Source organism: Vombatus ursinus, unplaced genomic scaffold (genome assembly GCF_900497805.2).
Source record: "Vombatus ursinus unplaced genomic scaffold, bare-nosed wombat genome assembly UNPS02000577.1, whole genome shotgun sequence".
Lineage (NCBI taxonomy): Eukaryota > Metazoa > Chordata > Mammalia > Diprotodontia > Vombatidae > Vombatus > Vombatus ursinus.
In genome coordinates this window covers 5,770,611-5,842,699 of record NW_020940355.1, presented here as the reverse complement: position 1 = coordinate 5,842,699, position 72,089 = coordinate 5,770,611, and the positions used below count along the sequence as shown (strand labels likewise).

The 72,089-nt window shown below is 37.9% G+C and overlaps 2 long non-coding RNA genes across 3 annotated transcripts; one reads left to right on the top strand and one right to left on the bottom strand.

The window, feature by feature from the left end:
- Positions 1-24,495: 24,495 nt before the first annotated feature.
- Positions 24,496-52,641, bottom strand: LOC114048000. The gene is made up of 3 exons (XR_003569695.1): positions 52,581-52,641; positions 30,570-30,641; positions 24,496-24,680 (listed from the first exon to the last, which is right to left on the bottom strand). It is a non-coding gene; the product is annotated as an uncharacterized LOC114048000 (long non-coding RNA).
- A 1,199-nt stretch (positions 52,642-53,840) lies between these two features.
- LOC114051307 lies at positions 53,841-69,538 on the top strand. 2 transcript variants are annotated; one of them, XR_003570137.1, is made up of 3 exons: positions 53,841-54,078; positions 55,420-55,478; positions 69,327-69,538. It is a non-coding gene; the product is annotated as an uncharacterized LOC114051307 (long non-coding RNA). The 2 variants fall into 2 exon arrangements; XR_003570139.1 differs by lacking the exon at positions 69,327-69,538 and adding an exon at positions 56,534-57,467.
- The last annotated feature ends 2,551 nt before the right edge of the window (positions 69,539-72,089 follow it).

Here is a 72,089-nt window from a genome sequence, read left to right as displayed (position 1 = left end):
ACCTCAAGTTCAAACCCTGCCTCACACATTTATTAGCTGTGTGACCCTGGGCAAGTCACTTAATCTCAGCCTTAGTTTCTCTATCTGTAAAAATAGTAGCATCTATTTCCCAGGGTTGTTGTGAAGGTCAAACGAAATAATATTTATACCTTACTTCTCAAACCCTAAAGTGCTAGATAAATGCTAGCTATTATTATTATTATTATTATTATAGTGTACAGATACTTAATGAAGGAACATTTTCCACCATCTGGAAGAGTCAGGCCACTGGTTTTTTTTTTTTTATTTGTCTGTTTGTTCTATTATTTTGCATTTTAGTAGAATGATATTCTTGGGTCTTAAGTAATTAAACTGTCCCACAAGGAACTAGGCAAGGGGTTTGAACTAACATTTCTGTTATAGGATAACTGTGATCTGTCTACTGGGTTTTTTGTTTTACTATATTTTCTGGATCGTGGATTTATTTATGGAAGAATTCTTAGAGATCATCCAACCCAAACTCATTTTGCAAATGAGAAAACTGAAGTGCTGGGGAATGAGGTGACTTTCAGGTGATAGGTGACAGATATGAGATTCAAATTCAGTCTCCAAATTCAGTTCTCTTTTTGTTATCACTACATACATTATTGTTCTATCTGGGAAACACATTATTTGATTTGTTTTATATATTAATATCTGTAATAACAGCTTGTATTAGATCTAATTAACCTATTGTCATATACAGCAGTGATGTCACACTCAAATAGAAATGAATCCCTGTTGGTCACATATTTCCTTAGAGAACCACAAATTAACATTTTCTATGTCATATTGTATTTTTCTTTATTTTGTTAAACATTTCCCAATTACACTTTAATCTGGTTCCTGTTAGGGTTTGATACCTTTGAACAGTGCAAAGCTACCACAAGCCACCTTGGAACTCTCCTTGACTTTGTATTTTAATTTTTTTATTATTACAAAACTGTATTTTATCAGGTGAATATGCGTATAATGCTGTCCTGGATGTTAATCAAGATAGATAGATAGATAGACAGATAGATTTTTTCCCAGAAGTTTATAATATATAGCTCTATGATAGGTTTCCTTTCTTCTGAAATAAATTGATTTGAATTAAAGAATTGAAAAACAATTTAATAAGTTCTATTATGTGCAAGACACTGCAGTAGGTCCTGAGTATAAAAAGATTTTTTTAAAGGCATAGTTCCTGTGATCAAGGAGCTTTTTGTCTCAAGGTAATGTGGTATTATGAATAAAATACTGAACTTGGAGTCCTGAAGACCTGTATTCAAATTCTGACTCAGAAACTTGCTAAATCTGTAACTCAGGGAAAGTTACTTAATCTCTCTGACAGTCAATTTCCTTCACTACCAAATAGCGATCATAATAGCACCTAGCTTGAAGTGTTGTGAGAATCAGAGGAGTTTTTGAATGTAAAGTGCTTTGCAAACCTTAAAGTCATATAAAGTGATATATTATTGTCTAATGGAATGAGGAGGAGATGCAACATATGTACAGATAAATGTAACATAGTAGAGTAGAGTAGAGAGCAAAGGAGAAATCCAAAGTGCTCTAGGAAAATTTAGGAAGGGGAAAACCACCCATCTCATAGAAATGTTATGAAAATTCAGTGGTGAATATGTAAAAAAATCTTAAGGATGAAACAAAAGATAGAGTATCATGGTAGGGTTTGTATTGCAAAGAAATAGTGCATAATATTACCACCTTGATCAGAAAATCACAGATTTAAGGCTAGAAATGGAATTCAATCAGAGTCTAATACATTTTATTGATAAAGAAACTGAGGCACAAAGCAGTGACTTGCTTAGACTCTAGAAAGGGATGTGTCCAAGATTTGATGTCCTATTTACCATTGGTTGGCCAGCAAGCAAGCATTGATAGAGCACTTTTCTTTTTCTTTTTTTTTTTGTTTTGTGGTGAGGCAATTGGAGTTAAATGACTTGCCCAGAGTCACACAGCTAGTGAGTGTTATATGTCTGAGGCCGCATTTGAACTCAGGTCCTCCTGACTCCAGGGCCTGTGCTCTATCCACAATAGAGCACTTTTAAGACTTACAAAGTAACATGCATATGTTACCTCATTTGATCCTCCCAATAACCCTAGGAAGTAGTTGTTATTGTTATCCTCATTTTACAGATAAGGAAACTGAGGCTGAGAGAGGTTAAGTGACTTTCCCAAGGTCACACAGCTAATAAGTGTTGGAGACAGGATTTAAACTTAGGCTTTTTTAACTCCAAATCTAGGCCTCTTAGCCACTGTGCCGCCCAACTGCCTCATCTATTGACAGTTAAAAACCCAAATCTGCCCTTTTTTCAGAAGAAAGAGAATTTCCCCATGAACATATGACTATTTCATTTGTTATCAGTTATCAGTTTATTATTAGTGCTGTTCCCAAATGTCCAGAAAATATTTAAATGTAAAATAAGCAATTCTGGACATTAGCAGCTATCACGACCCAATTCCACCCCTGCCTTGGCTTTTCCAATATGTAATGTAAATATGGATGGGTGCTTAATGACAACAGATTCAGCAACTACCCAATAAATAGATCAATGAACAACTCAGAGATTGAACTGCATTTTACAAGAATCACTTTCTACCTTTTCAGATTTACTCTGAGTCTCTTATCCTTTCTCTCCCACTCCAGTCTGGATTCATCCTCTCCTTTGGCCTTCATTAATTTTTGATGCTCCTGAGATCCCTGCCTCTGATTGGACGCTGGAGAGCTCCCCCCTGAATCTCCATTTAAGGAGGGCACCAAGGTCAGCCATCTCTTCATTTTCCCACTCAGTCGCATCCTCTGAATTTCTATATCATGCTCCTAACTCTAGGTACCTGGGTACCTTCCCTCCTCCTCCCCCTCCCCCTTTTCAGCTTCCTCTTTTGTGTCATCTTCCCCCATTAGACTGTAAGCTTCTTGAGGACAAGGACTCTTTTTTATAGCTGTGCATATTTCCAATGCTTAGCACAGTGTCTGACACATAGAAAATTGCTTAATAAATATTCGTTAACTTGACTTCATTTGACTTGATTTTCATCCCTTGCCATTCTAGAGTTTGTTTTTTTTTAAACAGAGTTAATCCCCTCCCTAGAACAAAATGAACCCTTGACCACAAACAGACCCAGTTACATTTGCTTGACAGAGAAGTCACTTCAACGAGGTGTAAGGAGAGGCTGATGCCAACATGAACCATTTCCTCGATCTGGTTATTTTCTGGCTCATGATTGACCACTTGTTATTCAGTTGTTTCAATCATCTCTTACTCTTCATGACCCCATTTGGGGTTTTCTTGGCAAAGGTACTGGGGTGGTTTGCCATTTCCTTCTCCAGCTCATTTTACATATGAGGAAACTAAGGCAAACTGGGTTAAGTGACTTAACCCAGAGTCACACTGCTAGTAAGTGTCTGAGGCCAGATTTGACCTCAAGTTTTCCTGACTCCAGGCCCAGCACTCTATCCTCTATGCTACCTAGCCACCCCCTGATTGGCCACTACATCATCTCATCTAAACCTCACTGCAAATGAAAATACCAAGGCAAAGAGGAATAATAGGACTCGGCCAGAGTCACACAGTTAGCAAGCATCTAAGGAGGCAGGGAGCCCAGCCTAGCTCTTTCTGATTCCAAATCCTGCACACACTAAGCATCACCACCCCATCCAGCCGATCAGTATTTGCAGTGGCTATTCGGGCTGCAGGTTAGTGCAAGCCCTTGACTCTCCCCTCAAAATGACTGTAAATCCAACCAGAGAGAGAGAATTGAGGCTATAGGTGCAGTGAGAGTTTGGGGCTTTCTTACTTATAGAAGGATTATGTCCAGCATGGCCCCTGGAGTCCCAGCAAGACCTCAACGGGCAGGAGAAGGGAGTGACTGCCTGGTGGAGAGGAGGAGGAGTAGGGAGATGGACACTGCAGAGCTCCTTGTACTCCTTGTTAGTTCTTGTAATCAACACGGCCGGGATGAAAGAATTCTGGCTTCAGAACAGAAACATTGTGTTTTAAATTAAATCAGTTGCCTGCTGTGAGCTACTTATTCCCTTTCTTCACCACAGTGAGGGAAACAATTCAGTTGTTTCACTGCATGGCTAGCAGCGTGAGTGACCTTCAGTCTTACCACTTAAAATCGATTCAAGATCATCACACGGACTTAAATAAATAAAAATCCCTAGCCCACCTTCCCAGCCTCTAACGTTCTCCCCTCTTTCCCACATATATTCCCATCAGCACAACTCTGGCCTGGCCCATCAGCACACGTGTGTGCATGTGTACGTGTGCTGGTGGTGGCTGAGCCCACCTTTGAACGCATCTCCCTCCACCTGGCTTGGAACTGACAGGGAGATTTTTCACCTCCTTGCTCTCCTTTCTGCTCTCTGATTAACTATGGACCAGATGGCCATTCCCCAATCTCCCAGCATGTGTTTGACTGACAGGAGCCTTTGATAAACCTCAGAAGAATGAAGTCATCTCCAGGTCACCTCCTCTGCCTGGCCTTTAACATACCCACACATACCACCATTATCTGCTGAATAGGAGACAAAGGAAATTAGCTTAGATTCCCTATCATCCCCATTATTGCCAGACCGATTTAAACAAGGAAGCCCAGAGATGCCCTTCACTTTCCTCCAAAACGTACCCGTGTCAGCTGTTGCAAAATGCAAACCAGGGGCTTTCCCATGTTAATGGATGGATTCTTTTGTTAGAGATCAGGAGGGGGAAAATGCATTTTATTCACCACCTTTGAAGGAATTCTTAACATACTTCTCAACTATTTCCTCAATTGATTTTCTCCTTTTTCTTCTTTCTCTCTTCCCTCCTTTCTTCCTTCCCTCTCTCCATCCTTCCTTCTCTTCCTTCCTGCCTCCTACTTTTCCTTCCTCCTTCCCTGCCTTCTTTTCTCCCGTCCTCCCTTCCTTCTTTCCTCCTTGTTCTCATGTTCTTTTTTCTTTGTTAGACTGAAGAAAGGTCTGAAGTTCAGAGGCTGATAAAGAAAGAAAGAAAAAAAGAAAGAAAGAAAAAGAAGGAAGGAAGGAGGACAGGAAGTATTTTTTGTCATAATGGTTAGAACTAAAGATCAGTGGAGACAGGTAAAATAAGTATGAAAAATCCTCCTCCCTTCATTTTAAGGAAAAATCAACTATGTAGAGGGAAAAGGAAGTCATAATCTTTTTTTTAAGTTTCCATACAATCTCCTATGATTTATGTGTTTTCCTCTTTCTCAGAAACTTCACACTTTCTAGTGCCAGTTGGACCATTGGCCACAGTATAGCTGTGAGGATACAGCAACTGGACTTGCAATTTCACCAGTGAAGGACTGCCTAGTAAGGAAATTCCCTTTACTAATGCAGGTCAACACTTTCTCTGCAATTTATTCCCAGAACTCTGAAAGGTTTAGTGATTTGCCCAGCATCGCATAGCCAGGATGTGACAGAGACAGTCCTTGAACCCAGGCCTTCCTGGCTCCAAAACCACCTGTCCACTAAAGCATGATTGTTCCCTTGCTTCCTAAAGCTACAAAACCAATGCAAAGAACTGTTCTCCTTTTTAGAAAGAATTATTTATGGAACAAAACAAGCATTTCCGTAACATAGTATAATAAAAAAGATGATTGCATATGAAATTGCAAATCTACTATATATGACTTGTTATTCCTTTTAAATATGTAACAAAGTTATCATATAAATTTATTTTTTTAATTTTTTCTTCCTCTGCCCCCCCCAGAGATGGCTACCATTAGACACAAATAGGTACACATATATATGTGTGTATGTATATATGTATGTGTATATAGACACATTATATATGTAAAATTATTCTATATATACTTCTATTTATCAGTTCTTTCTCTGGACACAGATAACATCTTTCTTCATGTGTCCATTATAGTTAATTTGGGTATTTATGATAGTCAAAGTAACTTATTTGCTCAAAGTAGTTCTTAAAACACTGTTGCTGTTACTATATACAATAATCTCTTGATTCTGCTCATTTCTCTCTTCATTATTTCGTGAAAGGCTTTCCATGTTTTTCTAAGATCATTGAGCTCATCATTTCTTACAGCACAGTATTCCATCACAATCATATACCACAACTGGTTTAGCCATTTCCCAATTGATGGGTATCCCTGCAATTTCCAGCTCAAAGAATTATTCTCTAAAGATGAGCAGATGACACTAGGTTACTCAATGTTGAATCTTGAGAAAAGGCACTGATCTCAGGACCAGAGACTTAGATAGTTATGGTTCTCAATGCGTAGATTCTCTGCAATGATAGAAACCCATTCAGGAGATAAGGAATTAGAGGAGGAGTCAGGAAAGCCTCTAACTCTGAATATCTATGTGTGCCATCTATATCAGTGACAAGTAACAGCTTCTTTCATCCTTGTTGTTCAGTCTTTTTGGTCCTGTCCAACTCTTTGTGACCCCATTTGAGGTTTTCTTGGCAGAGATATTGGAGTGATTTCCTTCTTCAGCTCATTTGACATTCGCTTTCCCCAAATGTAAAATAAGGCTAGTAATACCTGGAGTACCTACCTCATGGGGGTTATTGTGAGGTTCCATTGAGATAATAATCTGCTAAATATTAATGTGCTATTTAAATTTTAGCTGTAGAATCACTGACTTGAAGCTTAGAAGTGATCCATCCAAACACTTCATTTTTACAAATGAAGGAGTTCAAGCCTAGGGAGGTTGATGACTTTCCCAAGGTCACACATCTATTAAGTGGCAGAAATCAACCCCAGATTCTAGGTCTTGAAACCCAGTCTATTTTGTTCTGCTGCCTCTTATTTTTTTCACAGGAATACTTGGGATCCTAAAAACTGCTTGTCAGTTTTCCCTAGCTTGAAACTTCCTCACCTGAATGAGGACACTATAAGACTGGAAGCCAGAGAAGGGAGAAGGATATCTCACATGTTGCATCCCCTCTGGAGGCAGTTTAAGAAAATTTCCCCTCCGCCACTTTTTACCTGTGTGACCTAGAACAAGTCTTTTAACCTCTCTGTGCTTCAGTTTCTGCATCTATAAAATGAGAAAGTGGGATTAGATGACCTCTTAAAGTTCCCACAGCTCCAAATAGTTGAACCTAAGAGACAGACAGAGAGACAGAGACAAAGAGAGTCAGAGACAGAAACAGAGAGAGAGAGACAGAGAGACAAAGACAGAAACACACAGAAACACACACAGAGACAGAGAGACACAGAGAAAGAGACATAGAGAGACAGACACAAAGACACAGAGAGAGAGAAACTGGAAACAAAGTATCCAATAATTGAGGAATAATAATTGCCTGAACACTGTATATGTTATATCAAATAACGTAATACTATACCATCAGAAATGATGAACATGAAGAATTAAAGGAAATATTGGAAGACATAGAAGTTATATGGAGTAAAGAAAACAGAGTTAAAGTATGATACACATAATGTCTAAAACTGTGAATAAGACAACAACAGAAAATTACATATGTTAAATATTCAGAAAAGTTCAGAAGGAGTTGCAGGAATGAAGTGGAAGATTTTTTGACTAGCCTATTAAAGTCAATATACACATTTTGTGTGGGTGTTTAACAATGAGTTAAAGAACAAGTTTAGGGTTATCTGAACATTTTTTTTTTCATTTTTCTTATTTTATTTTGCTTTTGTTTATATACTGGAGTTCTTGTGCTTGTCAATGAAAGTTAAAATTTATAGTGAATCAAAAAGAAAAGAAAAAAAGAAAAATGATTCAGGCCTTTCTCTCCCCTAACTGCTCTCCTTGCCTTGTGTATCTTCCTATGTTAGTTCACACAGCCATGAAGGTATGGCATTGGCTCAAAAATCAGTTTTCACTTCCTACAATTTATAGACTTAAATATAAGAATCTTAGCCTGGAATTTTAGGAACTCTATGACTTGGATCCAACCTGCCTTTTTGATCCGATTTGACAATACTCCCCTTCTTTCACATACTATATTGTTCAACCAAACAACATTAAGAAGTGTTCCCTGATCTTGTTCTTTGCTATATATGACATCCTGGGGGTAACTGACAGGCCTCAAACCCATTGGTGATCTAGGGGGATGTCTACCCCAAGCATGTGAAGACTTCCCCCAGCAGAATGGGCAGATAAGAACAATTTGTTCCAACAACCTTGAAGATGGCTGAAGCAGGTATTGCGGAATGGATGTCAAAGATGCCAATGTCATCCACTTCATCTTGGGCCATTATCTGTCATCTTGATTTTGTATTGCCACTGGACTTTGATGATGATGACTTTGTGCAACTTTTCCTCATTTAAATACAATTCACTCATGAGTCAGACATCACCTGTAATGTCATTGGTCCTCTTTGAAAACAAGGGGAAAAAAAAGCAACAACATATGCCATCCATTATGCCTGAAAATGCTCTGTTGACATTTTTCTCTTCCTTCAAGGCCAAACTCAAGGAGTGTCTTTTCCAACAAGCCTTCTTTGATCTCAAGACTCCCTCCCCTGATAGTGAAAGTGACCTCTCCTTCCTCCCATCCTCTTAGAGTTCTTTGCTTCTATCTCTTACTGTAATACTCTACCTTGTTTCATACATAACTGTGAACATAAAATCATAGATTTAGAGCTGGAAGGTCATCTAGTCCAATGGGATCATTTTGCAAATGAGGAGACTAAGGTTTAGAGAAATTGAGAGGCTTACCCAAAGTCACAGGGGTGTCAGATTAGATAGGATTAGAGCTCAAGACCTTTGGTTCCAAATTCAGTACCCTTCCCATTATGCCACACCTCATGGGGCATACCTGCAGTACAATATGAGCTGCTTGAGGTCAGAAACAACTTTGTTTTTGTCTATGTTTATTGAACTGAATCTTCTGAATTGAGAGAGACCCTACTATACAACTCTCCTAAGCAGAATGTGATTATTTGTTTAGCACTTAAAACCATTATGTATTTCATTTGAGCCATATCAGTGAGATAACATGGGTGCTGGGGAAAGAGCACTTAACTATGGGCTGGTACCACAGGGGTGGAGAACATGTTGCCTTGAGGACACATGTGGCCTTCAAGGTCCTCAAATGTGGCCCTTCTTGGGTTTTTTTTATTAGTAAATTTATTTATTTTTGGTTTTAAGCATTTACTTCCACAAGATTTTGAGTTCCAAATTTTCACCCCATCTCACCCCTCCCCCACCCTAAGATGGCATGCAATCTGAATATCCCTTCCCCTAGTCTGTCTTCCCTTCTATCTCTCCACCCCCCTTTCTCTTATCCCCTTTGTCTTCTATTTTCCTGTAGGGCAGGATAGATTTCTATACCCTATTTCCTGTATTTCTTATTATTCCAGTTGCATCTGGAAACATTTTTTTAAACATGTGTTTTTAAAACTTTGGGATCCCAACTTTTCTCCCTTCCTCCCTCCCCACCCAGCCTCATTGAAAAGGCAAGCAACTCAATATAGGCTATACATGTGCAGTTATGCAAAACACTTCCATAGTAGACATGCTGTGAAAAACTAACCCTATTTCCCTTAATCTTATCCTGCCCCCCATTTATTCTATTCTTTCTTTTGACCCTGTCCCTCCTCAGAAGTATTTGCTTCTGATTGCCCCTTTTCCCAATCTGCCCTCCTCTCTATCATCCCCCTACTCTCTTGTCCCATTCCCCTCCTATTTTCCTGTAGGGTAAGACAGATTTCCATAGCCAATTGAGTGTGTATGTTATTCCCTCCTTAAGTCAGATCCTATAAGAATAAGATTCACTCATTCCCTCTCACCTTCCCCCATTTCCCCTCCACTGTAAGGGCCTTTTCTTTTCTGTTTTTTTTTTTTGTGAGATAATTTACCCCGTTCTACCTCTCCCTTTCTCCTTCTCCTGGTATAATCCTCTCTCACCCCTTAATTTTATTCTCCAGGTATGACCCCTTCATCTTCAACTCACCCTGTGCCCTCTATTTATCTATTTATCTATCTATCCATCTATCTATCTATCTACATATATATATATATATATATATATATATACATATATACATATAATTTTTTTCCCTCCAGCTACCCTAATACTAACAAAGGTCTCATGAGTTATAAATATCATCTTTCCATTCAGGAATGTAAACAGTTCAACCTTAATAAGTCTCTTATGTTTCTCTTTCCTGTTTACTTCTTCATGTTCCACTTGAGTCTTGTATTGGAAAGTCAGATTTTCTATTCAGCTCTGGCCTTTTCATCAAGAATGTTTGAAAGTCCTCTATTTCACTGAATGACCATTTTTTTCCCCTGAAGGATTATACTCAGTTTTGCTGGGTAGGTGATTCTTTGTTGTAATCCTATCTCCTTTGCCCTCCAGAATATTATATTCCATACCCTGCAGTCCCTTAATGTAGAAGCTGCTAAATCTTGTGTTATCCTGATTGTGTTTACACAATACTTGAATTGTTTCTTTCTGGCTGCTTGTAATATTTTCTCCTTGCCCTGGAATTTGGCTACAATATTTCTAGGAGTTTTCCTTTGGGGATCTCTTTCAGGAGGAGATGGGTGGATTCTTTCAATTTCTATTTTGCCCTCTGGTTCTAAAATATCAGGGCAGTTTTCCTTGATAATTTCTTGAAAGATGATGTCTAGGCTCTTTTTTTGATCATGGCTTTCAGATAGCCCAATAATTTTTAAATTCTCTCTCCTGGATCTACTTCCAGGTCAGTTGTTTTTCCAATGAGATATTTCACACTGTTTTCTAATTTTTCATTCTTTTGGGTTTGTTTTACAGTGTCTTGATTTCTCATAAAGTCACTAGCTTCCAATTGCTCTATTCTAATTTTTAAGGAAGTATTTTCTTCAGTAAACTTTTGGACTTCCTTTACCATTTGGCCAATTTTGCTTTTTAGAGCATTCTTCTCCTCATTGGCTTTTTGAACCTCTTTTGCCATTTGGGTTAGGCTATTTTTTAAGGTGTTATTTTCTTCAATATTTTTTTGGATCTCCTTTAGCAAGCTGTTGACTTGTTTTTCTTGATTTTCTTGCATCACTCTCATTTCTCTTCCTAGTTTTTCCTCTACTTCTCTTACTTGCTTCTCAAAATCCCTTTTGAGCTCTTCCAAAGACTGGGATTGATTCATATTTTTCTTGGTGGCTTTAGATGTAGGAGTTTTGGCTTTGTTGTCTTCTTCTGGTTGTGTGTTTTGCTCTTCTTTGTCACTAAAGTAAGATAATACAGTCTGACTCTTTTTTTGCTGCTTACTCATAATCCCAGCCAATTACTTGAGTTTTAAACTCTTTGTTAAGGTAAGAGTCTGCCTCCAATATGGAGAAGGTACTGTCCCAAGCTTTAGGGGTTTGTACAGCTGTTTTCAGAGCTACTTCTAGGGACCTGTAAACTTTCAGTTCTTCCAAGGTGGTGTGATAAGGGGCGAGGTGTTTCCTCTCCACCACCACAACAAGCTCCACCAGGCCAGCACTCCTCCTCACCAAGACCGCCCTTCAGAACTGTGACCCAGATCCAAGCACAGGCAAAGCAAGAGATTTCTGCCTCAGCACTGGCAAAAAGATCCCTGCAATCCCCCTCCGATCAGTCACTCGATTCCCCTTCAGTCTGTGGGCCGGAAGCTCAGGAGGCAGCTGTGGCCCTTGCTCAGGACTTGCGGCTGAAACCTAGCTTCTCTCTCTCACCTCAGTCACAGACTTTTCCCACTAACATTCTAAGTTGTCTTTGGAGTTCATGGGTTGAGAAGTCTGGAAACCATCACAGCTGCCTGCAATTCAGTCCTCTGAGGCCTGCTCTAGGTTCGCCGTGGCCTGCGCGCCCAAGCTGAACTGCGCTCCTCTCCCCACTTTTCTGATTAACAATCCAGGCTGTCTTCGGCTGGAAATTTGTTTCTCTCTGTCTTTTTGTGGGTTCTGCTGCTTTAGAATTTGTTGAGAGCCATATTTTGCAGGTATTTGGAGGGGTTTGGGGGAGAGCTCAAGCAAGTCACTGCTTTCACTCTGCCATCTTGGATCCGCCAAATGTGGCCCTTAATCAGTCAAAAGGCAGCACTGGAGGACCTAGAGAACCACATGTGGCTTCAAGGCCGCAGGTTCCCTACCCCTGGATTAGAGTCATGGATTTGGGCTCCAGCCTCTGCTCTAACACACTAGCTGTGCTACTATGGTGGTTCATTTGCCCAGTGGATAAAGCATAGAATCTGGAATCAGTAAGATCTTAGTTCACACTTACCAGATTTCAGACTCTGGGCAAGGTATTCAACCTCTGTTTCCTCATCTGTAAAATGGATTAATAATATTACCCAACCCCTATGGTTTATTGAAGATTAAATAAGATAATATTTGTAAAGCATTTTTAAATCTTAAAGAGCTATAATAAATGCTACTACTACTACTGCTACTACTACTACTACTACCACAACTACTACCACTACTACTACCATATCTACTATGAAATCCCTTCATATTTCTAAACCTTGGTTTCTCCATCTGTGAAATGGAAATGATAATTGTATTTAAACTCAGAGAGAAAGACTTCAAGCAGTGGATACAAGTTGCAAAGAGACAAATTTAAGTATAATATTAGGAAAAACTTCCTAACAATTGTGATTGTGACTTAATTGTGTTGAGTCATTTTTAGTTGTGTCTTGCTTTTCATGATCCCCCTTGGGGCTTTCTTGGCAAAGATACATGAGTGGTTAGCCATTTCCTTCTCTGGCTCATTTTACAGATGAGAACACAGGGGCAAACTGGGTTAAGTGACTTGCTCAGGATCAGTTAGTAAATGTCTGAGGCCAGATTTGGTCTCAGAAAGATGTGTCTTCCTGACTCTAGGCCTGTGTTCTATCCATTGAGCCACCTAGCTGACCCTCCTAACAAATAGAGCTGTTAATAAATTGAATGGGCTACTCAGAACTACTTGTTCTCAAGCAAAGTCTGGATTGTAACTTTGATTGGACTATTGGTGGTAAATAGGCTTATTGGAAAGGTATAACTTGGATTAGATGAATTCTGACTTTACAACTCTGATATTTGATGATGTCTTGCTTCAAAGAGTGGTTATGAGGACAATGTTTTGTAAACCTTAAAATTCTATATGAGGGTTTTTTTTTGTTTACTTGGTAGTTTTGATATACATGTATAATATTTATTTATATAATTTATATAGTTATACAATCTCAAAGACAGCATAGACTAATTTATATTTATTGCATATTTAACTAGAGTCTTTTGAACCCAATACAAACCCTCTATACAATTATATATATATGTATATATATATATATATGTTAGTAACTTTAAGAAACACATCAGCAGCACTAATTAGACCTTCTCACCGAACTGATTTTTCCTCCAGAATTCCTTTGGTGAACAAAATGTGCCTTTGATTTAAATCCAAAGCCTAATTTAGCTGTTGCAATAAGGGCTTACTTACATTGCAAAGATATTAAATAATAATAAGACATATTTACTATGTCAATGTACAGTGACTATTAGATTAAGAAGCTTAAAGGCAACCAGATACATGGTTAGGTATCTGATGATTTAGCTGGAGGAAAACACAAACAGTCCGCCAAATAACAATAGCATCACAGTTTGCAAAACTGGAAGTGCTGTGATATGCCTAATTTTATGTCTAGATGTGGACATTTCCCTCATCAGGCATTACGAAGTGTACCCCTCTGAATGAAGAAAGAGGGCCCCATGATTCCACAGGAAGGAGCCCTAGAAATTAACATAGTTTAGCAAATCCAGGGCTCTGGATAAGTTGGGATAATTCTGAAAAAATTCAGGCAAATCAAAATGCGAATAATAATCCAAGATGTTTCTCCCACCAGCTCTCCGATGCTATCTTTTCCAAGTAGATTCTCAGCTCAGTGGCGGCAAAGACTGTTTCTCATTTTTGTCAAGATATGCCTAGACCCAGTACAATGGCTTTCACATAGGTGCTTAATAAACACTTGTTTACCTCAATTTGATGTCAAGAAGGGAGTGTCCAGTGACAAATTCTGCCAGCTGGTAGATTTATTTTTAAGTTATCTGCAAGGCAGAATGGAAGGAATTTAAATTTCCTGCACAACTCTTGTGCAATGTCATGTAATATTAGAAGAAACAGAGCCTTGAGAGAGAAAGCCACCCTCTCCAAATGGTTTGGAGCAATCCCATCCTTCTCTTGTCTAATGCCTGCAGAAAGAGTGGTCCTGATTATTCTGAGTCAATTATTGCTGTCTTTAGATCACACAAGTTGCTGTCCCATAGAAAGACTCAAAACTTTCTTGTTCTTGTGGAAATAACATGGTGAAATTCTACTGTTCATAGCAAGCCAGTAAGCCAGCTATCGACTGGGTGAATTGGAGCTTTTATCGGGCAGATTTGTGTACATTATGGAGTGAGCCAAAGGAGAGAGCCACAGCACACCTCGTATATTTATAGTTCCCCAGTCCTAGTTGCTGTTGGATTTGATGTGAGGAAAAACTTTCAGTATGTGTCTGAGTCACTGCAAAGCTCCAAGGCTTATTGGCCTCACCTGCATGATGCATTAATGTGAATTTTATAGTTTACAAAATATGTTCTCTTTTTCCACATTCCATATGACACTTCTGATTCTGTTTGTCTTTTAAATAGTGGTCTGGTCTGGTCAGAGTATGCCTGACTGTGCGCTGGTGTTCCTATTGTGTGTAATTTTTGCATATAGTTTTGTTTTGTTTTTTTTTAAAGGTTTGATCATTAAGAACTCATGTTTCCTCCCTGAGGCTAATTCACTCTACTGGCTAAAGCCAGTTGATTGTAAACATTTCAGCTAGCAGAATCGAATTTGCAATCCTCTTTCTCTCTTTTGCTGACTTTTGCTATTACTGAAGGAGTTTCTTACAAAGAAACCAAAATGAGTGAAACAATTAAGATATGAGATGTGTATGGTACAGGATGTGAACAAGGGACATTGCTACCTCTTCCCTTGGCCCCTAGTCAAGAAGGGCTACCTGTTAGTTTGTGCAACAAAACCCTTCAAAGCTATGTAAAGAAGAACAATTTGACTTTTAATTTATCTGCTTAGCAGAACATTCAGTCCCTCACTCTCCCATTCTTCATCACAGTCAGTGGGAAATGGATACTTTCAGGAAGTATGTCCTCAGTTTGCTCAAAAATAAACTGCTTAAAAACTGGAAATAAAGTGGATTTCTATTGATTATAGAATGGCTGAACAAATTGTCACCTATGAATATAATACTGGACTATAAGAAATGATGACAATGAGGAATTAAGAGAAACTTGGATGAATTGATTCAGAGTGAAGTAAGCATAACCACTAGAATATAATAATGCATATAAACAAGATACTAAAATGTAACTGAACTCTAATTATACTAACCAATCTCATGTCAAATGATGAATGAATAAAAAAGCATTTATTAAGCACTTACTGTGGGTAAAGCACTGTACTAATCAATGGGATACAAATAGAAAGGTAAGAGCCCCTGCTTTCAAGGAGCTCACATTCTAATGAGAAATAGAATACAAATACAAAGTTTCAGCTGCAAATGAGATGGAAAAGTCCCATGGTTCTTAGTGTGCAACAGCAAAGCAGATGCTGATGCCTCTTCTTTAATATCATTCCCACTGATAAAATCATATCAGTTTCTGGGTTGAACCATTTGACAGTGACGAAGACTTTGGTTGCAAGAACTTTCTTTTCTGGGTCTTTAGTAATTGTGGCTATAGCATCTGTAAGAGCAGTAGCCCAGCCATCTCTACCCAATTCATTTTTTTTCAAGATGATGGCTATGGTCACCATGCTAGAAGCATTGCTGTTCCCAAGGGTGTTGATCCTGGGCTGTCTCCACTGGAATAGAAGGGGAGATGGTGGTCAAGGACTTGCCTGGCACATGCTGCCTCTTCTCTTTCTCTCCCTCAGTGTGCCTTGCTACTTCAGCTAGAATGACTTGCTGCCCTGTGGATGGCTCTTGGTTGGCAGGTGATGGGCATGGATAGCCCCATCTCCATGCAATTTGCTTTCCCCGATTATTATGAGGTCTTGATTCTAAAACAGCACTGATCGTCTGGGGAGGAGCAGGGCGCAAAGGCTATTTGTTAGTAGCAGTTGGACAGCAGTTGTTGCTGGTGGTGATAAGGAAGGTGAGCCTCTTCTACCCAATGATTCCTCCTCATAATAGTGGCTACAGGTACTGGTAGAAAAGTAGGTCTGGTGGTTTGGGGGAAACTAATGAAACATAACAGGAATGCTGTAACAAGCCATTAGGGAAGCGCTGTGTGGAATCAATGTCTATGTATCAGTTACTTCTAAAGGCAAGAACTATTCAGGTATTTCACATTATATTAGACTTGGGAAATATTGCTTTTCACTGAATAACAGAGACCCACATAGTAGTTTTGTCACAAAACTAGTTGTGGGGGAGCCAGAGTTGTAACCTGTCCTCCAACCACTAGGCTGGTATGTATTTCTATTATACCATACTACTCCCCATAATCTGGATATAGTCTTCTGGTGTTACTAGTCTATTCCCTTTTTAAAAAGTCTGATTTCCACATAATCAATTTCTATTGTATGAGTGTTGGTTTATCTTATTCTTAAAGAGATAATATAAACAAATTTATCTTTAATATTTTTTTAATTCTAAACTTGACAAACACTAGCAATTGAGCATTGCCATATACTAAGAATAAAGAGGATTTTACATAAAATGGAGAGTCTGTTTTACATTCAGCATGTTTTTTTTAAGAGTAACGTACATTAAACACATTAGTTCCAAAGCTGTCCCATTTGTCAACAAATATTTAATAAGCATTTATTATGTGTGAGACACAAAGATTTAACAGGGGTCCAAGTATCAGGAACTTAAAATTTAATGGGGAGAGGGAGGGAGAGGACAAAGTACATGGAACATCTAGGACTCATCCATTGGGATGCCAGAAAGCTACCAGGACCTGGGTCTAATCCCTTACCAAGTCACAGCTCAAAAACTCCCACTGGTTTGTTTACATTTATTTGTCAGCTAGAAGACATACTTAGTTCAAAGCAAGGACATTTAATGATATAGCACAGTAATTTTAAAAAGGAAAAGAAAAGAAAAAGCAGAATATCGATGCCTTAAACATTGAACTAATCTTCCCATTCTTCATCACACATAGAGAGAAGTAGACACTTGCATAGACATGTGAAGAATGTGTGTCACCAGGGCATACATCAGGTACAGTCCTCTGTTGGTATCACTGGACTGCTCTCTGATGTGCTTGCTCTTCTTGGGTGTAGTACCCACGGCCCCTCATTGCTCTTTCATCCTTGGAGTTCATCATGTCCTGCTGCACTTCAGCGAGCATGGCTGTCTACAGCAGCTGGTCTTCACTATCCAGTTATCCTTTACTGTTGGTAAGTTTCTCCCCTATAGTAGGGTGGCTATGACTCTTTTCAGTTTCTCACTGGGCCTTTGCTACATTCTTTACTTGAGGTGCTATCTTTAGGGCCATCTGCTACACTGTCTATGATCCACTGGTAGTGTTGAGGTTAATATGTCTCTATCTAGCAGGGGATAGCTCTTTCAGCAATCTCCTTCAGGAAATGCTTATTAAGTTTTTCTCCTCATTCAGGCTATTCACTGAAGGTGGCAGATACATGAAGTAAGAACAGGATTACCCTTTGAACTCATCTTTTTTCTACTATCTTCTCTGACTCAGGGTCAGGAATTCATTCTAGTTCCTAATTCTTATCAAGTGGAAACCTGGCTGGAGCACGCAATACCAAGGCTCTACTTTCTCAAATGGAAAAGAAACCTAGCAAATTTATGGTGAGGAAACTATTTAATGTCTTCCCATCATGCTCTTCTTTTCTGAGCAAATTGAAAGTTTTGGGTTGGTCGGAGAAGACTGAAAAGGCTGTTGACCTTTGTTCTACTTCCTCCAAAATTAATCACAGCTTGACTTCTCTCTGGTTTTACTATACAAAGGGGACATTGGCCAAGGTGTAGCAAAGATTTGAGGAAGAAATCATTTTCCCCTCAGGAAAGGGGATCAGGGAAGACTTCATAGAAAAGATAGCATATGGTTCCAGCCTTGAATGAAGGGACTTATATTGGGGAGGTAAGAGTAGAAATAAGTCTCTTCCAGTCTTAAGGAACAATTTTTCTTCCATATAAATTCATTAATTACTATGGGAAAAAACTAGTTTTCATGAAATATCACAACTGATGTCAAGTAAATGCCCTAGTCCCATAACTGAATGTTCATAGCTCTATAACTGCTACATTTAAGCCTCCCTTTGAACTTGAGATACTTAAGCTTGGCTTTCTCTTAAATAGAAATTCCCCTTAGCTCTTCACCTTCCCAATTCTAGTCAACAGATTTTTATTAGGAATTTTGTAACAATGATACTAAAATTCTTCCTTTTGAAATGGTTCGTATTGATCTCCAACAAACTTTCAAGAGACATAAATGTTTGAACAGATATCATTCAAAAACTAGGTGTGTGTATATGTATGTGCATGTGTGTGTTTGTGTGTGTGTGTGTGTGTCTGTGAGAGAGAGAGAGAGAGAGAGAGAGAAACAGAGAGACAAAGGGAGACAGAGACAGAGAGAAGGAAGAAGGGAGAGGTAGAGGGGGACAGAGACAACTGACTTGAGCTACCTTACAAAAATAAAGGAAAAGAATGCTGCTTCAAAGCTCACAACAAAAGTCAAACTGTTGGGAGCTCTTAGTTTCACCCTAGTCTATTCTGCTCAGTCTAAATTATTCCTACATCAGAGGAATAGAAAAAAATAGTTTTGGGGAAAAAACAGGAACTATGGGAAACATTTAAATATGAAAAAATGAGAGTTTGATTTGGTCTTTAATATATAGCTCACTCAGAGGAAGGATTTTCTCCTTGTCTTTTAAATTGAAAAAGCAAAGTACAAATTAATTAAATTGGATTGGGATAACATCAACAGGAAACACAAAAACCACATTCAGTGCCTTGGAAATGTCATCCCTTGGCTTTAGAAACTGTAAACTAGGGATGCCTTCCATTTGGCAAGGATAAAGCTCAAAGTCTCTCTTCGCAAATATACAGAGACATCTCAAAGTTTAAAGAATACAATGATCCTGTTCCCTGGGGTAGAGACTCTTGGGGGTTGGTTCTGTGATTCACTTCTCCAGGGGGGCAATGAAGAACCATAGCTCTATTTCCAAAAGCTTCTGGGCCTCCTCTGCAAATCTGATGATTCCAGAGATCACAGCAGCTAGCCAAGAAATCCCACCCCCAAGCTTTCGGCCTCCAAGCTGGAAGGTTAGATATGAGGTCATGTGCAGAGAAGTTCCCACTTTCCTGCTTGTATAAACACACATCCTCACCATCAAGGTATCTAGCTGTTCAGATTTGGAGTAACTGTGTGACCCATAAACAGGATCCTATTATTACATAGCTACTATACCTGTCCAGAAAGGTTATAGAAAATTAATTTCCTAGGTGTCTTTTTTTAGAAACACAAATGCATGCACTTCTGCTTTCATAAGTGTTATGAAAGTTATTTGCTATACCATCAATTCAACCTGCTATGTGCTGAGCATGATCCTAGATACTAGGAATACAAAGAATAAAACAACAACAAAAACCAAACAGTCACTCCTCTCCATGGGTTTTGCTTAACCAATTTAGAGGAATGTACTTGGTGGTATATGGGAGAAAAGTTAAAGTGTTTACTTATTTGTGGGGAGAAAAAGTCTTCATTCATATATATATACACATATACACACATATATACATATACACACACATGTACATGTACACATACATATATGTTGGATACACATATGCATAATACATGCATATATATACATATATACATGCATATACATATACATATACATATACATATACATATACATATACACACACACACACACATATATATATATATATATATACACACATATTCACACAGCAAAGTGGAGCGGTAGATATAGTGCTGGGCCTGAAGTCAGGAAGATCTGAGTTCAACTTTGGCCTCAGACACTTACTAGCTGTGTGACCCTGGGCAAGTCACTTAACCCTGTTTGCTTCAGTTTCCTCATCTGCAAAATCAGCTGGAGAAGGAAATGGCAAACCACTCCTGTATCTTTGCCAAGAAAACACTAAATGGGGTCACTGAGAGTTGAATATGACTGAAAATGACTAAACAACAACTCTCTCTCTCTCTCTCTTTCTCTCTCTCTCACCCTTTGTATATAAACGTATATGCATCCTAGGTAACCAGACATACTATATGCACATATACAGCATACACATATATGTCTCTATATGCGTGTATGTGCATATCCACATGTGTATACATGGATATAAATATCTCTCTGTGTATATATGTGTGTGTTTCTATCTATCTATACATGTGTGGATATCTATCTACATGAGAAAAGAGGATTGGACCTGTGAATTATTGGTTCAGGGAAATCCTTGGTAAAGAAAATCCTTCTGCCATTGCAGATTGGCATGATCTCTGCAACTTTCAGTTTTAGCAAATTCTTAACCCTGGAGTTCGTGAACTTTAAAAATACATATATTTTGGTAACCACATTTTAATATAATTGATTTCCTTTCCAATATAATTACCTTTCCTTTTCCTATATATGTTACTTTATGCATTTAAAAATATCCTGAGAACAGGGTCATAAACTGTACCACACTGCCAAAAGATTCATGCCTAAAAAAAATGTTAAGGATTCGATTCAATTTAATAGACATATATTAAGCCCCTATTCTGTGCCAGGCACTGTGCTAAGCCCTGGTGTTAACAAAAAAAGGCAAAAGACAATTCTTACCCTTAAGAAGATTACAATTCAATGTTGGGGAGACAACATGCAAATACACACACACACACACACACACACACACATATATACACACATATATATATATACGTATACATATATATATATACACAGCAAGCTATATATAGGATAAATATGAAATAATTAGAAGAGGGAAAGCACTAGAATTAAGAGCAGCTGTGGAAGGCTTCCTGTAGCAGGTGGGATTTTAGTTGGGACTTAAAAGTAAACCAGGGAGGTTAGTAGTTGGAACAGAGGATGGAGAGCATTCTAAGGATGAGGGACAGCCAGAGAAAATGCCTCTTTAAGTGGCTGAAACACTAAGATGTCAAGAGATGCTCAGGGTCAAGCAGTTGGTATGCGTCAGAAACAGGACTGAACCTAGGTCTTTTTGGCTCCAAAGGTAGCTCTATCTCCTGAGAGTTACACTGCCTCTCAGATACATACATGGATGTAGATTGTATGGATGCATGCACATACACTTGTGTGTCTTTATGTGGGGAACAAATGAACAATTCATAGAAGCTTAAAAAGACAGTTCTCTCAAAAGCACATTGTCAAATCAAGGTCTCTTGTTTGCTAAGATATCAAGGACACTGCAGGTTCCTTAGTTTAGACTGACCTCTTCCTAGTTCCTAAATCTCATCATAAAAAAAGAAAGATATAAAAATTGCATGTAAATAGAAACTCTTAAAAGATAAAATCAAGGGAGTTAGCTACTTTAAAGAATCCTGTGGTAAAATCCTTTCATACTTCAGGAATCTATGGTTTTCCTCCACTGAGGCAGATCCCTATACCTTGGTTACCAGACTTTGTGGGCTACAGCTATGAGTTTCTCAGGTCTGGGCTTGACATGTCAGAAGTCCAGCCTGGAGGTGCTACAGCTGGGTAGGATCTGCTGAGCCTTGTCCTCTGATGGCATAGACTTCCAGAGACTAGGGGAATTTAAACAAGATTTTAGTGGAGGTGAATTATTAAATAATGTGAATGTGTGTGTGTGTGTGTTGTGTGTGTGTGTGTGTGTTGTGTGTGTGTGTGTGTGTTCAATACCCCTGAGTACCCTCTTGGTAAAGAAAATGGGTATTTTTATATGAAAGAGTACTTGAAAATGCGTTCATAACATGAAAACATGGCTTTTACATCTGACATGAGAGAAAAAAAGTATATGCAAAGTCTGCATATTCTTGTAGGGAAAAATGAAGTTCAGAGAGATATTTACTTTCTTACAGAGTAGATAAAAAAGGAAAACATTAGAAATAGGAGAGTAGGGGAAATAAAGAACTTTCCTTTTGCCTTTTTTCTCCTCAATCTCTGCTTACCTTTCTTTTGCAACTTCTGTCCCAATTGTAATAGTATCTAAATTTTTTTGCAGCTCTGTACACCAAGTGGCTTTCTGTTCAAAAATGAAAGGTCAATTCAGGAAAAAATACAAGGAATAAAGCAGCAATGGCAGGTATCTCATAAATAAAAGATCAAAACCCATTCTAAATTCCCATGAGAACTCAAACCACCAAAGTCAGGAACTACAGGGCTGCCACAATTTAACTGGTTAGATCATGGACATGGATATAGGAGTCGCCTTTCTCCCCTAAACCTACCCAGAGCTCTCTTTTCTGAACCCCATGCCTCCTCTACACTTATTGGTATTTCTAGTGTCTTTCAAGGTTAGACTCAGATGTTAGTTACCTCTTTTATAAGGTCTTTTCTGAGTTGTTCCCTCAGTTATAAATGGCTTTCTCCCTCTAAAAATTACTTTGCATTTCTTCATATATTCTTCATATTTTCTTGTCAGTGGGCACTTTGGGTCTGTCCAGCCTTTTTTGAAAATGGATCCTGTTTTGTTTTGTTTTGTTTTGTTTTTGTATTCCTAGTCTTTGGAATTACCACAGTTCCTTGGTGGGATATGACCTAAAGCTACTCCTCCAAGCCCAACTTGTACTAGCAATCTGGGTCCCAAGACCACAGCTACTGCTTTTACTCCTCAGGGCTCTAGGTGGAGTGGTGGTGGTGATGGTGATAGGAATAGTGTCATAGCACTAGGGCTCAGTAGACTTCACTGGTGTGATTTCCCCCAAGATTATCAGTTGATATGGAATTAGTCAGTCATCTTGCAAATGATTTCTTCTGGTTTTCTATGCAATCAACCTAAAGGGTATTTAAGATCTATTTGTAGAAAATGCCATAGATAGAGATGATAACGTCCCCTCATCTAAAAAGGGCTGAGCATGTTTTGAAAGAGTTTCTATGAGCTGGAAACATTTCTATGTACAGTCTCACTATAGCCCGCCCAGTGAAACCATACACCATGCTGGAATTCCATCCTGTTCAACTTGGCAATACTTCCTTCCTCAAGTAATGAGTTCAATTCACATTTTCATTTCATTTCATACTCAGATACAAATCAGTGTTGTTTCTGCCACAGGCAGGATTTCACCAACTGCTTGAGTGCCCACAGTGGGAGGGAATTTCAGAAGGAAAAAACCCATGCCAGGTTTTTGATCTGAAAGGGGAACTCAGTGGCATCTAGGGGTTCATGCAAAAACCAGAGTCTGTTCATCTTGGTACTGCTGAGTTGGGTATTAGACGGAGGGAGGGAGGCTAAGATTATATCTCAACACAAGACAGCCTCCTAAGATCCCACTGTATTTCTTGGCATAATTTCTCTTTATAAAGGTTGGCCCAGGGTAGTGGAAAGAGGAACTAGCTTGGAGCAAAAGGAGCTCAGTTCAAATCCTGCCTCTGACATGTACTGACTGTGAGACTGATCTCTGTGTCTCAGCTCTCCAAAATCATAAATTCCTAATGTGTTGCTGACATGAATGGTTCCAGGAGTTTCAGCATCTATGTTTTCTATATAGATGAAATCCCAGTTCTGGACAAAACAAACAAGTAGTAAAGAGGTAAACAGATAAATATAAATTTCTCTGTGAAATAAATAACCATAAGCTTGCAGATTTAGAGCTGGAAGGGACCTTAGAGGTCATCTAAACCAACCCCCTCATTTTACAGAAGAGGAAACTGAGGCCCAAAGAATTGAAGTGACTTTCCCAGAGTCATTACAACTATTTGGATGAATTCTGTGAATACTAGTTTCTTTGACTTTCAGATCTAGGGCTCTCTCAACTACATCATGCTGCCAGCCTTTTTTTTTTTTTTTTTTTTTGGTTTGTTTGTTTTAAAGAAGTAAGTTCAGGAACATGACTGCCTATATTTAGGGATGTGCTTAGTTGGGTAGGAACCACTAAATTAACTATGTGAACTTGGACAAATCATTTAACTTATGGACCCTAGTTTCTCTATCTGTCAAATGAGGAAGTTAGTCTAAGATCCCAATTTCCTTTGTCTATTTGATGTTGTTTAGCCATTTCCATTCATGTCTGACTCTTTGTGACCCCATTTCATTTGGAGTTTTCTTGGCAAAGATACTGGTGTGGTTTGCCATTTCCTTCTCCAATAGGAAAGCTCTATACAAAGGAATTAGTGATTCTGCTGGCATTCATTGTCAGGGGAGAGGGCAGGGAGTATATATTTATTTCAGGTGAGGATTAGTTTTCAGGACACATGCTTTGAATCCAGTGCCACAGTCCCCAAACATATCAAGTAACCTAAATCTGGATCAATAGCAATTTTTAAATGCTTATTGTTATGATTATCTAGCAACACAGACAGTAACAATAGTAACAATAGTACCCAGTGTGTGGAAAGTTCTCTTTCTGCCCATGGGAATTCTGTCCTGATTTGCATTGCCTTTTAATGACTTCCTGCAGGCAAACACCTGGAGACACTGCCCTGAAGGTACTGCTGTACTCCAGGACTGTGGCATCACATTAAGTCTTCATTAAGAGCCACAGACTCTCTTCAGCCCTTCTCCCCTCAGCAAAGTTCTCAGACTTCAAAGCAAGCATCCTAGGTTGAGGGGGAAGAGAGAGGGAGGGTGGTTAGTCAGAGTGGGAGAAGTATAAGAAAACACCAAGTAGATAGAAACATATCAGAAAGGGAGGTATTTTTGTTTATTTTTTAAGAACAAGAACATAACTTTGTTTCTTTTCTGCCCTATAGTCCCTTCCCTTCATTAATAAAAAGGAAGAAGGAAGGAAGAAAATGATTAGACTTAGCCTCTTACATATTTTTCAAGGAATGAGCCCTTCTGATCAGGCAGTAAACCAAGCTAATCTGAGCCCCTATTTAGGAGGATAGTAGAGTTTTGAAGCTTCAGAATTGAAAAGGTACTGGATTATGTATTAACTTCTAGGCACACTGCCTGGTTGCTAGGGGAAAAAAAGTGTTAACCTTCCTTGAGGTCATTCAGTCAACAACATAGATCTATAGGTTGCGAATAGATACATAGATGGAGAGACAGATATAAAGATACAGATAATAGACAAATATAGAGGTATAGACGATAGGTAGATAGATATGGATGATAGTTATAGAAATATGGATGATAGATATAAAGATATAGATGATAGCTAAATGATAGATATGGATAGATAGATAGATAGATAGATAGATAGATAGATAGATAGATAGACAAGTAGGCAGGTAGAGCATTTACTAAGCACTTACTATATATCAGGCATTGTGCTAAGTGCTAGGGTTACAAAGAACAACAAAAATACCATCCCTGCCCTCAAGAAGCTCACATTCTAAAGAGGAGAAAACATATAAACAGCTGTGTATATACAAGATATATATGGTTTAAAAGGAAGGTGATTTCTAGAGGAAAAGGGTGGGGAGAGGAGTTCACTTGACCCTTCAGAAAGGTTCTGCAGTGGAATATAGTGTTGGCCTGCTCCAACCTGCTTCATCTTTTCCCTGCTTGACTGACATGTTACTATATCCAGGCCACACACCTATATTTGATTCTTTTCTCACATAAGGGGTTACCTTTGAATTCTTGGTTGCACTGAACTACTGGGATGATCAATATCTGACTAAATATTTTGAAAAAAAATCCATGATTTCATCCAAGTATTTACTCCTGATACCAGTGCAGATACAGACCTATCCATACCTTAATAGATAGTATCATAAATGGTCATTGCCAGAGAAACGAATCAGCTGGTAGCCACCTCCTTAATGATGAGCATAGGAACATCTAAATGGTTTAGTGGGTAAAGCTGGTTCCCTTGTCAGGAGGACCTGAATTCAAATCTTGCCTCAGACACTAGCTATGTGATTTTGGGCTTTGTCTGCCTCAGTTTCCTTATCTATAAAATGAGGATAATAATAATGCCTGCCTCTTTGGCTTGTGGTAAAGATGAAATGAGATGATATTTGTAAAGTGTTTTATAAGCCTTAAAGTACTGTATTATTAGAGTGCTAGTATTATTATTTGTAAACACAGCTAGACTGTTCCTTGGATGATAGACATGCAGTCTATTATCATTTCCAATTTGGTAGGACTTACACTCCACTGGTATAACCTTCAAAAACTCAAATATTAAAGGAGAACAGTATGTAATAGCCAGTGAAATAACTTGGGTTGCCTTCAAATAATTCTATAGTTTCCACACAGCAGAAAAAAATATTTTCTTTCTGACATATGTCAGATGTTTGTTAACTACCGAATCATTACTATTATACCTCCACAGATTCTCTCTTATTTTTCACCTAATCCCTTTTCACATGGCTACTACCCTAATTCAAATACTTTTTCACTTCTTGACTATATTCTTGCAATAACCTTCCAAGAGATCTTTTTGATGCTTTTCTTTCCTTTTTCCCAAATACCTGTTAAATTACTTTTCCTAAAGCAAAGGTCTTACAAACTCACTCTAATATCTCCAGTCGCTCCCTATTGCCTCTGGGATGAAATACAAATTTTTCATCCTGGCATTTAAAACATTATAACATAGCTTCAATACATTTTTCCTGATTTATTTTCTCTACTTGTCTTCATGCACTCTTTATTCCAGACAAATTGTTCTTCTTTCTTCTGCCTGAATGTTAGATTCTAGTTCCTACCTATATTCCTTTGCATGGGCTGGCAAGCATGTGTGGAATCGCCTTTCTTACCTCTGCCTCTCAGAAGTTCTAGCTTTCTTCAAGGATTAGTTTACACCTGGGGCAGGTAACACTCCTCCATGAAGTGTTTCCGAATCCCACAGTTGGGAGGTCTACAGGACATAGCTTTGCTCTGACCCCACTCCCTGAGGGCCAGGGGTCTCATCTTTCGCTTCTCTTACAGGGTTCTCTAGTACCTTAGGGGTTTAAAGATGGTTCTCTCATTCTCTGTCATTTTCTGGAGCCCCCACTGATTATATTAGGGGAATAATAATAATAATAAATGATAGCTAACATGTAGCACTTACTATGTGCCAGGCACTGTGCTAAGTGCTTTACAATTATTATCTCATTTGATCCTCACAACAGCCCGGGAAGGTAGGTGTTATTATTATCCCCATCTTACAGGTGAGCAAATTAAAACAAATACAAGTTAAGTGACTTGTCTGGTCACATATTTTTATCAGAAATATTTATGGCCGAGGCTTTCTCTAACTAGTTTTCTCATTTTTTTAATGGATGTCCTATTTATAAGTACAAAAACTCTTTTAATTTTGCATAACCAATCAATCTGTTTTGTCTCCTGCACTTTTTCCTTCTATGGAATGGGTAATAATTTTCCTTTTGGCAGCAGCAATGGATGTGTCCTTTTGATTTCTTCAAATTTTATTTTATTTGTTTAAATGTGTACATATTAATTCATGCATCTAAGCTTGTAGGTATCTATGTGTGTAAGTATGCAATGGGAGCTTTGGAGCATGCTCAGATCACCTAACATGGTGGCACCCTGCTTCTAGGAGATGATATCCCAATTCTCCCTACCACTTGGGTGAGAAGAGCCTCTTTTCATTGAATGTAAAGCCAGAACAGGCTTCATCTTTAAAACTACCATCCTGGGACTATCTCTATCTCTTTCATATGAATTCTTTCCAGCAGTGTGGTCAGAGAAGGCAAAAGTCACAATAACTCAAAACACCTAACTGGATGGGGGGAAAGGCTTCCTTCCCTTGCTCTCCCCTTTAGATTTCATGGCCCAAAGAAACAAGCTTAGGTGTTTAATTGCATTTCTCCTTCTTAGTTTCTAGGTGCAGGTGGTAACCCCATAGGACCCAGAAGTTCAAGCCATGGCAACCATGGAGCCAGGATTCCAGGAGGGATGTTGCATTCAAACAGCCTATCAAGAAAGTCCTGAGAAACCAGGGTTCCTGGGACTGAGCCCCAGGGGGTGGGGTGGGGACTGGGGGCCTTTGAATTTAGAACTATATAGGGACTGAACTAAGCTATCAACCTAATCGCCTTGTCCTCCCCAGAGACTGAGAGGGCAGGTATGTGTGCCGCTGGGAGGATTATGCTCACATGTAGGAGAGTATGTTCCTGTGTTTGTTATTATGCCTCTAAAGTAAATACTCCTTTGTAAAAAATAATCCAACTGTTAGTGGTTGAGTGAAACTGAGGTACAGGGTGCCTACCCCTATAATTAGGGGAACACCATGAGTAGCCTAGATACTTTCAAATCCCTTTAAGGGGACTATAGAACTCTACAGGAAGGGCAAAATATAAAAATATAACACACCTGGCTTCTAGGCAATGGGGTAATCATTGTGTGTATGTGTACACATACCTTTGTGTATATGCATACACATATGTACATGCATGTATTTGTAGCACATGCATGCACACCTGCATGCATACATATTACTACCTTGGCCCCCATTGCCTAGAAGCCATGTGTGTTATATTTTATATTTGATATATACAAATATATACACAATATACATATATATGTGCATACAATATACATATAACAATATTATGTGTTATATACAATGCATATATTATTGTCAAATATATTATGTATGTATACAGTCTCACATGTTCTCTATAACATGATAGGTATTTACATGTCCATGTTAATAAATGTACATGCACATATAGCTGCATATATATTAGATCATTCATCTACTTATACCAGAGTACATAGAGGGAGAAAGTATTGCAGTATTGTGCTGAGGAAGGAAGATTATATTTGGAATCAAAGAACCTGTGAATCCTGCCCCTGTCCCTTCTTGTATGACCTTGGGCAAGTTCAGTCTCCGATTTCCCCATCTCTATGCCTCAGTTTTCCTGTCTGTAAAATGAGACGATTGTACTAGATAGAGAAAGTGCCTCTTCGAGATCTCATTTTATGGTGTTTGATTATAAGGGCAATCTTTGTGCATCTGAAATATTTGAGAATCAAAGATGTAATGCTATTTTTTAAGGTGTGATTTTTGCAGTAATGTCTCACATTTTGTTAAAGGTACTTACGAGGAACAAATTATCAGCATAATGGTTGGTAGCAGTACATTGGCTGTACCCCAACCATCATGAACAGATTCCATTCTGCAGAAGCAAATTCTTCATTTTTAAAAGAGTTTTAAGCAGTTTCATTTTTAGGTTGTTATGTCTCATCTGCATCTGGAGTATAGAGTCCATTTAAACATGCTAAGCTTTATCAGAAGCTTTGAGCTGGCGCCACACCAGGATACCTTTCTCAGTAACCACAGCTGCTGTTCTGTCGTTTGTCAAAGAGTTAAGCCAACTGCTCCCAGAACCTAGATCTCACCTACAGACTAGCTACATTTGCCTTTGGGCATGAGGAAGTATGTGTCCCTGGCCTTGTCCTCCCAGCAATTGGATAGAACAGTCCCTTCTCCCATCCAGATTTGTGAAAAGCTGTGGCTTCAGAGAGCTACAGGAAGAATAAATTTAAAATTCACCATATGAAGAGAAACCGCACTAATTACAAAGTTTCCCACTATAACCAATGGAAAACAGGGCCTTGCAGTTTCCCAAGATATGAAGTCAGCAATTTCAAGAAACATGATGGGAAAAGAGGGGAGAGATAGAACAGGCTGAGCAAGGCTGTGGGAGGAAAGGAACAGGGGAGGAAGGGGGGAAATAAAAAACTATGCCAAGTTGTCAGTTGAAAAGGAGGGCAACACTCTTACAGAGCTAGAGGAGGTCAATAAATCACCACCCTTATCTTGCAAACAGAGCCTGTGACTTCAAAAATTAGCTCATTTATTCTGCACAATTAAATTTATTGAAGTGTGACAGAAAAGTTTAGCAGGCAGCAGAGCAGAAAGGCAGCAACAGCCGAGGCGAGCATCTGAGTGAATGACACAATTAGTTGATTTTCATTTTATTTATCAATATAATTATTGAATTGTATTTATCCTATTTCACAGATTTCTACAATTATTACTGCCTAAAACTCTGGGGAAAGAATTAGTTCAAATTTTTAGTCTAAGTTAATGTGATTATGGAGCATCTGAGAAAAGGGAAGTTCTTTAAAGTGCTACGTAATCTTGTATTCAATGTCACCCCATCATCAGGGTCTGAAATCCAGTCTCTTTTCATCTGAATGGAGTAAATTGAATATGAATTGTGAATGTGATGAATTCCCCAGGTGCGGATGGAACTGGTGCTGGCCAGTTACCTTTATGTGCCAGGGATTTGTCTTGCCTTTTAAAATTGGAGATAAAAAAAATACAATAGTTTTTTGTAAATTATTTTAAAAATGAAGCCCTCTCCAGAAACATTTCCTGACATCACTTAGATCTGGGGAGAAAAAAAGGAAAGCTGGTCAATGGGTTTGATTTTGCTACTTAAAAAAAAAGTCATTTCCTATTTAATGTTTGGCTTTGTACCACATTTCTTTGCAAATGTAATAAGAAATGAAGTAGAGAAGAGAGGAAAGGAAAGAAAGAAGAGATGGAGATGCAAGAACATTTTCTTGGTACTTACCCTATCCCAAATGGAGCAACAACTGGTGAATACAACTGCCTGCTTCAGATTTCTCCCAGTGAATTGAGAGGTCTGTGGGAATGGAAGGGATTGATCCCTATAAATGCTAGAAAATGGTCCAGGTAGCCTGAACCTTATTTATTCCTGCCCTCCCCCCCTTTAAAAAAAGAGGTCATTGGTAGTCTTTTTTAAAAATTTTGTTGTTATCATTTTGGAGGTAATCAGGGTTAAGATACTTGCTCAAGGTCACACAGCTAATAAGTGTCTGTGGCTAAATTTGAACTCAGGTCCTCCTCACTCCAGGGCTAGTGCTCTATCCGCTGTGACACCTAGCTACTTTTTTTCTTTCACATTGGAGAAGTTTCATAGTCCCTGCCCATGTGTACTTGCTTGAGTCATCCTCTGCCCTTATTTACCACATGCACAACCTGAAAGCTTTCCAGGTCCAGCTCTGGTTAGACCTTCCTCATGAAGCCTTCCTTCCCTGAGCCTGAGAGCCAGAAGTGATCTCTTCCTCACTAAAATCCTTAAAGCATTTTTGTGGCTCTCTCAAGCATTTTTTACACACTACCTTGTATGCTTTTAATTTATGCACCCTCTAGATGGTAAACTCCTTGAGAGCAGAAGTAGTTTTTTTCTGGGTTGCCTCAGCACAGATTGTTTGCCTGTAATAGGTCCTCAGTAAATATCTTTTAAATAAACAAAAGATTTTAACACATAAAACAGACAAGTATGAAAAAGGCAGTGGAGAATAATATCTCTACTCTAGAATGTTGGACAAGAAGGCGAAGGTCTTGGGTTCCAGCGTGAGCTCTGTCACTAACTCATTTTTTGGTCTTAGTCATATCACTTAATCTTCTCCTCCCAGATTAAGGAGGGTGCCCAGGTCAGCCTTCTCTTCATTTCCCACCCAATTGCATTCTTCTGGTGTACCTCAAGCCCAGGTACACTCCAATTCTCCTTCAGCTTTCTTGTATTTAATGATTTCCTCATTAGATTGTAAGGTACTTGAGGGAAGGTCTCTCTTTTGTCTTTCTTTGTATGCCCAGAACTTAGCACAGTGCCTGGCACATAGTAATTACTTAATAAACAAAACCAAATAAATAATAAATGTTTATTCACTGATTATTAACTGACTGACTGTTGGCTTTCATTTCCTCGTCTGTAAAATGAGGTGAGTAGACTCAATGATCTCCACCTTTAAAATTCTCTAATTCTTCATGGGTCCTTGGCTTTAAATGAGGAAGCTCCCTGAAACAGAGTCAGAAAGCTGCTCAAGGTGACTTGAAGGAATCACTATAGAGTTCTCTACAATGTGGTCATTCATGTGATTTATTTTGCAATTAAAAGATAGAACTGAAAATATTTGTTCTTTTGTATACAAAGAGGGAGTTACTGAACAATGGCATCAGATTATCTTCTAAGCTTCTAAGTCATGATTTCATAAATATGTCCTTTATCCTTTGTTAAATAGACTCCCTATTTTAATACCCCCCCCACACACACCATACACACTCACATACCCCTTGCAATGCAGAAACTGCATATGTAGTATCTTTTGCCTGGGCTTTATGCTACTGATTTATAGGATGTGTCTGAATTTTCCCCCTATTTATCATGATGAGCTTACAATGGTCCAGCCCCACTCTTTCTTTTGTACCTCTCATGATCAATAGGTGACTGATCAGCCTTAAAGTCAGCACTAGAAAATGACAGATTTTCAGAGTTGGGAGAGATCTCAGAAGCCATGTAGTTTAACCCATTACTGAACAGGAATCTCCACTACAAAGTCCCCTGCAAAGAATCATTCATCAGCCTCCACTTGAGATGTGGCCTGTGGCCACTGAACAGGGATGTTGTCTGGTCAATGGAACCAAGTTGGTGCCAATTAGTGATGCGCTCCACCAACTATATTAGTTCTTCAAGGCTTAGTAAGCAAATTCCAGGTTCTTACACAGAGGTTTCAGGAGTGATTGGAGACTGTTGTTCCTTTCATTTACTTGTCAATCAGTCAATAAACATCTGTTAAACACCTACTACATGTAAAAACTGAGGATACAAAGAAAGGCAAAAGACAATTCCTTGATCTCAAGGAACTCACAGTTTAATGGGGGAAACAGTGTGCAAACAATAATGCACAAACAAGTTATATACAGGACAAGCTGGAAATCATCACCAGAGGGAAGCCACCAGAATTCAGAGAGATCTATACAGGTTTAGAAGGTGAGATTTTAGCTGGAAGGAAGGCAGGCAAGCCAGGAAGCAGAGATGAGGAGAGAGAGCATTCCAGATATGGGGGACAGCCAGTGAAAAAGTCTGAAGTTGGAAGATGTGTCTTGCTCAAGCAACAGCAAAGAAGCCAGTGTTACTGCACTCCAGGATACCGGGTGACACTGGATCACAGAGTACTGGAGGGCTGAGAAGGATGGAGGTGTTCAAATCCTGGGGGTTGGGGAGAATTTAAAAGGGGCAGAATATGAAAGGCTTTGAAGGTCAAACCATTATCCAATCCTTCTCCCTTCCTTCCCTTAACTTTATTTTTTTTTGTTTGTTTTTGTTTTTTTAATTGGGCAATGGGGGTTAAGTGACTTGCCCAGGGTCACACAGCTAGTAAGTGTTATGTGTCTAAGGCCGGATTTGAACTCAGGTCCTCCTGAATCCAGGGCCGATGCTCTATCCACTGTGCCACCTAGCTGCCCCCTTTCCCTTAACTTTAAAAGGGTATTTTTGACCTTTTAGGGCAAAGGAAGGAAGATTACATCAAAGCTAGGAAAATGATTTCAAAACCTGCCTCTAATATTTCCTAACTCAGTGATTCTGAGCCTCAGTATTCTCACCTGTAAAACTAGAATAATAATAGCCCCCTTTTCACAGTTATTGTAAGGATAAATTAAGATCATGCATGTAGCTCTGCAAACTTTAAAGTGCTATACAAATATACCACGAGTATCATTGTCCTTAAAACTAAATTCCCCAAGTGAAACTGACAGCTTGAAAAAGTATTTCCATTCAAACTGAAAGAGCTTAGATTGTCATGAGCCATGTAGCTTCTGAACTGATTATCCCAGAACCCTCAATTCCCTTAGAAACTGTCATTACATTATCTCACAAAGGTGGTCTTAGGGTTTATGCTAGCTTACACATGTACATAAAGCAAGTACAAAACTTTCATTCTGTGAATCAGGAAATGGGCTCAGTGGACTTTAACAGCAATGCTTCCCAGTTTCTGGAAATCCACAGTATACACTCCTGCGTCAGACACCAAGGACGCATAATACATAATAACACATAATACAAGGACAATAATAATAAGCTATACATATCTACCTACCTATCTATCTATATCTACATATACATACACACATAAAGGTATATGAGCAGCTAAGGGGCACAGTAAATAGAATGTGAGGTTAGGAAGACCTGAGTTCAAATCCAGCCTCAAACACTTACTAGCTGTGTGACCCTGGGCAAGTCACTGAACTCTGTTTAACTCAGTTTCCTCATCTGTAAATGAATTGGAGAAGGACATGACAAATCACTCCACTGTATTTGCCCAAATGGGGTCACAAAGAGTTAGACATGATTGAAACAACTGAACAAATAAATGTATGTATATGTGCATATATATAGTATATATTACTGAGATGTTTACTGACTGACAAATAAGCAAAAGCAATAACAATAGCCAGTCAAACCAGAAACTTGATTTGCTCAATAAGACAGGAGAAGGGGGCAGGTAGGTGGAGCACTGGATAGAGCACTGGCCCTGGACTCAGGAGGACACGAGTTCAAATCCAGAATCAGACACTTACTAGCTGTGTGACCCTGGACAAGTTACTTAACCCTGATTGCCTCCAAAAAAAATATGACATGAGAAGGTAGTATAGTTGATAGAGCTCAATACTAATGAGTTGGATATTCAGAAAATCATAGCCTATGAGCTGCATCTCTTACATTTTAATGTGAATAAGTGAAGCAACATGTGCATCAGATAAAGATAATTACAATCATATATACTCAGAGTTCTCGTAAACTTTTTCTAAGTACATAGCATTTTTTTTTTTCATTCACTTTCCGCTGGAGATATGGTAGAAAGGTGAGGAGGGAAGGCACATGGGTACTTGGGGGAATCCATCAAATTATTCCAGAGCTATTATGTACCAATAGAGAATGCATATTAAGTGATTTGTTGGAGATTGCTTGCTAATTAGCGGCATAGATGAGACTGGAATCTAGATATCCTAATTCCTGATGCAGTGTTCTTTTTCTTACCATAATGAGGAAAAATAGAACATAGGATAGACTGTTGTCAGGATATCAGCATCTCTGTCCTGGTTATACCAATAACAAGTTATGTGACCTAGGCTAAGTCATTTTCCCTCCTCTGAACTTTAGTTTCATCATTTGTCAAATGAGGGGGCTGATCTTTGAGCTCCTGGCCAGCTCCAAAATGATTTGATTTTATTATTTGTGTAAAGTTGGGGCAGTATAGGTGACTTCTCTTTAGATGGTAGAATATAATTACAGAACAAAATTTGGCATTAGAAGAATTCATCTTAAAAAAATATTTTTATAAAGTGGTTTCACCCGAAAAACAATAGTATGAGATTTTCATATACTATGTGTATAAACATATGATATTACAATATTGTAGATGTCTAGAACAAATGAGAATATATGAAATATCTTGAACACCATGAGGAGAAAGTCTAAATAAAACTGAAGATCTTACAGCTATTGAGAATAAATTATAATAATCAGCTACATACCAAATTGTCTCACTATGCCAAATCTTCATTTTTGTGCCTGGAGAACTGTATGGATTCTTTTTTTTCTTTTATAGACTATTTTAGAAAAGAACTTGTTTGCTCCTTATGTGGAAAACATTTCTGGGTATATACAATCTTCCTGAGATTCATTTCCAATCTCCTTTCCCTTGCCAACTATAATGTCAAACCATAAATGGCTACAATACTTGTCTAGCTAAAATTAGCTTTGTTTCGCTATTGTCAGGGCAATGTTGAACTGGTTGTAGCTCAGCTAAAAGAGAATGTGAAGAAAACGTGACCACTTGGTCATTGCTGTCTGAGTTATATGCTTAGCCTACCCAGAAGTTACGGGGGGTGGGGGGGAAGGACATCAAATGCTCTCTATCACAATCTCCATAGTGAGTTGTTACTACTCTATTCTTATGATCAAATTCTTTTATCTCAGCACTCATTCTCCTTGACCTCTTTGCAGCCACTGACACTGTTGATCCTCTTTTTCTATGGAAAGAGTTTCTCCTCAGACTTCCTTGACACTGTAGTTCTCTCATGTTTTTCCTACTTCTTTGATCACTTCTTTTGTTATTTCTTTTAAAGGTTACAATTCATCCTTCCACCCAAGAATATCCCTCTTTCTAAAACCCTGGAAATACATTTTCTACCAAATTCGTTAATTCCATTAATGGATCAGGGAAGAGATTTCTTTTTCTTTTTTAAAGTGGATAGAAAGGGATGTGCAACTGACTGCTTTCTTTGCAACCAGTAACTAAGGATTTTTAGGCAGCTATAGCTCAGTGAAAAGGCTATTGGTTTTAGAGATATATGACCTGGGTGTTGACCTTTTTAGCTCTAAATCTATGATCCTATGAACAGAACATCTGATGAGCTGAACTACATTGAAGAAAAATAGAATTTTTTTTCTCAAGAAAGAAAAAGACCTTCAATGAGATCATCAAATAAACATGTAAACTTACATGGAAATTTCTAACTAAAGACATGCAAAAACAATTTCTATGAAGTGAGGATATAATTCTTAACAATAACCCTAAAAAGATACCAGACACAGAGGAATTTTGGCAAAAAGGATAAAGTTAGAAAAACCTCTCCTGGACTCAGTAAGACTTATGATAATGTAGGGTCATATAGGTTTCATAGTTCTGAACCCAGGAGTAAGGAAGAAATGAGGAAAAGAGAAAGAGAAAGAATCACTGTGTATGCATTCATGACAGACAAAATCAAATACAGAGAGACAGAGAAAGACACACAGAGGCAAAGACAAAAAGAGAGAGAGAGAGAGAGAGAAATAATAAGCATTTATTAAGTATCTATTATGTGCAAGGAGCCATTCTAGGTTCTGAAAACACAAAGAAAAGCAAAGACAGTCTGTACCCTCAAGGAGCTCACAATCTAATGGGAGAGATAACATACAAACAATTACGTACAAGTAAGATATGTACAAGAGAAATTGGAAATAATCTCAGAAGGTAGGTGCTACCTTTAAGGAGGTGTGGGAAAGACTTTCTGAAGAAAGATGAATTTAAGCTTTGACTTGACAAAGTCCCAGAAAGGCAGGGAGGTGGATACGAAGAGTAAGAGAATTCCAGACATGGGGAACAGTCCATAAAAATGTAGAGTCAAGGAAAAGAGTGTCTTGTGCAAGGAACAGCAATAAGGCCTGTGTCACTGAATTAAAGAGTACATTGAGGAGAGTAAGGTATAATAAGGCTGGTAAGGTAAGAAGGGGGCCAAGTTATAAAGAGTATAAAGCCAGATAAGATTTTAAATTTGATCCATGATAATGGAATGAATCTTATGTATTAACCCAGCCACTGCACTTAATTGGAGGACTTGTGGAAGAAAAGGAAGAGAATTTGGAGAAGGAAGAGAAAAATGAAGAGGAGAAAGAGGAGGAGAAAATAGTTTTGAGAATATTTTTCACATTGGCAATGGAATGGAGTAAATGACCTAATAGTTCTTATCTAACTCTACTTTCTCCAAATAATTTCAGATGCCATCTTTTTGCTAAGCAGTATTAATTCTGTGTGTGTAATGTGAGATCTAGTCATGTTTACAGCACTGAATACTTCAGAGAAATTTCCACGATGCCGGGCCAACTACATCTGCTTTCTGTGTATGACAACATTTGTTTTATACTCTCTTTTGTAGCACTGACTGAATTTGTGCCCATAAAAAAATTGAAGGATCATTCAGGTCACTAGAAAGTTTCTTGGGCCTGGGGTGCTATCACTCTCTGTTTGAATGTCACCCTAATGTCTGGTGCCATGTTTTCTTCAGCTCATTTGGGATAAAAATATCAGATAAAAGTCATCCCTTCCAATGAACAATCACTCCTTTACCATAACTACTTTTTTGGTAGGTTTGTAATATTGTTTCTGAGAGCTCAGAGTGAGGGGGTTGGAACTCAAAAAAGTGGACAAGGGCACAGCCAAGCTATTTCAGAAAGTGGTGCTTCTAAAAACTCAATTCCACTAAAGTAGATCAGGCAAAAATATTTTCAGCGTAACAGCCTGCACACATTGTCAGCCTTTTGTGATCTCAGTCCAAACAAAATTAGGCATTTGACCTAAAAGAAATCAAGGTGACTGGGCCTAAAAGGAATTTAATAAGTTAAGCCATTCTTTGGAGAGTTGCATTTTGTAAAATTCTATATTGATAGGTGTACACAGTTCATAGCATGTCAGAACTGGAAGAAATCTCTGATCCATGAGCCTAGATGGTAGGAGAATGAGTACTGAGTTTAGAGTCAGAAAACCTGGGTTCAAATTATATCTTATTTACTAGATGTATTATCTTGGGAAAGTTCCCTAATCTCTCTGGCCTTATTTGTCTCATCTGTAAGATGGAGGAGTTTGAAAAAATAGAGGACATTATGAAATGCAAAATGGATGATTTTGATTACATTAAATTGCAAAGTTTTTGTACAAACAAAGCCATTGCAACCAACATTGGAAGGTTAACAGAAAGCTGGGAAAGAATTTTTACAGCCAGCATCTCTGATAAAGTCCTCATTTCTAAAATATATAAAGAAGTGAGTCAAATTTATAAGAATACAAGTCATTCTCCAGTTGATAAATGGTCAAAGAATATGAACAGGAAGTTCTCAGATGAAGAAATCAAAGCTATCTAGAGTCATATGAAAAAATGCTCTAAATCACTACTGATTAGAGAAATGCAAATTAAAACAGCTCTGAGCTACCACCTCATACCTGTTAGATTGGATAATACGACAAAAAAGGAAAATGATAAATGTTGGAGAAGATGTGGGAAAATTGGAACATTCATTCATTGATAGTGGAGTTGTGAATGGATCTGACATTCTGGAGAGCAATTTGGAACTATGCTCAAAGGGTTATAAAAACTGTGCATGCCCTTTGATCCAACAATACTACTTCTAGATTTGTATCCCAAAGAGATCATAAAAAAGGGAAAAGGACCCACATGTACAAAAATATTTATAGCAACTCTTTTTGTGGTGGCAAAGAATTGGAAATTGAGGGGATGTCCATCAATTGGGGAATGACTGAACAAGTATATGAATGTAATATAATACTATTGTTCTATAAAAAATGACAAGCAGGCAGATTTCAGAAAAACCTGGGAAGATTTATATGAACTCATGTTGAGTGAAGTGAGCAGAACCAGGAGAACATTTCACACAGTAACAGCAACATTGTGCAATGACCAACTTCAATTGACTTTGCTCCTTAGCAATTCAAGGATCTAAGATAGTTCCAAAAGACTCATGATGGAAAATGCTGCCTACATCCAGAGAAAGAATTGTGGAGTCTGAATGCAGGTTGAAGCATACTATTTTCACTTTTTTTTCTTTCTCATGGTTTTTCCCTTTTGTTTTGATTCTTCTTGTGCAATATGACATATGTAAATGTGTTTAATATGATTGTACACATATAGCCTATATCAGATTGTTTCCCATTTTGGGGAGGAAAGAGGGGAGGAAAGGAGGAAAAAATTTGGAACTCAAAATCTTGTAAAAGAGAATGTTGAAAATTATCTTTGCATGTAATTGGAAAAAATAAAATTCTATTAAGTGGGAAAAAATAAAAGTAAAAGAAGGAGTTTGGGACTAGATGACCTCTAAGGTTCCCTCTAATTCTAAGACTATAAATTTATATAGTCCAATTCACAATTGAATAGGAATTCTTTTTTTCTTTCTTTCCTTTCTCCCTTCCTTCCTTCCTTCTTTCCTTTCTTCCTTCCTTCCTTCCTTCCTTCCTTCCTTCCTTCCTTTCTTTCTTTCTCTCTCTCTTTCTCTCTCTCTCTCTCTCTCTCTCTCTCTCTCTGTCTCTCTCTCTCTCTGTCTCTCTCTCTCTCTCTGTCTCTCCCTTTTCCTTTCTTTCTTGTTTGCTCAGTTTTCTCATCTGTAAAGTGAGGAGGTTGGGCTTAAAAATTTGAAATATTCCTTCTGGCTCTGACATCCAACGGTATTGTCATATACATTGACTAGCTATTATGACCAGAATAAATCAAATTCCATATTCCTTGCTTAATCTGGCCTGAGAGTTGATGCTTCATTTAGCACAGGCGGAATCTGAAGGAAGTTCAGTGAAAAGTGTTGGATATGGTTAGTCTGGCTTCAGAGTGAAAATGACAAATGTCGGAGGGTCCAGTAAACATTAAGCTTGTGAAAGAACTATTATTTGGGGCCTTGAGATTCCTTGCATTGTAAAAGGGCTTCACAGTAAAACAGTGTGCTCAATGCTAACAGTGAATATTGACATATAAACATATGATTGTAACAACAGTCATGATTTCTAAACTCAGAAGGCAAAGATGAAAGTCTATTCTATATACTCTATTTACTGTCCCAACCACTCAACTTTCTAAATCCAGATAATGTCTCAAACCTAGTGATCTTGCATCTTGAGAGAGATGCTCTTGTGGTAAAGGATAGGAGTAGGATAAATTCAGCAGACATTTATTAAGTACCTGCTATGAGTATCAACTTTAAAGTCAAATCTTGGTTACCACAGATAGGAGCAAATCTCTTTGCATCTCTGTCGCTGTTTACCATTCAATAAATAGAAATAACATTGATATATGTTATAGAGTTTGGGGGAGGGGATGGAGGGAATAAGCATTTATATAGTACCTACTATGTACCAGGTACTATACTAAGCACTTACAGATATTACTATTTACAAAGTTGATAACACCCCTGTGAAATAGAGCTATTATTAAGCCCATTTTATAGTTGAGGAAACTGAGGCAAAAAGCGGTTAAATGACTTGTCCAGGCTCATATAATTAACTAATAAGTGTCTGAGGCTGTGTTTGAACTCAGTACTTCCTTACTCTAGTTCCAGTGCTCTATCCACTGTGTTACATCCTAACTACATCATTGCATCTGAGAGTGCTTTGAAAATCAAATCCCTGAGTATTATTATGAGAGTACTCTGTTGATTATGCACTGAATGTCATATTTATCTTCTACCAATTTGGTCTGCTGCCACATTCCCATGCTAACCAAATGTAATTCTCCAAATAAAATCACATTACATCTGAACCTGAGAACAGGACATCGTCTCACACATCAGTGTTCTAGGCAAAATACCCCAGAGACTGAAATCAAGAGTCTCTTGAGACCTACAACATTATTACCACAATTGCAACTCCCACCAGTTCCTAATTTTACACCTAGACATGTTTAATTCTCAGAGTAATTTATGATTTGCATTTCTAAACCTATCATCAGGAAGGCTCACACCCATTTAATTGTAACTCAGGGACAGGGGTTTCACAGTCTACTTCTTAGAAATGCTGTATCAATTTTGCTGGAAATCTTTTTAAATATTGAAATGAACTTCATATTTTCAAATTTTTTGGCTCATGCCAAGCCACACTTTGTTTACAGATGGCTTCAAGGTTAGGCTGTTGATGAAATTCTTAATTAAAACATGTAACATACAGGACTTTTTAATGCCTTCATGGTCCAACTAAGAGGGATGGAGAAAGATAGCTACCAAGCCTGAAAACATGCCCAGTAGAAGGGAAAATCAAATTAGCATTCAACAGAGATATTTCCCTTTGGAGTCTCTGTAGGATCAGTTTTAACTCTCTTCCTTTAAAAGAAAAAAAAATTTTGACAAAGCAGAGCTCTGTGCCATTGTACTATGATTTAAAGAGCTCTGCATTCTGAATTATCAGATTATGGAATCATTGCTTTAGACCTCCAAAAGAACTTAACAGACACATAGAACAATAATAATTTTACAGATGAGGAAACTGAGGAACAGAGAGGTCACATGACCTGTCCAAGGTCACATATAAATATAAATTCATATTACATATATATAAATTCAACTATCAGCTTTGCCTCACTTCTATTTTCCTCAGTTTCCTCTGTGAAATCAATCTTACTAGAAGATCTCTAAGGTCCCTTCTTGCAGCCATGCTCATACCCCAACTTTCCAACTATTTCATGTCACCACTGCTACTGTACATAATGGTTGTGACTCTCTACTTCCCTGTGGCTGCACTCAGAATGGAGAGATTGTAGCCTTTCTAGTCTGACGCTTCCTTCCTCAATCACCATTCTCTGTTCCCTCATACCCATCCCTCACTCCAGTGTCCCTATCCTACTCTGCCCTACTCTTTTATTGAGATGTCTGGAGTCTCTGTACAAATATTAACAAACCACCTTTCATATTAACCTGTACCCTCTCCTGGACCTGACTTTGTATAATACATACTGTGATTACTTATATGTATATATGACATTTTTCCTTAATAGCATGTAAGCTTCTTAAGGGCACTGATTGTTTTGTTTTGTCTATGTAAACTCAGCACCCAGAACAGTGCAGAGCACATTTGTTGTTTTTCAGTCATTTTTTAGCCATGTCTGACTCTTCATGATCATTTTGGGGGTTTTCTTGGTAAAGATGCTGGAATGGTTTGCCATTTCCTTCTCCAGCTTATTTTACAAATGAGGAGATGGAGGCAAACAAGTAAATTACTTGAGCAAGGTCATATGGATAGTAGGTGTCTGAGGCCAAATTTGAACTCAGATGAGTCTTTCTGATTCCAGGCTGCACACTCTATCCACTGTATCACCTAGATGCCCATAGAAGGTAACTTAATTACCACTTGTTGAAGTGATTTTAATTGAATACTCATATTTGAAATATGACTTTGATTTTCAAAGAAGAGGAAGTGGTTTCTCTTTTTGAGAAAAAAAAAGAATTGAGCAAATTAGCCTCTTAATGTCCATAACCCAAGTGTCCTAAATTAGGAGAGCAGGAGCTGGCTGCTTAATTGAATCCCCCTGCTACGTCCCAGTGAAGGCAGGCATATCCACTCTAAGGGCTTGAACCTTACAATCACAATTACAAATTGCTTCTAAGTCAGTGGCAGGTGATAGATGCCTAATAAAGGGGCATGAATAGGGTATGAGGCACATGATTTTTGTTCTACTTTCTTGAAGATAACTCTTTCTACCTGAAAAATCTCCAAATGGTGGAACACTAAGCAAAACCACAAGCTTAAAGTTGGCGTGTGCCTAATAGAATTCCACATAACGTTTTTTCTTGTATGTGCTCGAGGCATTTCTGAGTTAGAACATTATTTCCTAACCAGAAAAATGAATGCCTACCACTGCAGCTCTGTGTCCTCTTAAACAAAGACTCAGAAAATAGAAATGGGGAATTATTTGGGGCCTAAAGTAAAAGTCCAAAAGGAGCCACATCACTGATGGATTATTTCAAATAGGAAATAAGAAAGTGGAATGATTCCACTGGGCACATAGAAGCAAAGATGGGACTTTTAGAACTGGAAGAGACATGAGATCATCCAGTCTGACTCCCTCATATTACAGATGAAGAAATAGTGCCTAGACAGAAGTAATTTTCCCAAATTCATGCAGCTAGTAAGTGGGATATTTTCCTGCTTTATCTTTGTTTCTGGGATTCCCTAGTCTCTTTCAAGATTCAGCTCAAGCACTATAGTTGACATGAGGCCTTTCCTGATTCCTCTTAGCTCTCTGATTAAAACACTTGGTACTATTTTGTATATGCTTATATATTGTCGTATGTCCTCCTTGAATGTATGTATATGTTTATATATATATATATATGTGTGTGTGTGTGTGTGTATACACACATATGTGTGTACTTACATATATACCCATGCACACATGCACACATATGCACATACACATATACACATACATACATGTATACACACGTACACATGCATGTATATGTGCACATGCATGTATATGCATACACACAAATTCCTTGAAGGCAGAGGCTGTCAGTGCTTTGCACAATGCTTGTCTAGGTAGATACTTTATAAATGCCTGTGACTGAAGAGAACTCAGTTATCTTCTTTCCCAGTTCAGTGCTCTTTCTACATATTTAATTCTAAAAGTTACATGAATAAGGCCAAGACAGCATGCCTTTTCTTACTTAATGGCAAGAATAAGAATTAGTCACAGAGAAGCATCAGTAATAGGAATGGATATCTCACATATCTGGAATGTTGTTACTCCTAACTTAGACTTCCCAGATGCCTTCAAGGCTCAGTTCACTCTCCTTGGAAGACTACTGGCACCACCTCTCCCCCTCCCTAATTCCCAGCAAAACCTTCTTCTTGAGATCACCTTCTAATGACAATGCAGGATCTTGTATGCACATAGTTATTTGAATGTGGTTTCCCCCATTAGAATGTTACTTCCTTTTGCCTTTCTTTGTATCCTCAACATAAAGCACAGTGTCCAGTAGAAACTTAATAAATACTTGTTGACTGACTGACTTTATCCCCTCTCATCAGGAAAGCTGTACTAAACCCATCCCAAACAAATGGGTGGCTACTAATTTTTTTAAACTATATACAGAAAATAAGATTAAGCAAGCTCTTGTTTGAGAATTTCACAACTCTTAAATGATTTCTGGAAATCCTTTCTTATATTTAAGATAAATATCTCCTTATTGACATAATTTGCATTATGCTGGTCTCAATTAAAATAAAGAACATGATATCATTCTCTTTCATAGTATAATTATTAAAAGATTAATTTCTACTTTATCTTGGTAAATGGTGTAAAATATTGATCTATGCCAAAGCAGTATGGCAGAAATTGGGCATAGAATAATATCTTATACCATTTACTAAGTTAAGGTCACAATGGATACATAAGCTAGATGTAAAGATGTTACAAAAAAATTGAAGAACATGGAACATATTAATCTCTATAGTACTGTAAAATTTACAAAGCTCTTTTCTCACAACAACCCTGTGAAGTGGATAGTACAAATATTATTATTCCTGTTTTATATATGAGGAAACTGAGGCTCAATAGGGTGAAGTGACATACTAATTACCCAGTCAGTAAACAGCAAAGACACTTTTCACACCAAGATCTCCTGACTCAGGCCCAGTGTTCTTTACTCATCACTATGCTGCTCTTAAAAATAATCCAAGACAACTTTTATATAGCAGATCAGTGTTTTTGTTTTTGCTTTTGGGGTGAAATATTCTAAATTCCTTTAATGTTTTTCATAGTTTTGTATTGCATTGTAGTAACATATAGCAGCAAATAGTCACTGTCATCAACTTTTATTAAATGCTTCCTCCATGTAAAAATAGGCTCTCTCTGTCTTTGTCTTTCTATCTGCTTCTGTCTCTCTGTCTTTGTCTCTTCCTTTCTTAAGATAGGTATTCTTAACGCTCATAGGGAAAACATCCTTAGGCCCCACAAGAATGAAATTATCTAGTGAAGATGAGTTAAATAAGGCCTTATTATTACATATTGGTAATCTTTAGTTCCTTCTTTCCTCCCCACCTCCTTGACTTTGTTGACTTTTCATACAAAGTACTGAAGTTACCTGTCAGTCTGGAGATCAACCAGGGATTTAAACTATCTCACTTTGAGGGAGGCAGCCATTTTCATGGGTGAAATGGAATTTAAATTGTAAGGGCTTTTGGAAAGGGATGCTTATCCATTGATGAACTCCCTAGGAAAATATCTCCAGGGCCAGATGGATTTACAAGTGAATTCTATCAAACATTTAAAGAACAATTAGTTCTAATACTATACAGACTAGTTGGGAAAATAGGCGAAGAGGGAATCTTAACAAATTCATTTTATGATACAAATATGGTGCTGATACCTAAACCAAGAAGAGTCAAAGCAGAGAAAGAAAATTATAGATCAATTTCCCTAATGAATATAGATGCAAAAATTTTAAATAAAATATTAGCAAGTAGATTACAGCAACTTATCACAAGAATAATACACTATGACCAGGTAGGATTTATACCAGGAATGCAGGGCTGTTTCCAATTTAGGAAAACTATCAGCATAATTGATCATATCAACACCAAAACTAACAGAAACCACACGATCATCTCAATAGATGCAGAAAAAGCTTTTTGACAAAATACAACACCCATTCCTATTAAAAACACTAGAGAGCACAGGAATAAATGAAATCTTCTTTAAAATAATAAGTAGTATCTACCTAAAACCTTCAGCAAGTATCATATATAATGGGGACAAGCTAGAAGCATTTCCAATAAGATTGGGGGTGAAACAAGGATGTCCATTGCAGCCACTGTTGTTTAATATCATACTGGAAACGTTAGCTTTAGCAATAAGAGAAGAAAAAGAAATTGAAGGTATTAGAATAGGCAAAGAAGAAACAAAGCTATCACTCTTTGCAGATGATATGATGATAAACTTAGAGAATCCTAGAGAATCAAGTAAAAAACTATTTGAAATAATAAACAACTTTAGTGAAGTTGCAGGCTATAAAATAAACCCACATAAATCATTGGCATTTCTATATAGTACCAACAAAGCCCAACAGCAAGAGATAGAAAGAGAAATTCCATTTAAAGTTACTGTAGACATTATAAAATATTTAGGAGTCTACCTCCCAAAACAAACCCAGGAACTATGTGAACACAATTATAACACTTTTCACACAAATAAAGTCAGATCTAAATAATTGGAAAAACATCAGTTGCTCATGGATAGGCCGAGTTAATACAATAAAAATGACAATTCTACCTAAGCTAATTTACTTATTCAGTGCCATACCAATCACACTACCAAAAATTACTTTATAGAGCTAGAAAAAACAATAACAAGATTCATTTGGAATAACAAAAGTTCCAAAATATCAAGGGAACTAATGAAAAGAAATGCAGGCGAAGGTGGCCTTGCCATTCCAGATCTTAAATTGCATTATAAAGCAGCAATCATCAAAACTACTTGGTATTGGCTAAGAAATAGAGTGGTGGATCAGTGGAATAGGTTAGGTATGCGAGACACAGTAGTCAATGACTACAGTAATCTACTATTCGATAAACCCAAAGACATCAGCTTCTGGGATAAGAACTCACTATTTGGCAAAAACCGCTGGGAAAGCTGGAAAAAAGTATGACAGAAACTAGGCATAGACCAAAATCTCACACCATATACCAAAATAAAGTCAAAATGGATTCGTGATTTAGATATAAAGGCTGATACTATAAGCAAACTGGGAGAGCAAGTTTGCCTGTCAGATTTATGAAGAACAGAAGAATTCAAGGCCAAATAGGAGATAGAGAACATTACTAAATGCAAAATGGATAATTTTGATTACATATAAAATGAAAAGTTTTTGTACATACAAAGCCAATGCAACCAAGATTAGGAGGGAAACAGAAAACTGGGAAAGAATTTTTACAACCAGTGTCTCTGATAAGGGCCTCATTTCTAAAATACATAGAGAATTAAGTCAAATTTATAAGAATATAAGTCATTCCCCAATTGATAAATGGTCAAAGGATATGAACAGGCTGTTCTCAGATGAAGAAATTAAAGGCATCTATAGTCATATGAAAAAAATACTCTAAATCATTATTCATTAGAGAAATGCAAATCAAAAAACTCTGAGGTACCACATCACACCTATCAGATTGACCAACATGACAAAACAGGAGAATGATACATATTGGAGAAGATGTGGGAAAATAGGAACACTAATGCATTGTTGATGGATTGTGAAATGATCCAACCATTTTGGAGAGCAATTTGGAACTATGCCCAAAGGACTATAAAAATGTGCATATCCTTTGACCCAGCAATAGAACTTTTGGGGCTGTATCCCAAAGAGATCATAAAAATGGGAAAAGGACCCACATGTACAAAAATATTTATAGCAACTCTTTTTGTGGTAGCAAAGAATTGGAAATTGAGGGGATGCCCATCAATTGGGGAATGGCTGAACAAATTGTGGTACATGAATGTAATGGGATACTATTGTGCTATGAGAAATGATGAGCAGGCAGACTTCAGAAAAACTTGGAAAAACTTGTGTGGACTAATGCTGAGTGAAGTGAGCAGAACTAGGAGTATGTTGTACACAGTAACAGCCATGCTGTGCGACGACTAACATTGATAGACTTAGCCCTTCTCAGCAATGCAAGGATCTAAGACATCTCCAAAAGTGTCATGATGGAAAATACTATCCACATCCAAAGAAAGAACTATGGAGTTTGAATGTAGATTGAAGCATATTATTTGCTCTTTTTTTTTCCTTCTGTTTTATTCTGTTTCCTCTTTCTTATGGTTCCTTCTATTGGTTCTAATTCTTCCTTACAACATGACTAATGTAAAAATATGTTTAATAGGAATATATATATATATATATATATATATACATTCCCTATATCAGATTATGTACCATCTTAGGGAGGGAGGAGAGGAGGGAGGGGAAGAAAAATTTAAAACTCAAAAGCTTATAGAAGTGATTGTTGATAAATCAAAATAAATTAATTTTTTTAAAAGAAAAGGATGCTTGGCCATGAAGGCCTTGTAGGAAGAACTGAACTTACATGAAAACAGGAAAGATTTCTGTTGCATGTGAGGAAGGACTTTTACTGTCAGAGTGATAAAATACTGAGCTAGACCAACAAGAGGGAGGTTGTGCAGTGTTTGTCCCTGGAGTTCTTCAAGAAGAGAATAGATTACCTGCTTCCCTGCCTGGTTTAGAGATGTGCCTGCCTCTAGGCAGGGGTGGACCAGATGCTCTTTTTAAATGATGATTCTGTAGGTATAAATTGTTCAGAATGATGGAACATTTAACAAATATACATGTCAGCTCTGCTGAAGGACCAAGTAAATCATTTTTCTATCATTCACATGTCAGACTGTGTACCAATAAAGCAAAGATGGCCTCCACTCATTGACCTGGGTTTAAAATGCAGGTCCTTAAGCAAATATGGGCAAGTAGGTGACATACTGGGTAGAATGCAGGGCATCAAGTCAGGAAGACATCTTCTTGAGTTCAAATCTGTCCTCAGACACTTACTAGCTTTGTGACCCTGGGCAAGTTATTTAGTCATGTTTGTCTCAGTTTCCTCATCTGTAAAATGACCTGGAGAAGGAAAGGGCAAACCACTTCAGTATATTTGCCAAGAAAATTTCAAAATGAGGTCATAAAGAATTGAATACACCTGAAAAATGACTGAACAAAAAGAAAATATTTGGAAAAGATACCCCCCAAAAAATTACACCTCCCATACTTCCCACTCTCTGTCACTTCTCCATTATTGCCATAATTAGACCAAAAATATAGACTAGCTGATCTGGAAATGGGCAGGCCTGGATATTTAAAGGTTTAAGGCCAAAGTGCTAACTTCTTATATAACTTGGTCGCCTATATGCAGGTAATAATAAAAGCTGCCATAGAGCAGAACAATATAGCCAATTTCTTTCTTCACAATAACCCTTGAAGATACCCTTTTACAAGACAGGCAGCTAAGGCTCAAGAAGCTGAAGTGGCTTGTCCAGGGTCAGACAGTTAGGAAGAATCAGAACTGGGCCACGCCCTCAAATATTACTCAAAGACCCATGGTGCCTATTCCTCTAGGTTGCAAAGTCTCTTTTCAAAGAAAATAAGCTCTCTAAGTACCTAACATAAATTGTAAGCATACTCTGCGTGAAGCGCTGTTAGTTTTGGGGATATGTCGGTAAACACAAAAATAGACTCTGCTTCCAAATATCATTGAAAAAAATCTAGAGCTGGAAAAAACCCAGGGGCGAACTAGTACAATCCTCTCTTTTAACAAATGAGGAAATTGAAGCCCAAGGACATTACATCATTTGTTCAAGGTCACAGAGATAGAATTAGAATTTATATTTGGGTTAGAGAAATAAGACACGTACATGTGAAAAAAAAACAATTTAAGCATATGTTATTCATCCTTCATTTTGAAAAGCACCATCATGGGATGAAGTCTTGACTCTGGCATGAATTGGATTTAAGTGAAGCAGAGTTCCACAAAGTCATCAGCTGCACTCTGACTTCCAGAATCATTGAAGTCTGGTGGCAAGACAACAGTCAGTACAGCTGGTAATGTCTTGGGATGCAGTGGATGACCTTGACATCTTTGATATCCATTCCACTGCCTTCATGCTCATTGAAACAAATTGTTCTCATCTGCCAATACTAACAGGGAAATTTTCACATGCTTGGGGTAGATACCTCCCTAATTCATCAATAGGTTTGAGTCCTTTTGGTTACCTTCAACCTGGTTTAGCCCATCTGTCAAGATGTTCTTTTTTTTTATCATGGTGTGGTCACTACACATGCTACAGCTTCTTGGAGTCACAGGTGAGAGTTTGGTGAAGATGGACACCAAAGGTAGATGAGCAGCCCTGAATAGAGCCTGGCAAGTCCTCACACCAGAGGTGCTAGTCCTCCCTAAACACCCCACACACTCCTTCAAGCATACATATAAGTTAAGACAGTATATAATGTGTCATAAGTAGCACAGATAGTAAAAATTCAGAGAAGAAAAGTGATTTTTAAAATGGGTTGATCTGGGAAGGGAAAGGAATAGGACTTAGTGGATAATAATAATAATAACAACAAAAACAAACATTTACATAACATGTATTACGTGCCAGATCTCTGCTAAGTGCTTTACAATTATTATCTTATTCAAACCTCGCAACAACCCTGGGAGGTAGGTGTTATTATTATCCCCATTTTATAAATGAAGAAACTGAAGCAAACAAGCGTCAAGTGATTTGCCCAGGGTGATACATTTGGTAAGTATCTGAGGCCAGAATTGAATTCAAGTCTCCCTGACCCTTGACTCAGTGTTCTATCCACTGCACCACCTGGGATGAGCATAAACTACATTTAGGAATTATTTGACTGAGTAAAAACAAAACAAAACAAACAAACAAACAAAAAACACCCACACCAGGGATCACAGAAAGGTGAGCAATAAACCGTAAGTTTAGCAAATCACTCAAGATTAAATCTCTTCAGCCATCATTAACTTGAAAAGAAAAGTAAGATTTATTCTCCTCATTCCTCCAACCTGAGAGATGATGCAAAACTTTTGGTCCATCTCTAGTGTCAATAACTATATCAATCAACTAGTACTGGTCCTGAGGATGGAACTACAGTGATATGTGAATGAATTGGGACAAAATAAATTAATTAAATTGACTGGTTTCTATAATAAATCTTACAACCATTTGCATTTAAAATTAATATTTTTCAATGTCTTTTAGTAGTAATCACTTATTTTACACAATTTGGCATTGAATATACAAGATTTTGACACAGCCTTAATTCATCACAAAATTACATATCACATTGGATTTTTAAGCATACCTTTGATGAACAATCCATTTCCCTCCCAACTCTAGCCTCAGTTACAGCCCACCATTTTTCATTGAGATTTAAATCAGTTAAGTTGGCAGGCCATTGAAGCATGTTTATCTCCATCTCTTGCATACATTTCTTAACCTTTCACAAAACATGGTATGGTGCAAAGTTGGGTTGCAGTATTCCATTTCAATTTGACAATTTCTATGATTCTGGAATTATTCTGCTTTTGAGTGTATCAATATATTTATCAGAGTTCACCATTACCTCAGTGTGGACAAGACAAGACAAAAACATCTCTAAAACATTTTGGTAGGATAAATGTTTTTCAGCCATATGAAAATGCTTAGATCTTAAGGCTCATCTATCAGATTTCTTCTGCTAATAGTTTTGGTATAACCCTGAATGAAAAAGTTAGTTTCAACAGTAAAAACTACCTTTTTACAGGCATCAGTATTTCAATCTTTGTATTGTCTTGTCCACAAGAAGAATCCTCCCCTCTTCATTCTAAGAGTTAGCTGCTGATTTTTTTTTTTTTTTTAAGCCTGGTCTTCTCACTGTTCTTTGAATTTCAAGAAGTCTATCTTTCAATGTAGAGGAATCAATAACAACTCCTCAACTTGCTAGGTTTCTCTGGAGGTTTTGTTTTCTGAGGATTAATTAGGCTATTTTACAGCAATAATATATGAGATATTCTTGGAATTTATTTCACTTTCAACCACACCTTTCTTTGTACTTTGGTGTGACTGATCATATTTCATTTCCAGCTTGAATGACACTGAAATATTTGGTTTCCCCACACCAGCAGATGCTGCAGTATTTCTAATAGTCCTCGAAATGTGCTCTTGAAGAGCTATAACTTCTTCATGTTTCCTTGGAGTGATATCCATTCTTAAAAGCTACAGAATTAACAACACAACAAAAAGGAACAATGAAACTCATGCATATGATATGAAATTCATCAATAGGCTGACAGAGAACAAAGTGAAGGTGGAGAAAACAGTTTACTCCTGTCTTATCTAGTCAAGGTCAGACATTCTATAATATTCTCATGTCAGTAAAAGTACATGCAAGTTTATGTCCATTGCCATCACAAAATGAAAGGATACCCAAACCTACTGCTTTTACCAATTAATTTACAAACTCCAGAAGAACTACTTCATGAATGTGAGAGATAGTCAGGTTTGGGGTTAACATAAAAAACATTCTACTAGGACTATCCAAGAACGGAACAGGTTGTTTCATGAAATTGAGAGGTCTTAGTCACTGAAATTATTTCCATCAAGAGTGAGGCCATTTTTCAGAGATGCCAAAGTAGAGATTCCTACAACGGGTTATAAATTCAATTCAATTTGATTCCACTAATATTTCTTAAGCACCTACTATGGCTAGGTGTTGGGAATACCAAGAAGATCACCTTAAAGGTCCCTTCCAACTAAGATTCTATGATGCCAAGTCCTTATTGAAGGCATCACACCTGCTCTATTCTCCACAATTTACTAGATCTGTTGGGAGCACATAAGAAATGTAAAACACAGCTCCTTGCCCACAGCAAGTTTACAATCTAATTTAATGGCATAGGAAACCACTTACCAAAGATGAAGGAAATGTTTCAACAAGGTAATTGTTAAAACCAAGGATTGCTCAAATTTCTGAATTGCAAATTCAGTGACAAGTTGGCCTGTTCTTCCTATGTATAAAAAGTTAAATCAGAAAGTACACCTTCCCTTCAAGTGTAAGGTGTCCTCCCCTGCTTCTGGGTACACACTGTAACCATTTAGAACCTTGTCACTGAGGACATGGACTTCCAGTTTTCTTTGCTAATCTGGCTCAGTAAACAGATTATGTTGGACAGGAAGGACTGAAAGGTAGATTACATAGAAGACAAAGTAAACAGTCTCTGCCTTTAGACCTCTAAAGGGCTTGGGGCTAAAAGGAGGAGATTATCCTGCCTACACACTTTCCATAAGTTTGAAAGACTGAATCACTCATTGTCTTGTATTGGAATGCCAAGAACCCTCAGTTGCTGAGTGACTATGGCAATAAAAACTAAACATGGTCCATGTCCCTGAATGACCTAAATTTTACCTGAGAAGTGAAAACAATCCCAAATTCATTATATGAGGTTATTTTGTGTGAGTATGATGTGCTTATCATGGAACACTTTATTTTCACTTGCCAAGATTTGAACAAATGATCTCTTGACAGTCTCTCAAGGATATTTTGGGTCTCTATTGTCAGGTGAGGAATGTCAGATACTATTAAAAACAAAACAAAACAAAACAAAACATATGAAGTGGTGGACAAATTCCATTTGCTAAAAATTAAATGGGGCATAAAGAAAAGAAATTTATAGGAGTACCATAGAATTTTGGAACTGGATGGAATCTTTTCAAATAGTAATTTTAAAGATGAGAAAACTGGGGCCCAATGGGGTTAGGAAACTCTGGTTAAGGTTCTGTGTGGTTGTTGTTGTTGAGTTGTTTCAGTCATGTCTGACTCTTTTGACCCCATTTGGAATTTTCTTGGCAAAGATACTGGAGTGGTTTGCCATTTCCTTCTTCAGCTTATTTTACAGATGAGGAAATTGAGGCAAACAGGGTTAAGTGACTTGCCTAGGGTCAACATAGTAAGTGTCAGAAGCTGGGTTTGACCTGAGGTCTTCCAGATACCAAACCCAGTACTCTATCCATTGTATTATTTAACTGAATCAAGCACATTAAAAGCAAAAACAAACAAACAAACAAAAAAAAACCAACTTTCAATCAAAGGTTTCCTCTCTGTCATATTAAGTAAGGAGGAGAAAAAGGAGGAGACAAGGATGATGGTTCATAATCAGACAATAGACTTCAGTGACCAATAGCCATCCTGCCTCATGAAGAAAAAAAAGTTTTGTCTGATTCTTGCACAACAAGTTATAGGAGTTTCATATAAATTAAATGAAAATGCCTGGTTTTGGGGGTTTTTTTTGGCATTTATAGATTCTGAGAACTCAACATGACCTCACAAAATAACTAATCTTCTTCAGCCTGGAGGTGGAACTCCACTTCTGCCAATCTGAGTCAACCTAAGCTAACCTAAACCTAAACAGGTAAGAAACAGATAAACTTATTACACAAGTAGCTTTCTTTGACCACCCATTTAAGCAGCTCAGACCCCTTTCTGTGAGTTCTTTGTTGTGCTTAAAATACTTCTTTGCCAGAGTTTGAACCCATTCTATGCAGTGCTGTCTTCACAGGACATAGGTAACAGTTGGACTATAGTCAAACAATTCGAAGTATTTGAGGATGTATGGGAAGGTAGGGGCCAGGAATGATGGAGATCTGGTACTTTTCTCTTTTTCCTTAAGCTCTGCTCCAAATAAGAGTAGTTTGAATCTAGGCAAATTTCCCACCCCTGATATTACTTCCCTGAAGAATAGAATGAAAAGATTCAGTAGTTCTTAATGTTCCTTTTGCTGTGGAATTATCTGCCCCAAGCAACCATCCAAAGAAACTCAGTGTCTTTACTAGTGATGAGCCTCTGAGCTTACACTTGTCATCTTTAGGTAGATATGCATGCTTGATATGATAATAAATAAAATTTTTGTGACCCTTTAGGTTTGCAAAGTGTTTTTACAAATACTATCTCATTTAATTTTCACTCAACTCTATAAGATAGAGGCTATCCTTATCCCCATTTTATGGATGAGGAAACTGAGGCTGAGAGAGAGAGACAGACAGACAGACAGAGAGAGTGGCTTGGCTGGGACTTGTCTAAGACAGGATTTAGTCTGCCTGACTTTAAGTCCAGTAACTATTCATTGTGCCATCTAGGTTCTGAAAGATTTTTATTTGTGTCTTTTGTTTCCTATTATAGGTCATTTTTTGAAATATCTCTCCCTTCCTCCTCTGTCTCTATCTTCCCTTCCCCTCAATTTAATCCTCCTTTGGTAGAACTACCATTGATGTAGCACTTTAAGGTATGCTCTTTGCATACACTAGAAGCCAGGAAAAATATTTTCTAATCCCAACTCTTTCAACCAACTAGTTGCATGATCTTGGACATAGTCATTTAAGTTTCCTGGGCTTCATTTACAAAATAAAAGAATAAAGAATACTAAATTTGGAGTTGGAACTTGGGTTCTATACCAGAGGGATTTACTCTGCTTCCCTGGACTCAGTTTCCTCATTTCTTTGAAGGTCTCTTCTAATTCTCAATCTATTTTATTGTGACTAGACGATTACTTCCCAGATCTAATGTCCCTTCAATCTTCTGTGAGTTTAAACCATTGCTTTTATTTTTCTCCAAATCATCTAGCCTATATTGTCCCTCACTACTGACAAATAGATATGGAATACTTTACAGGAAAAAATCCAAAACAAGCCTGGACCAGAATCTATCACATTGCTGTCCACTGCACTTTGCAAACTCTCTGCTCTTCATTTTGCAGCCTTCTTGATATGGTCTGAAATATGGCAGTCTTTAATCAACAGAATGTAACTTATTCATGTAAGTCCATTCCTTTAACACGTATTTATTGATACACACCCCTGCCTGATCAAATATAAAGTGCTTTGTTTGAATTTTAAAACTCTTAACAACCTGTCTGCTTCCCACCTTTGTGATCTTCTTGTATTACACTATTCCTCTTGTCCCTCTATGTATGAGGCCCTTTTCTCTAAAATTCTCATGCGGAAAAAACAATTACTACTAACCTCCATTCCTTCCCCTATCTTATTTTCCTCTGTTTGGAATCAGTGAACAATAGATTGAAGGGTAGGGAGTGGAGAACGGCAGGGGTTCTTGGAACACTCTGAGGCCAATAATGAAACAAAAAAGAAAAAAAAATAAAATTGCATTGGCAATTAATAGACATATTTTTTTCCTTCAGAAAAAGACTCTTTTTGTCATTTTATTTTTAGAATGCAAGAAAAGCCTGCAAAGCTTAAGGTTTCAAGTACTTCCCTGCTGTGCTGGTGACTTAATTTATTTCTTTAATTTGTTATAACCCCACAAAAAATGTTATTCTATGGAGAGCCCACTAGCCTGAGTTTTGCATGTATTATTTGTTGTAAGAGATTAATGAGGTAGCAGAAGCAATTTCTAAATGGATTCCCTTGGTTTTCTTTTCTTTTTTTTTCCTTCAAACTTGGATGCCAATCTTGGTCTATGAATCTGCTAAGTGTTCTTGGCATGTCTGATGTGGAGTGGGAAGGGAGAGTAGTAAGTAGATAATGAAACTGCAATTTTGCCTCCATGACCTCTCCCTCCCACTCCTTGGCCCTGCACCTTAAAGAGATAAAGCAGGAGCTGAGCTATTCATTTCCCACAGTCTAGGCAGGGATGCTTTAAAAACTACAGGAAGCCCTTGACATTTGCAGATTTGCTCTCTTTGCTTTGCACATTTGAGGTTCATGATCCTGACCCTTGAACCGCCTCATGCACGCAGATGCAGCTTCATTACCGTGATACATATAAATTTAGTAGGTGGCCATATTTTCCACTTTTTCCCCCTACCACAAGACCTGATCTGGGTTGAGGTTTAGACATTTCTATGCCCACAGGCTGAAGTCAAGAGACATGGAAGGGGGAAAGAGCTGGGGCCAAATCATCAGCTCGATTATGTGGAAGATGGAGTTGGTGGCTGCGGATGTAGGGTGATGAAGGGAAGAGCAGTGAATCAATACCAGGATGAAAACAGAGCTGAGAATGAAGAAGAGGTCAGATTGAAGGGTTTTATATGAGGATCACATCATACAGATCTTACAAATCTAATCAAAAGGATTCAAAACTGAAAATGGACCATAGCTGTCCAGCCAGAAGTGATCTTAGAAATCATGAAGTTAACCTCATTTGCAGATGAGGCAACTAGGGCCAGAGAATTTAAATGACTTGTGTGAGGTCACCAAAGGAATCTATTTCTATACATATTATAAGTTATAGAATCAGGATTCAAACCCAGATCCTTTAAAGCCAGCACCCTGTAGAATGCATCCCCCATCCTACAGCAAGGATATAACAAAGTTCCCACAACTGAATGCACTTAGTTTTCTACAAGTGTTTTCACGGAGCACTGTAGAGATATGAGTTATATGACTATTATTATACCCAGCTGTGCTAGGCAAGCCTTCCAACCTTCACTAAATTAATTGTAGCCGGACAGCTCCTGCTGGTGGCAGCAACTTCACTGTCGAAGTAAATGACTATTTCCAAGTGGCAGTGGACAAATCATGGTACCTTAAAGACAAGCAGAGAATAGTGGAAAAACAATTAGCTTAAAAGGAAATGTCTTTATTATTGGTTGCATACAATATTCCCAAGTTTCCCTCTTTGGAGGTTCTCTAAATTGGAACCCTATGAAGACCAAAGGACCATCTTGTAATATTACAAATATCGTAGCATCAAAGGATGAGAGAATTATAGCTTCTAACTGGATTAGTTCTATATCCATGTAGAAGAACCTGTTAAACTAGAATTATGGCAATTCTTTTTGTAATGTTTGACTTGTAATTTCTATGACTCTTTCTTATTTATATAACATGTATTATATGTATTATCATGTAATTCTTATATTATAACTGTTAATAATCAATAATTATAATAATATAATTAATTATATATAACTATGTGTTATATTATATCATTATTATATTATATCTTATTATGTAATGACATATATATGAATGTTTTAGTGTCTTAGAATTTTATGAATTGCAAAGGCCCTTTTCTTTCTTGAGAATGGAAATGAATTGATATTGCTTACTATAAAGTAAATATATGTAAATTTATACATAGCCACAATTGATATTTGTACATAGCCATATACATATAAACAATTGAATGAATGAGAAATCATTTAAGTACTTACTAAGGGCAAAGTGCTACTCTAAGTACTGAAAATTCAAATAAAAAAACAACCTGGTCCCTGTCTCCGTGCCTACACCTTCCCCCCTCCCCTTCCCCCCCTCCATGCTTCAACTGAGGCTTTTCTCCCCTTAATAGGTTGTTTGTGTATTCAAAGTTTATTTCTTCTACCATTATGAAATCTGAACCACCATTTTACTTGAAGAATCTGAAAGGGAACAAGCCAGAAGCACTCCAAGAAAGCGTTGCTCTTCACTTAAGAGAACCAACACAACCTAACAAGATGGAGACATCAGGAATATTCATACCTGTAATAATTGGCTAATATTCTATAAGTATAGCTCTAATTGAACCCTGCACATCTTCTGAGTTTTCTGGAGCTGCCTATAAGAGTCAAAAGGACCGTGACTATAGTATTAGTTCCAAAATAATTCTTAAGGGGTGATTTGAAGGATAAGTCTGAATTCAGATCCACCTCCTGGTAGCTACTAAGAACGATCATAATCATTCTGCAGCCTATGAATGGGATCAGAATTCTTTCAGGAGATTTGGTGTTACACAGTAATGATGTAAAGCAACTTTTAGAAATTCATATCAGTGATTCATTGCCTTAAGTTGTTCAATATAGAATAATGGTGTCTTCCATGACTATCTCCCTGATATTATGAAGCTTATTTCCAGACAGAAAAATGAAGGCTCAGGAAGTTAAATGATTTGCCCATTAACACATTAAATGATGAGGTTGAAGCTGGAATCAGAAGAAGCTAGAAGAGTTGTAAATCAGATGAGAAACTGAGGCAAATAGAGGTCAAATGACTTGCCCAGGATCACAAAGTTAGTAAGTGCCTTAGATGGCATTTCAACTTAGGTTTTCCTGACTCTGGGTCCAGCATTCTATCCACTGACCACCAAGTTATAACTATGCATATGCATATAACTCTTGTAAATGTATATGTCTCTTTCCTTCCACTCACATAACTACCACTCTTGTACAGCCCCTCATCACCTCTCATCTGGACTATTACATTAGCTTTCCACTTGTTTTCCTCACCTCAAGTTTCTCCTAACTCCAATCTAGTATCTACTCAGCTGCCAAAGTGATTTTCTTAAAGTATAGGTCTGACCTATTTGTACAAAAATATTTATAATAGCTCTTTTTGTGGGAATGGCTAAACAAGCTATGGTATATGATTGTGATGGAATATTATTGTGCTATAAGAAATGACAAGCAGGATGATTTCAGAAAAACCTGGAAAGACTTAAATGAACTGATGCAAAGTGAAGTGAGCAGAACTAGGAGAACATTGTACACAGTAACAGCAACATTGTATGATGGAGAATTGTAGATTACTTAGTTATTCTTTGTAATACATTGATCCAAGACAATCCCAAAGGACTCATGATGAAGCATGTTATCCACCTCCAGAGAAAGAATTGATACAGTCTGAATGCAGACTGAAACATGTTATTTTTCACCTTCTTTCTTTCATTCTTTTTTTTTAATTAGAGTCTTCTCATACAAATTGACTAATATGGAAATGTTTTATATGATTGCACATGTATAAACTATATCTGATTGCTTACTGTCTCAGGGAGGGGGAAGGAGGGGAGGATAGAATTTGGAACTCAAAACTTTTTTTAAAATGTTAAAAATTATTTTAACGGGTAGGGAAAAATAAAATATTTAAACATAATAAAATAAAGTATAGGTTTGAGCATATCACCACCACCAACATGCCTCCCTCAATAAACTCCAGTGGAGCCCTGTTACCTCCAGGATCAAATATAAAGTTCTTTGCTTGGCATTTGAATCTTTTAACAGCCTGACAACTTCCTTTTTTTGCATTCTATTCCCATGGCACTGTGTGATGCAGCTACACAGTCCTACTTGCTATTCTTCACTCCTAACACTACATTTCCCACCACTCTGCCTTTGCATTGGCTATTTCCATGCTTGAATGTTTTCCTTCCCAACCATCAACTCTTAGAATTTTTGGCTTCCTTGAAGATTCAGCTCAAGTATTGCCTGTGCCAGGAAATCTTTCCTGGTCCTCTTTACCCTTCCCATCTATCCATGCCATCCCCTACAGTGACCTTCCATCTACATTATCTTATATGTTCTAATTATCTTATATGTTTTGATTTATTTATGTTCTCTCCCCAATTAGAAGGTAAGCTCTTTGTGCCTAGCACAGGGCAATACACAGATTATGCCCTTAGCACATGCTTGCTGATTATTGATTGGGTGAGCACGGATTATGAAAAGGAAGAATTGCAGTGGATCTTAGCAATAATGTTGTTCAACCCTAGGGGTGGCTAGGTGCTGCAGTGGATAGAGCACCAACCCTGGAGTTAGTAGGACCTGAGTTCAAATCTGGTCTCAGACCAGACACTTGACACTTACTAGCTGTGTGACCCTGGACAAGTCACTTAAACCCAATTGCCTCGCAAATAATAATAATGATAATGTTGTCCAACCATCCTCATTTTAGAGATTAGGTAACATGGGATAGAGAGCTTAGGTCTTACCCAAGGACAAGCAGCAAGTTAGTGTCAGACGCTGGGCAGAACTCCAATCTTCTGACTTAAAAATGAGGGCTCTTTTTTACCACATTATACTACACTTCATTCCTATCTGTGTCACATATCACTTTGGTTATTGGTGAAAGAAAAAAGTCAGAAATCTAATGACAATATGAAGTAAAAATAAGCAAAATGATCTCAAACACAGAGGAAGGCAAAACTTGGATTGAACAGAAGTTATGATTTTTAGTCCAATGTCAGAACACATCTTTGCCAGAAGCAGTATGGTATAATGGAAAAAAGGAGTGGAAGATGGGTTAGGCCCTGTTTCATCCAGTCACTTCACGCATGACCTTGACCAAGTCACTTAACATCCCCTCCCCCTCATTCTTCATTTCCTCATTTGTGAAATGAGAGTGATAATGCTTATACCACTCACCTCACCTGGTTGTTACAATGGAAAGTCAAACAAGACAAGTATTTATTAGGTGCCTACCACAGAAGAATTTTGCAAATTCTAAAGTAGTATACAAATGTGAGCTACTGCTATTCTCTAGAATTTGATTCTTAGGATAATGAAAGGAAGGCAAAGAACTTTCTTAACAAATTGATAAATAGAAAAAAGAAGGTGAGTACATTACTTTGCAATTGTAAATTTAAAATCCAGAGTTGGTCTCTAGGTTTGCATGTGGTATGTATGTTTAAACTATGTTTTATAATAACTGTGATTGCTGTTTTTCCTTTGGAAATGTATTTTAGATGGCTTCTGTTTGGTGGAGTTAATTAAATAGCAAAGAAATATGTTTACTGCTACAAGTTCCACATGCTTGCAAGGATTTGTAACTGACTTTGGTCCAACCAGGACACCTTTGGAAACATAGCAACACTTAGCTGCACTTGGGAAAAGCTTAATGAGTCATTAACATGTCAATATTGCTATTCCCCCCTCCCTCGATATCCCTGCCTCACCCACTCACCCATTTTGTATATTTGAGAAAAAAGAAATCCAACTTGCAAATTTGTGCACTCAGAAATTAATTCCTTGACGTTTCTTAAAATACATTTCTCTAAATATTTCCAGTAAGTAAAACAGCCCAAGTAAGTCTGTTCTAGTTTAAGCATTTGTGCTTTCATCCAAGTACAGCAGAAAAAACACCACACACCAGACTTGGAGTACAAACAGAATTTTCTATTCACATTAGATTCAAAATGTTATGCAACAATAATTTTTTTATTGGTGAAAAATTTTCCTTGAAGACCTCCTTTGATGACTTAGATGGCACGGTCCCAACAAAACTGTGGGCATCAGAATAGCAGCTGGACTTTGGACCAATCCTCCTCAGCAGCACAATGCTCTTTGTGGCTTTGTAAAATCAATGGTTTAGAAGGGACTTCTCAATGCAGTAACCAGACCCTTGATATTTAGCATGAATTTATCATTATATGTTGAGTTATAAAACTATTTATATTTTGTTCCACCTGACCCAATCTAATTTGACAAATATGTATTAGAGGCCATAGATCTTATTACCAAAAAATGATGATGATGATAGCTGAGAAGACATTGTATCTAATACACTCATATGCCTTTTGTGAAATACTGGTGACTATTATCTACACCTGTTTGTAGCTTCCATCTCCTGTTGGGTATTCCCCACTGATGACACAGACTCCCTGGTTACTCTTTGTAGTATTGGCTGCACCAACCTCCCAGAGTTGTCCTCAGAATCAAATGAGATATTTGTAAAGTGCTTAGAGCAGTGCCTGGCATATAGTAAGTGCTACATAAATGTTAACTATTATTGTTATAATTATAAGCCCTCTCCCCACCTAACTTCTCTATTAACGTCGAGGGTAACACCATCCTCCCAGTCTCTCAGGCTTGCAACTTAGGCACCACACTCTATTCTTTACTATGCCTCCCCACTCCTCGTCCAATTTGTTGCCAAGTCCCATCAATTTCACCTTTGTACTGTCCCCCCGATATACTGCCTTCTCTTTGCTGATGCTGCCACCAGTGCAATGGCCTGCTTTTGGGTCTGTCTGCTTCAAGTGTTTCCCTACCCTAAGCCGTACAATCCATCCTCCACTCACCAAAATGATTTTTCTAAAACAAAAGCCCAACCATATTACCCCCTTCTACTCAACAAATTTCGGTGGCTCTCTATCATGACTCCAAGATCAAATACAAAACCCTCTGTTTGGCATTCAAAGCCCTTTATAACCTAGTCCCCTCCTACCTCTCCGGTCTTCCTATACCTTACTTTCTGCTACATATTCTTCTATCCAGTAACACTGGATTGCTATTCCACAAAAAATACTGATCTCTGTTCATTTTCTCTGATTTTCCCCCATGCCTGCAATGCTCTCCCTCCTCATCTCAATCTCCTGACTTTTCTGACTTCCTTTAAATCTCAATTAAAATCCCACCTTCTACAAGAAGCCTTTCCCAACCCTTCTTAATTCTATTACCTTCTATTAATTATTTACTATTTTTCCTGTGTATAGTTTATTTGTATATATATATATTTGTTTGTTGTCTCCACCCTTAGATTGTGAGTTCACAATTGTGGGTTTCATAGCTCAGGTCTGTGCATTTTCTTTGGCTGTCCCCTATGCCTGGAGCCCTCTCTCTCCTGAACTCTGCTGATTTTCCTGTCTTTCTTTAAGTCCAAACATCTCATATTTTATTGGAAGGCTTCCCCAACCTCCCTTAATTCTAGCATCTTCCTTCATTTATTTATTTGCTGTTTATCCTCTATATAGCTTCTTTTGTCTACATTTGTTTACATATTGTCTCTTCCATTAGACTGTAAGCTCCTTTGAAGGCAAGGATTGCCTCTTTTCGTATCCCAGGTGCTTAACACAGTGCCTGGCATATAGTAGGTACTTAATAAATGTTTATTGAGTAATTGATTATTCACTCTTTCTCAAACAGAACTCTTCCTCTTTCCCTTCCCTATCATTGCATTGGCTATCTCTCATACCAAGAATAAATACTCTGCCCTCTCACCTCTGCCTCTTCACTTTTCAGGCTGCCATCAAAACTTGACTTGACTTAAATCTTATCTTCTACAGGAGACCTTTCTTTATCTTCCCAGATGCTAATTCCTTTCCTTCTCAAACGTCTTTCTATTTATATTCTCTCTCTCTCTCTTTCTCTCTCTGTCTCTCTGTCTCTCTCTGTCTCTCTCTCTCTCTGTGTCTGTCTGTCTGTCTCTCTCTCTCTGTCACACATACACCCACACACACAAACACACACACACACACACACACACACACACAGAGCAGACATTTAATAAATGCTTCCTTCCTTTCTTTCTTCCTTCCTTCCTGTTTCATGCATTACTTTGGATGTTCAGATCTGTACCTTTCTATGCTGTTTAATAGGTATTGTTTACTCCAGAAGACTTTACTTGGCACCAGAAAGGAAGAGCAAAGTTCAACTCCTACTGCAGACAATTACTAACTTTGTGACCTGGGCAGATCATTTAACTCTTTCAGTTTCCTCATCTGTAAAATGGGCATAATAATAGCAACTACTTTGCAGAATTCTCGTGGGGATCAAATGAAATAATATAGGTAAAGTGATCTGTAAACTTTAGGGTGTTACATAAATGTTAGTTGTTAAAGATATTCTATGAGGTGTGGGTCTCCCCACAGATTGGGAATATCATACAAGAGTTGTGAAGGCTGTTGGTAAAAGCTCACATTTCTATGGCACTTTAAGTTTTCTAATTTTTTTTTCTTCATAAACAATCCTGTGAGGTCAACCATTAAGTACCTATTATGTGCCACAGGTAGTATGCTAAGCACAGAGGGAACAAAGAGAGACCAAAAAAAGAGTTCTTTTCTTAAGGAACTCAGAATGAATGGGACTAGTTGGTACAAATGTTATTTGTTATTATCACCATTTTGTAGATGAGGAAACTGAGTCTCTGAAAGATTAAATGATTTGCACAGAGTTAAACAGTCTTTTTCATGGTTTTCCTTGGTTCTTAGATTCAGGAAGGCATAAATAGTGTGTCTTAGAGTCAGGGACCCAGATGTCCTGACTCTAAGACCGGTGTTCTTTCCACCATAACATCCTGAAAAAATTCAATCAATTATCATCTCTATGTAGATGATTCTCAGATCTATTTGTCAAGCTCTAACCTCTCTCTTCTGACTTCCCATCTCTTTTCTCCAGTTGCCCATTGGACATCTCAAACTGGATGTCTCAGAGACGTCTCAAGCTCAACATATCCAAAACTGATCTCTTTATCTTTTCCCTTCACCCCAATTCTTCTCTTCCTAACCTCTCTATGACTGTGGAGGGTACCACCATCATCCTAGTCACCCAGGCTCACAACCTTGGTGATATCCTTGATTCTTCACTCTCACTCATCATATTCAATCAGCTGCCAAAACTTGTTGATTTTCACCTTGACAACTCCTCTCATATATGTCCCTTTTTCTCCTTAGACATTACCACCATCTTGGTATAGGACCTCATCACCTATTTCCTGAATTGATTCAATAGCCTGATAATTGGAGGCCCTTTTTTTCAAGTCTCTCCCCTTCCTAGTTCAGCCTCTACTCAGCTATCACACGATTTTTTTTTTTTAAAGCTCAGGTCTGACCTTGTCATCCCCTTAGTTAGTGAAATTCAGTCGCTCCGCATTACCTGCAGGATCAAATCCAAAATCTTCTATTTGATCTTTAAAGCTTTTCTTACCTTTCTGATCTTCTTATACTTTACTTTTATCTATGTATTCTAGGATTCAATGACACTAGCTTCCTTGCTAGTCCTTTGTATCCTCAACACTTAGTTTGGTACATAGCAAGTTCTTAATACATGCTTGATGACCTCTTGACTTGACATGATAAAATTGGTAAGGGGGCTAGTAGCTGTGGCGTACACTGGATTTGTCAAGGAAACCTAGTTTTGAATCTTAGCTCCACTAGCTGTGCAACCTTATAGACCTCGGTTTCCTCATCTCTCAAATGAGTGCGTTAGACTCTTTAAGGTCCCTTCTATCTCTAAATACTATGATTCTTTAAATGTACACTTCCTAGAATTAACTCAAGAACTGAATTCCAGAGACATTAACACAGACTAACAACAGGATGACACAATGAGGTCCATGAGGCTGCTGAGAAAATTATAAAATGACAACTCTGGTGTTATCAAGATTTTTACTATATCTACCTCTACAAAATCTCTGCTTTCCTCTCCTTCCCCCTCCATGCCATCCTTAGCATTTTAATGGAAACAAAGCAAACAGCCTCAGAAAAACAATCTATTAAATTTGGTTCAATTTTTCATAATGTAACGTGATAACGTAGCAATTAGATCTATGGTATACAGCCAAGGCATAATAAATGAGTTTGTCATTTCACTAACATCTAGGGAAAATGTCCAAGAAAGATTCTTCCTCATCTAAATTGGGAGGAAAGAATTTTAGAGAAACTCCTTTTAGAAAACAGTCTGAGGAAAGTGTTTAATCTTCATCATACCCCTTATCCTAAAGGAAAGGCAAAGGATATAGGCACTGGTCACTGGGCTTTCTTGACCTAAGCCACTGGCAGCTATGATACTGATATGATTGCTTACATGTGTGATGGCAACTCAGTATAGTGGCTACTGAGGTAACAGATTCCATCCAGAGACTGGAAAATAATTCTGGGAGACTTGTGTTCTTGGCCAATTCTCATTCACTGCATCTCTTTTTGTTAGAGTTCCTTTCATTCCTGAGCCTCATCATTTTTCTCTCCCTTGACAGTCTTCATCATGGGGGTGGTTGTAGAGGGGGGTGAGGCAGGGACCTAGCAGAATTACAAAGTACCTTCCATTCTTTCAATTACCACGTTGGGAGACAAGGTGCCACTTTATTCTTACTTCCCACACATTCAGCCTTTTGAAATGGCTGTGCCACTCTTTCCCCATGAGCTAATGAGGTTGTGTGGAGGGAGAGTTAAGATGGCCAACCAATTTAAAGGATGATATGAAGGTGATCAGAATGATCCAGCCTGCTGAGATACTCTAATTTCCAGAATTACAGCCAGTGCAGTCATCACTAATGAGCTCAGTTTGGGCAGACTCTGTAACCTTCCCATGACACATACCAGTGGTTGGAATTCAGCTTGTGGGCTGCTTTTTGTTGCATGGTGTTTGGTTTTTTGTTTGTTTGGTTTGGTTCCCTTTTTCAAATTGGAAACCACTGCTTAGATTTAAAAAAAAAAAACTTACTAGTGAGATGGAAAATCCCTGTGCAATAAAAAATGGATGAAGGAAAGATATCCTGCTCATAAAATGCAACTCTGAAAATAAGCCAACAATCCTATTGAAAATATGGATGTAAATGATTGATAGCTATGAACAGGATCTCAACATGTAAATGCAGAAAATGGAAGAAAATTGTGTCATATACTTCACGTGAAGATGGCATGTTATAGGTGTCAATTTATTGCCCCTAGCTCAGGAGGTGCAAAGGTGGAGCATCTGATATCACTCAAATTTCCTAAATTTCATGAAATACACAATATATGGAGCAGTCTAATGTAAAGAGGGTGTCCTTGTGGAAGATATAGGAATGTGAGTCGTCATAAATTCTGGGTGATGAGAATTTTCAGAGACAGAAGAGAAGAGAGAAATATGAGAGAGCCAGCAAGTGATAAAAAGGAGAAAAAAAGAAGAGAGACTGGGGGATGGTGAAGAATCTAATTGGAGCATCCTGAGCTTTCATTTCCTGAGAAGCGTCATTTCCATCTTCCATTCTGAACCTTATTGACAATGGCAGTGATGTGGCCCAGGGTTTCATGTTCAACTGGATGCCATGTCAGGAAATCCAACACACCCTTCTAACATTCTACCTGCCATACTAATTTAGGAACATGGGATAGGAATGGGATGGGAATATGGACTCTCAACCTTTCATCTCTCTAGGTTGAAAAGATGTTTATGAGAAATAAGTGTCGGGGGCAGCTAGGTGGCACAGTGGATAAAGCTCCAACCTTGGAGTCAAGAGGACCTGAGCTCAAATCTGACCTCAGACATTTGACACTTACTAGCTGTATGACCCTGGGCAAGTCACTTAACCCCGATTGCCTCACTATAAAGCAAAAAAAAAAAAAAAAAAGAAGCACCGGCCCTGAAGTCAGGAGGACCTGAGTTCAAATTCAGCCTCAGACCAAACACTTGACACTTACTAGCTATGTGACCCTGGGCAAGTCACTTAACACCATTGCCTTTTCTCTGAGATTACCTCTAATCTGTTCTGTATGTACCTTGTTTTTATATAGTTTGTGTGTGTGTGTGTGTGTGTGTTGTGGGTGTGTGGGTGTGGGTGTGTGGGTGTGTGTGGGTGTGGGTGTGTTATCTTCCCTGTTAAGACTGAGACCCTTTGAAAGAGAGTAGGTTTTTGTTTTTCTTTGTAGCTCCAGTGTGCAGCATAATTCTTCACACAATAGTAGACACTTAATTTCATTTGACTTGTTTAATCAATAATCAACCAACAAAAATTTATTAAGTACCTACTATGTGCCAGGCATTACTAAGTGCTGGAGATACAAAAAGAGGCAAATGACAGTCTCTGCCTTCCAAGAACTTACAATTTCATGCATTGTTGACAAAAATCACAATCCCTTTCTCTCCCAGTAATAGAGTCTGGATGAGCTGCATTTTCTCCACACTCCCCATTATCAAGCCTACGCCCCCCCCCCCCAAAAAAAAAAAACTCTCCACTATATGGTAACCAAACTTCTGGTGTTGAATTGATACGCTTTGCCAAGTTGATTCTCAGACATCAGGCACAATCCATTGTTGAATCTGTACTTGAGGCTTGTGGAGCTTGGTAGCACCTACAACAGTTTTTACTCTCTATGTAGCCTTCAAGAACCCAGGGGTTCATCTGTTCTGAAATGAAGCATCAGGGTAGGACTTTAGTGAATGAAGGTCAGTAAGTAACAGCTATGCTATACTGATTGGGCAGTATATTTGGGGACTTCATGGTAACTCCCTTACCTTTTGCTTCTCTTGATTTGATTTGTTCACAAAAACAAATGGGTTCCATTTTCACTTATCTTTTTGTTTAAAGAAAAGAAGAAAAAGAAAATAAAAAAGTAGCAAAGAAAATCTTCCAGAAAACACTATCCTGACTCTTTATTAAACACCAGATAATGGTCTGGGGAAAATATTAACATGTATCAACACCAAATTCCCTGATTGACTTAACTAAGTACAACTCTATTGTTCAGGCTACAATATTTACTTTTTAAAATGTTTATTCCTTTTCTTCTTCCAAATAAAAGGGTTTGAAGCCAAGCACAAAGATAAATGACATCAGAAACAGGCTAATTAAAATATAAATAGAACAACATTCCTTAAAATAAAAAATAATCTTCATCAATTATTAAGATGGGTTCATGAATCAATTAATCAATCGGTATTTGTTAAGTGCCTAGGCACTGAGGATATAGAGACAAAAAAAAACCAGTCCTTGCCTTTAAGGGAGCTTGCAATCTAATGGGGGAAACATTATGTACACATATCAGTAGACACCATACTTACCTGGTGAATATGTTGTAATTGTGATGGCAGGAGGGAAGAACATCTGGGGACAGGGTTTGAAAAGGACCTTGTATACCAGGTGGTGCTTGAGCTGAGTCTTAAAGGGATTCTAAAAGGAAGAGATGAGCAATGAATTCATTCCAGGTATGAAAGCTAGCTTGTGCAAAGGTGTAGAGATGGAAGATGGAATGTCATGTGTGAAGAAAAGCACATAGTCCATGTTGCCTGGAACTCAGAATGAGTGAGAATAATGCAGATAAATCTAGAAAGGTGGTCTGGAATCAGACTGTGAAGAACTTGAAAAGCCAAACAGAAGTTTTTGTTTAATCAAAGAAGTAAGAGAGTCCCTTGAGCTTCTTGAATAGGGAACTGACATAGTCCCTTTAGGAATACTCTTCTTGATATTTTCTTCTCCCTAGGTTTTCAGGACACCACTCTCTTCCTACCTATCAAACCACTCCTTCTAAGTCTCTTTTGTGGGATCCCCATTCAGATAATGCCACCTGTGTAGAGATAATACTTGAAACCATGGGAAGTGATGTGATCACTGAAATAGAGAAGATGAGAGGAGCGAGCATCACAATAGCATGGATTCTTAAAATCTCACCCACCCCAACTGGTGTTTTAATAAACCTTGTCTCTGAATGAAAGAAGGCTTGTGTTGAATTCTTTTGATGCATAACTCATACCTTTTGCTCTTGAATTTCAGGGTTCCTAGCACTCCTAGACCACAACAGAAGGGGTTAGCTTTGGATTGGAGAAGCAGCGTCTCTCCATCAGAATCTAGAGTAAAAGGTGAGAGAATGACAGATAATATCAAGGGGTATTGAGGAGAGGAAGCTAATGGCAAATGACCTCTATTTTGTTAGTAAAGTATAAAGTGAAGGCCTCTGCTGAGATGATGAGGGGAGGAAATGAACAGACTTTTTGCCACAATCTAGACTTTTTTTTTTCAGTTCCACCCCATAAGCACTTATCATGCATACCATCTGGGTATTTTGCAAGCTTTAGTATGCTTGTGTAAAGACACTGATGGGGTGCGCTATATGTTTAATTGACACAGCCGGGTTTTAAGGAGAAGGAAAATACTTTCCAACTTGCCAAATTTTAAAGTTTTTAGCAGCCATAGAGCTATTTGTACACAAATAAATGTACATACACAAGACAGAACCTGCCATGGTGTGTTACTTCAAAGTAAGAGGAACTTCAAAGGAAGAAAAGATGTCTGGATGGGTATATAATGAAAAACTTCATGATGCTACTCTTTGACAAATGAGTAGGAATTGGACAGCTACAGCTAGAGGGAGCAGCATTCAAGATGGACAAACACAAACAAAGTTATTATTTAGTATTCCAGGCCTATGGATATTGATTTTTTTGGACCACACATTTGATTCCACTTATGAAATATTCAAGATTTGGAATCTATCCCCTTCTGCTTCTCACTGATCTGTCTTATAACTATGTGGACCCTCGTTTGTCTTGTGTCTATGTCATTCGTTGCTCTTATATAAAATAAGAATAACTATTTACACTTACTCAGAATACTCCTTGATGCAAATGTGAGGACCAATGAGGTTAAGGGACTTGCTCACTTTCACATGAGTGGGTAATTAGCAGACCTAGCATTCCCACTGGGAGTAATAGGTAGAATTTGCAAAGAGGCAAAATTTAAGCTTGTTATAAGGAAAGACCTCCTTACAATTAAAGCTTTCAAAAGTGGAATGTACTGTCTTCAGGAGTATATGACAAGTAGCTATGAAGTCTTTGCATGAAGACTCCCAATGAAGCAGAATCTGCTGTATGGGCCAGATGCCACTACACTCTTTACATTGCACTAGTTGGCCACTGTGGTCTTCTTCCAACTCTGAACTACCTGTAATTCTATAAGTTGTATGGATAGGTTGGAGTTTGGTTAGTGATGGCCTTAAAAGCTGGGGAGAAAAACTCAGACTTGATGAGGTAGCCAATAGGAAGCCATAACAGTAATAATACCATGAGAAGAACAATATTTGAAATAAGGAGAAATATATAGTAAAGTGTTATTTCTTCATATAACAATAAATGACCAGTTATTTTATGGTCTAACATCTGGCTACAGATGCTGTTGAATCTATTATAACTAGCACAAAATTGAACTGGCTTTCCAGTGGCATTCATTTGTTTTTTTCAGGGAAATTTTCAACTAAGGAATAATTGATGATGCTAAAACTGTCATTATTGGTGCAACCATACAAATTAACACATAGATTCATAGTATATAAAAGCTATCAGGACAAACTTGAAATAAAAGAAGGGAGACTAAAAGAAGCTGAAAAAACATTATTTCTTTTAATTAGCCTTTATATGAAGTCATTATATTTTCCCACAACATGTTTGTGCGAAAAAATGAAGTGACGAAAGGGAGAGGAAGAACATGGACTTGAAGGTAATCTTCTTTTATATGCTAGCTCTGATTTTGTGCCCCATTGACTGTCATTCATAAGAAGAATGATGAGTATGGTCAGGACAGAGAATAAAAGGACTTAGAGTGGGAAGAGACCTCAGATAAAAATTGGTACAACCAAAGCTTTCATTTTACAGATGAGGAAACTGGGGGCCATAGAATTCTAGAAAAGTTACTTGCCCAAAGTCACAGAGAAAACAATGGAGTTGGAATTCAGACCCAGGCTCTTATATTCAAGATCCTACTCTTTTTCTTCTAGATATTACAACTGTTTTCAGTCCTCAACTCTTTCCAGCCTATTAGCAAGCTTGTTTTAATGTATTTTTTGGAAGTGCAACACGAGGTCAAAGTAACTTGAGCGATGTGACCTACAAACTTCACTTCCATGGAGTTATTTGGGAGGAAGAAAAGTATTTTGGCAGATCCATTATGAACATATTAACCTTGTAATGGAGGGAGGTCAGAGTTCTATCACATTGCATATCTCTGTTAAGCTAAGCAAGAACTTGAGTCAATCTATATGTCTGTGACCATTGTAATGGTCAGCAACCATTGTAAGCCAAAGTAAAGTGATGCTTTGCTACAAATTGTTTGGAGCTGATATGTCTGTCATTTGATAGAAATGTGAGTGCTGAAAGCACAGTTTGAATTTTGATGGGTAATAATTATTGAATCTGAATAATTAAGCATATCTATTCTTGGGGATCCTTTAACCCAATAATTATTACCAACAAAA